This window comes from Amblyraja radiata, chromosome 24 (assembly GCF_010909765.2).
Source record: "Amblyraja radiata isolate CabotCenter1 chromosome 24, sAmbRad1.1.pri, whole genome shotgun sequence".
Taxonomy (NCBI): Eukaryota; Metazoa; Chordata; class Chondrichthyes; order Rajiformes; family Rajidae; genus Amblyraja; species Amblyraja radiata.
Window position 1 is genome coordinate 24,886,537 of NC_045979.1, and position 60,948 is coordinate 24,947,484.

Here is a 60,948-nt window from a genome sequence, read left to right on the forward strand (position 1 = left end):
AACAAATCACTTGGTTCATGCACAGTCTGGTTGAGAAAGAGTTATGATGCAGCAGCATCATAGGCGCATAGTCTCAGACCACACACACATTAATTATATATGAATTATACAACTGAAAAGAAAAAGACTGCAAAAACAAGATATTAATGCAAATCACAATTAGAAAACAAGAGGTGATCCATGGTATTCCATTGCTGAGGTAGGATTGGAGTTGTGGATGTCAGTTCAAGAATCTGACAGTTCTAGGAAAGTAGCCATACCTGAAGGTTTGATGTGGGACTTCAGGTTTCTGAACCGTCATTAACAGAATTAAATGGTATCAACAAGCCATCACCAAACAACCCCACTTTTAACCTTGTGATGGAAGGAAAGTTAGTGAAGGGTCAGCTGAAGGTAAATAGATTGAGGAACTCCTGTAAAGATAACATGTGGATAAAATGATTGGCTTCAAAACTTACAAAAATCTCCTTTTATGCACAGTATAGTTAGAGCCAATGCTTTTCACTTCCCCTTTGAGGAGTCCAGCTTCCCTGAATTTACACTAGGTGAAACACTGCTTGACATTAAGTTATTTGAACTTCGTCAGTTAAATTCAGCTTCTGGGTCCATTTTGGACCAAGATTGTACTGTAGCCAGTCGTTCCTGGTGAAACCCAGACTGGACAACAATGAGCAGATTACTGGTGTATAAATGTCCTTAGATGGCATTGACAATGACACCTTCCATCACTTTGGGCATGCATGAGCCTATACAAACTGGGCAATGATTAGCCATATGGCTTTGTCATAGAAACATAGAAAATAGGTGCAGGAGTAGGCCATTCGTCCCTTCGAGCCTGCACCGCCATTTAATATGATCATGGCTGATCATCCAACTCAGTATCCCATACCTGCCTTCTCTCCATACCCCCTGATCCCTTTAGCCACAAGGACCACATCTAACTCCCTCTTAAATATAGCCAATGAACTGGCCTCAACTACCTACTGTGGCAGAGAATTCCACAGATTCACCACTCTCTGTGTAAAAAATGATTTTCTCATCTCGGTCCTAAAAGACTTCCCTTTTATCCTTAAACTGTAACCCCTTGTTCTGGACTTCCCCAACATCGGGAATAATCTTCCAGCATCTAGCCTGTCCAACCCCTTAAGAATTTTGTAAGTTTCTATAAGATCCCCCCTCAATATTCTAAATTCTAGTGTGTACAAGCCGAGTCTATCCAGCCTTTCTTCATATGAAAGTCCTGCCATCCCAGGAATCAGTCTGGTGAACCTTCTCTCTACTCCCTCTATGGCAAGAATGTCTTTCCTCAGATTAGGAGAGCAAAACTGTACGCAATACTCCAGGTGTGGTCTCACCAAGACCCTGTACAACTGCAGTAGAACCTCCCTGCTCTTATACTCAAATCCTTTTGCTATGAATGCTAACATACCATTCGCTTTCTTCACTGCCTGCTGCACCTGCATGCCTACTTTCAGTGACTGGTGTACCATGACACCCAGGTATCGTTGCATTTCCCCTTTTCCTAATCGGCCACCATTCAGATGATAGTCATACATTCAGTCAACAAGATATGAGTGGGACATTCCACAATATTGGATAAGTGCCAGTGTTGTAATGCTAGCAACGCAGATTAGCTGAAGACACAGTCCAGTGTTCTGGAGATAGTACTTTAAATAGGAGTCAAAAGAGTTTTATTGCCATATGTCCTGAAGCGGAGCAGTGAAATGCTTTAAAATACAATAGGGAGCACATAACAGGACGTTCATTGAGGAAGCCCATTCAAAAATTCACCTGGCAGGATCTCACCTGTACATTTACTGTACAACCAGGATATTTTCTAGTCCCATTGCCCTTTCAATGTCTGGTGTTCCTGTCTGTTATGTTGAATGAGTTGATTATTGATCTCAGAAGAAGACTCCAGTATACTTAAAACTGAGTGAGACTGATTATTAGACTATTTAGGAATAGGAAAGAAAGTATAGCTGAGGCCAGGATTAGATGAGAGGCAGTTCTTTTGAATTGTGGAATTTGCCAAATGATCAATGCTTAAACTCCTACTTTTGTTCTTTATTTGTCCTCTAATTTCTCTTTCCCTTTTAATTCAACAGACTGCACAACCAAGGGTGGCGCTAGAGGTGAGATCCTGCCAGCTTCCTCTGGCAGCACATTGAAGCTATGTATGAATTTTTGAGTGAAAAGATTACATCTGAGATCTCTCAAATATCCCCCCCCCCCCCCCCCCCCCCCCCCTTAAATATCATTACTCTCCATTCTGCCGCATAAGAAACTTAAAAATGGCAGTACTCCAGTCCAGCACAACCCGCTTCTGCCAAACAAATAAATGTGATATTGGCTCAGGTTTTCTCCTCCGCAATAGGCATGAGCTACTGCCCTATTCTCATCAACATAAACCTACAAAGCAGTGTAATTGCTCACCTGCACCCCGTTCATTAACTATATAACCTGCACTTTCATGATTGTTCCCTTTGTCCTATCATCACTCCATCACATTCTGCCTTCCCTACAATTTCAAACAATTTTGAAACTTCTCCAAGGATCTTGGCCTAAGGATCTTGGAACTGAAAGATTAGGAAGTACAGTAGGAACAAATAGAAACATGCTGGTTTACAAAAAAAAGATGCAAAGTGTTGGAGTAACTCAGTGGGTCAGGCAACTTCTGAAGAAAATGCATAGGTGATGTTTAAGGCTGAAAGAGAATAGGTGCAGGACAAAGCCTGGCAAGTGATAGGTGGATAAAAGTGAGAGGAGCTTTGATAGGCAGATAGTTGGATGAAGGCCAGAGATGAAAGTTAAAAAGTGTGAGATAAACATAGAAGAGTTCGAACTGTGACGCCAGAGGAAGGAAAGTAGGTAGAAGGGGAGGAGTGAAATGTGTGCAAGCCCAGGTGGGCCACAGGGAAGGAAGTGGAATAAAGTGGAGGAGGCGGGGGGGGGGGGGGTTGCTAAGTTATTTAAAATTGGAGTATTCAATGTTCATGCCGTGGTTGAGTTGTAAGCTTCCCAAGTGGAATAGAAGGTGCTGTTACACCAGTTTGTGCATGGCCTTACGCTGGTAATGGAGGAGGCCCAGAACAGAAAGATCAGAATGAGAATGGTATGGTTAGGAACCAGCATATCCAGTAGGCCTAGGCTGTCTGAGCACAACTGTTTGGCGAAACGGTTGCCAAAGTTTAGGCAGGTAGTATCACATTTTTTAAGAAACATAGAAAAATAAAATAGGTGCAGAAGGCCATTCGGTCCTTCGAGCCAGCACTGCCATTCAATATGATCAAGGATGATCATCCAAAATCAGTACAAAGTTCCGGCTTTTACCCCCAAATCCCTTGATTCCCTTAGCCTTAAGGGCCAAATCTGACTCTCTCGTGAAAACATCCAGTGATGTGGCCTCCACTGCCTTCTATGGCAGAGAATTCCACATTCGCAACTCTCTGGGTGAAATAGTTTTCCCTCATCTCAGTCCTAAATGTCCTGCCCTTTATTCTTAAACTGTGACCTGGTTCTGGACTCCCCCAACATCGGGAACATTTTTGCTGTATCTATCCTGTCCAATCCTCTACGAATTTTATATGTTCGAATAGGATCCCCTCTCACCCTTCTAAATTCCAGTGAATACAAGCCCAGTCGACCCATTCTTTCATCATACGTCAGTCCCGCCATCCCGGGAAATAACCTGGTGAACCTACGCTGCACTGCCTCAATAGCAATAATGTCCTTTCTCAAATTATGAGACCAAAATTGCACACAATGCCCCAGGTGCGGGGCCCACCAGGGCCCTGTACAACTGCAGTAGGACCTCCTTGCTCCTAAACATTTGGACAGGTACATGGATAGAATAGGTCTAGAGGGATATTGGTTAAATGCAGGCAGATAGGACTAGTGTAGAGGGGATATATTGGCCAATGTGGGCAAGTTGGGTTGAAGGGTTTATTTTCACACTATGACTCTATGGCTATATGACTAACTTCCAGCCTGTACTCAAATTCATTTGGACAATGTCTGACAACTCATTTCACTGATCTTTCTGTCTCCATCAGATTATTGCCTAATGTCCACTACAAACACGCTAACTCCCACAATTATCTGGACTACACCTCCTCCCACTCTGCCTCTTACACCATATCCGCAGCATCTGCTCCCAAATTGAGGCTTTCCATTCTAGGACATGCAAAATATACTCTTTCTTTGGTAAAAGTGGCTCCCCACCCCCCCACCCCCACCCCCCTCCCACCCCCCACCCCCCCACCACTTGTCATATCTTGCATCCACACCCCTTTCCACCTCCTAAAGAGACTGCTCTCTCCACAACTCTTTGGGTCACGCAACCCCTCCTGCCAAAGCACCTCCTCCCCAGGTATTATACCTTGCAACCACAGGAGATGTGACACCTATACCTACAGTGCATTCAGAAAGTATTCAGACCCCTTCACTTTTTCCACATTTTGTTACGTTACAGCCTTATTCTAAAATGGATTTAACTCTTTTTTTATCATCAATCTACACACGATACCCCATAATAAAAAAAGTGAAAACGGGTGTTTAGAATTTTTTGCAAAGTAATTAAAAAGAAATAACTGAAATATTACATTTACATAAGTATTCAGACCCTTTATTCAGTACTTTGAGGCGTCTTTGGCAGTGATTACAACCTCAAGTCTTCTTGGGTATGACGTTACAAGCTTGGCACACATGTACTTGGGTAATTTCTCCCATTCATCTCTGCAGATCCGCTCAAACTCTGTCAGGTTGGATGGGGAGCATCGATGCACAGCTATTTTCAAGTCCAGGCTCTGGCTCAGCCACTCAAGGACATTTACAGACTTGTCATGAAGCCACTCCTGCGTTGTCTTGGCTGTGTTGGAGGGTGAACCTCTGCCCCAGTCTGAAGTCCAGAACACTCTGGAGCAGGTTTTCATCAAGGATCTCTCTGTACTTTGCTCCATTCATCTTTCCCTCGATACTGGCTAGTCTCCCAGTTCCTGTCGCTGAAAGAGATCCAGACAGCATGATGCTGCCACCACCATGCTTCACCATAGGTATGGTATCGGCCAGGTGATGGGCAGTGCCTGGTTTCCTCCAGACGTGACGCTTGGCATTCAGGCCAAAGAGTTCAACCTTGGTTTCATCAGATCAGAGAATCTTGTTTCTCATGCCTTTTGGCAAACTCCAAGCGGGCTGTCATTTGCCTTTTATTGAGAGTGGCTTCCGTCTGACCACTCTGCCATAGTTTGGCTGGGCGGCCAGCTCTATGCAGATTCCTGGTGGTTCCAAAGTTCTTCTGTTTAAGAATGGCAGAGGCCACTATGCTCTTCAGGACCTGCAAAGCTGCTAAAATTGTTTTATACCCTTTCCCAGATCTGTGTCTCGACCCAATCCTGTCTCAGAAGACTACAGACAATTCCTTCGTCTTCATGGCTTGGTTTGTGCTCTGACATGCACTGTCAACTGTGGGACCTTATATAGATAGATGTGTGCCTTTCCAAATCATGTCCAATCAATTTAATTTACCACTGGTGGACTCCAGTCAAGTTGTAGAAACATCTCAAGGATAATCAATGGAAACAGGATGAATTAAGCTCAAATTTGAATTTCATAGCAAAGGGTCTGAATACTTGTGTAAATGTGATATTCCAGTTATATCTTTTTAATTACTTTGCAAAAAATTCTACACACCTGTTTTCGTTTCGGTGCTGGCTCGAAGGGCCAAATGGCCTCCTCCTGCACCTATTTTCCATGTTTCTTCATTCTGGGGTATCGTGTGTAGATTGATGATAAAAAAAATGAATTTAATCAATTTTAAAATAAGGATGTAACGTAACAAAATGTGGAAATAGTGAAGGGGTCTGAATACTTTCTGAATGCACTGTTTATTTCCTCCCCCACACCCATCCAGGGACCCCAGCAATCCTTCCAGATGAGACATAGGTACACATGGATCTCCTCTAACCTCATCTACTGCATTCAACGTCCCCGATGTGGCCTATTTTACATCTGCGAGACCAAGCACAGACTTGATTACCATTTTGCTGAACACTTGTGCTTAGTCCGCCAAACACTTGTGTCAGTCTGCCAAGGCCTACTATATCTGCCGGTTGCTAACTTGAGTCTTCTGGTTGCTAACCATTTTAACTCCTCTTCCCATTCCCATACTGACCTTTCTGTCCTAGGCCTCCTCCATTGCCAGAGTGAGGCCACGAGCAAAGTGAAGGAACAACACTTAATATTCAGCACAGGAGTTATTCTAGCACTTTGTGTCCTTTTTTAACTCATATATTAACTGTTTCTTTTTTCACATATATTTCCTAACCTGCCAAATTTTTCCAGCGTTTTCACATTTTATTTCATATTTTTATAACCTGCAGTTCCTTTTTTATTTGCTGTTAAACATCTTACCTTGATTCCTTTAGCTCTTGAAATTAAATCCATGTTTGTCCCCAACTGGATATGTAGTGCGCTATCGATGTTATCTGACCCGTTGAGTGTTTTCAGTATTTTGTGGGGTTTTTTCTATATGGAATGCTCTCGGTTGCTGGGTCAGAAGTATGGGTTTCCTTCTTTTAAATCTGTGCCTCACTGCTGACTTAAGGTTTTGTCCTGCAGGTGCATAAACCCGGTCTTGTGGCTTTGACCAAAAACCGCAATCTAATTTTTTCTTAATGTTATTTTTAGAAGGGAAGAAACTTATGAACTTCAAAGGTAAAATATACAAAGGACATTGCTGATGACACTGTGGTGGTGGGCCTGATCTCAGACAACGATGAGAAGGCCTACCGGGAGGAGGTGGCTGATCTAGCACTCTGGTGCCAGGATAACAGCCTCCTCTTGAATATCAAAAAAACGAAGGAGCTGATCATGGACTTTAGGAGGGCACATCATCCGAGGACGTACACTCCATTGAGGATAAATGGGGATCCTGTGGATAGGGTGAACTGTTTTAAATATCTGGGAGTCCACATCTCCGAGGATATGACATGGGCATCACACGCCTCAGCACTCGTGAGTAAGGCAAGGCAGCGCCTTTACCACCTCAGGCAATTGAGGAAATTCAGAGTGTCTCCGAGGATCCTCTAGTGCTTCTACGCAGCGGCGGTGGAAAGCATCTTGTCCGGGAACATTACCATCAGGTTTGGGAATTGCTCTGCCAAGGACAAGAAGGCTCTGCAGAGAGTAGTGCGTTCGGCCGAACGCACTATGGGAACTTCACTTGCCCCCCTGCAGGAACTATACATCAGGAGGTGCAACGGACTGTTCCAGCTGCTACGGTCAGGCAAACGCCTCCGTTGCCATGCGGTGAGAACAGAGAGGTTGAGAAGGAGTTTCTTCCCAGAGGCCATTCGGACTGTAAACGCCTATCTCACCAGGGACTAACTCTACTGAACGTTTTTCCTTCCATTATTTATTATGTAAAGGTATATGTGTGTTATGATTGTGTTTATAGTTTGTTTGGTTGTTTGTCTTTTTGCACAAAAGTCCGCGAGCATTGCCACTTTCATTTCACTGCACATCTCGTATATGTATGTGACAAATAGACTTGACTTGACTTGACTTGACTTGGATATAAGGAGGGCGTGCACTGTCGAAGGGCTAGATGCTAATGTAGTTATTAGGGCTAGGTTATTTCAATCAGGCTTGATCCCCGTGCATAGAGGTTAACAGATGATGTAAATGAATGCTTGAAATGTTTGATAGATAAAGATAATTTATTTAGGAGCTGTATAGTCATATCAAATGGACACATCAGAATATGTCGAATACATAGTTCGAGGAATTTAAAGTAGGAAATATGAAAGAAAATCACACAAGGTTTTACACAATTTGATATAATTAAATTAAAAAACTGTCGCTAAATAGCATCAACTGAACACTTCAAAAAACTTACAATGGCTGCACTTATTGACCAGGGCAGCAGATATAAAATGAGGCCTTGGCGATGCAAATCTAAATTAAATTTTGTGACCAAACCTACCCGAGCAATCAAATTCCATGAACTTCTTGCTATTTTCTTGGTTTTTATTTAAGTATAGAAGATGGTGGTATCAAAATAATTTCTAATAGTATTCAAGCATTTAAAACGTTATTATTTTGCTGCATTGGAATTGCCATTCCATTGGGGCATACAGGAGTGTGTACCTGAAAACGAGAATTTAATTTTCAAACTTAGAGATACCTCGCTATGCTACTGAGGGATGGGGTTTTCGAGCATTTTTTAATACGACACTCAGCCAAACATTTCTTTAGCTTGTGATCAGCTTTCAAGGCTGAGGTTGTTAGATAATGAACTGATGCCGGGAGAGGAGACTAACGCTCAATTTACGTCTTGTCTTTTGCAGTAAGGGTGCTGCTCGACCGATACACAGCCGACCCACGTTTCATCGTCTCCAGGGATTTGACCAGCATTTCCAGGGATAAGTCTATGGAAGATCCCATCTCCTGGAAGAAACACGCCAATACCTGGACTGTGTGGGGGGCAGAGGGATTCATGGGGGGTAGCAAGTACTGGGAGGTAGTTGTGAGTCCGGGCACTGTGTGGAGCTTAGGCTTGGCAAAACAACATGTGGTCGTGGGCCGCTGGAACAGGCCATCACCACAGGATGGTTACTGGACCTTGATGTTATGGAATATGAAGTCACCGGGTCCTAGGATCCGCACTCTGGGTACATCCATCAACATGGTCGAGCTGAATAAGGTGGGCGTTTTCCTGAACTACGAAGAAGGGAAAATCTCCTTCTACAATCCGGAAAACTCTTCCCACCTCCATACCTACAATGACAAATTCACCCCCTACCGACTCTTCCCCATCTTTAAGCTTTGGGTCGGATCCATTGAAAAGGCCACTTTGACCATTTTGTAGATGGAGCCATCTTGATCCTACAAGCCCGCACTAACATTCCTGCAGATTCCACAAAATAAAACTTGTAAATTCCACAACCTTCCAGATCTACCCATGTATTGAGTCAAGTCACCCTCCGCCATGTCCTGCCCATGTCAGTCAGTTAATTTCCGACTCTTTTGACATCTACACTACTTGAATCTGACATCAGGATAATACCCCAAATCGAAATATCACACCTGTGTGATTGACGTGGACCGAAACTGACCCACCGGCAGTTGAACAGATTGCCGAGACCATGATCTTCGATATTTTTAAACGGTGGTGCCTGTATCTCCTCAGCCTCGGTGCCCTCTGTCACATTTTCTGTCGCTCTCTATCTCTTTCTCTGTGCCTTTGCATTTTGTGCTCTCCCTGTCCAGATTTTTTTATCTCATTTTCCCTACACTTTCACTTCCTTTTTGTGTTTTATAGTTTGATTATCTTACTCTCATTTCATTTTCATTCTCTCTCTCTCTCTCCCTTACTGAATTTTTATTGAACCTTTCTTTTCTTTTTTTTTCTCCATATCCTCCTTTTGATCTAACTTTTTCATATATTCTCTTGCCTGCATCCTTTCCTCACTTCTCTGGCACCTTTCCACACTCCTGTTCAATGCATTTGCTGACCTACCCATGTACTGAATGAGGTTATTCTCTGCCATGCCCTGCCCATGACAGCCAGTCAATCTCCCACTCTGTTGATAACTAGACTACTCGAATCTGGCATCAGGATAATTTCCCCAAAGTGAAATGTCCCACCATAATGGGTCGTGCCTTCAGGATCACCTCCTCGCTTAAGCATGGGAATTACAACCAGATATTTTAGCGATGCTCCGTCTTTATTTCTATGTTAAATCGTTCTGAAAACATGACAGTTCAATATTTATTTAATCGTCTGTCATGTTATTCTTATTTTTCCCATAATTTGCTTGCAATCTTTCTCTTCAAGCGCCTTAGAACAACATTAAAAGGATTGTGACTAAGGCAGTATTTGTGGAGGGAATAAACAGGTGACTTTGGGTAGGGACCTTCTGAAATATAAAGCCAGAGAAGGGTATATGGGTGGTAGAGAATGGGGACGGGAAGAGGTGGTGATAATGGGACATATGGATACACACCGGGGAGGGGGGCTCAGTAAAGAGAGAGGGGGAAGGAGTGACCTTACCTAAAATTGGAGAATTCAATGTTCAGACTGTTAGGTTGCAAGACTCAAGTGCTGTTCCTCCAGTTTGCACGTGGTCTCAGTTTGGTCAACAGTGGAGGCCCAGAACACAAAGGGCAGTATAGGAGTGGGAAAGGGAGTTAAAATGGGTAGCAAGCTTGGTGGACCATGCAAAATGGTCGCCTAGGCTTCATTTAGTCTTATGGATGTAAAGAAGGCTACATCGGGAGGACCAAATGCAGTAGATGAGGTTAAATGAGATGCCTGTGTACATCTGTCTCACCTAGAAAGACTGCTGGGGCCTGTGGAAGGAAGTGGGGGAGGATGTGTAGGGACAGCTGTCACATCTCCTGCGGGTTGTGGGAAAAAGTACCTTGGAAACCACGAAAAGGGATGTGCACACTAAGAAGTTGCGGATGGAGTGGTCTCTCTGGAAAGCAGAAAGGTATGGGGATGGGAAGATGTAGGGTGAAAGGTAAGGAGCATTAGAACTGTATCAATGTTTGGTCTGAGCAGCGAGGGAGCAAGAGCAGAATTGTGGGATACAGAGGAGGCATGGGTGAGGGATCCATCCATAACAGCATGCGGGAGACTACGTTTACTAAATAAAGAGGACATCTCTGGTATCCTAGATTAGAAAGCCTCATCATGGGAGCAGGAAGCAGATGTGACAAGGATGGAGATAGAGACATGGAAACTGAAAATAGAGAATGGCATCCTTGCAAGAGGCAGTGTGAAAAGAGGCTCAGTCAAGGTAACTGTGGGTCAGTGGGTTTTTAGTACAACCCACAATTTAACTCCCCTTCCCATTCCAATATTGGCCTTTTCACCATAGGTCTCCTCCATTGCCTGAATGAGGCCACACGCAAACCAGAGGAACATCTCATATTCCATTTGAGTAGCTTAGAATCTATGGTACAAACACTGAATTCTCCATTTTTAATTAACACTCCCCCCCCCCCACCCCCCGCTTTTCTGTGCCGCACCCCCACCAGGGATCGCACCCATTTCTCCCACTCTCCTGCTCCTTTCTCACCTCCCCCACCCCTCCATCGCCCTTCTACCTATATCGCTGCCTCTGGTTTTATTTTTGTCTCGATTCTCCTGTCTGACACCCACTTGTCCCTTTTTCTCTTGTATCCACCTATCACTTGCTAGGCTTTGTCTTTGCCCCCCCCCTCTTTTCCACCTTTCTCCTCCCCCACTACAATTAGCCTGAAGAAGGGACCCTACCAAAAATGTTGAATGTGTATTGCCTCCACAGCCTGACTCGCTGAGTTACTCCAGCACTTTTTGATTTACTCAAGATTCCATCATCTGTAGTTCCTAGTCTCCATTAAATAAATTGTACTTGTTTCAATACTTCAATAGTTTTGTTAATACTTCAATAGTTTTAGCACATATCTATCCTTTTCCTCTATTCTCCATTCCTTTCTCCCATTTACCCTCTGTCTGCATTTAGCATGCACAGCATATGGACAAACAAGTTACCATTTATTATCCCACTTCATTCACCCGACATTCTCGTCAATTCCCCAAGGTTGTATCCCTCACCTGCACACTTGGGCCGTTTTGCAGCATCTAACTAACCTACTAGCCCGCACATCTCTGGGATGTGGGAGAAAACCAGAGCATCCAGAGGAAACCCATGCAGCCACATAGCAAATATGCAAACTCTACACAGACAGCACCTGAGGTCATGATTAAACCCGGATCTCCAGAGTTGTGAGCAACACCTGCCACAATCTCGATGTCAATTAGTGGTACCAACCACGTATTTATGCAAGCAATATGCTAACATCTATTATTACCTCATCTTCTGGATGGAAATCATTGAATTTCACGGAAAAGGAAAACCAACAAACAAGAGGTGTGGAATGTGTCCATATTTTTGTGATGCAAATGGTAAATTAGAACAAAACTGCAAATATCGCTTGTCATTTGTTGATTAAATTTAAGGTAAATCATTTTGTGGAGTAAAGTTCCATTTCTGTGGGTATATGCTGCAGAGGATGTTGTATATGAGCGATATCACATTAAACAGCCATGGTAACAGTTTATAACCTTTTAATAAGATCACTCCAGGATTACCATGCTCAACAATCGAAGTAACATTTTAGTAATTTTAGCCATGCCACAAAAGGAATTAAATAAAATTATTCTACAAAACACAGGTTCCAATTTTCATAGCGATAAACATCGGGACATGCTGTGTAGGAACAGGTCATTTGGCTCACCGGTTCTGTTGATCATCAACCATCAATTTTCAATTCAGAGACATATGCAGCACAAAAATGGGGCAATTGCCCATGCCAACCGTGATGCCAAATGGGAATAGTGTAGATAAACTAATCCCATTTGCCTGAATTAGGCCCATATCTCTCTACACCTTTCCTGTCCAAATACCTGTACAAATGCCTTTTACATGCTGTAATTGTAACTGCATTAATACCACAGATGTTAATCTAATTTTGGATTCATTTGAAGAATCGGGCCTTGATAGATTAATCGTGAATGGTATGGTAGAAAACAAGATGCTGTTTGCATAAAACAAACTTTCCTTCTTGGGATATCACAATGGCTTAGCTGGCAGAGCTGCTACCTCACAGCACCAGAGACCAGAGTTCAATCCTAACCTAGGGGGTTGTCTGTGTGGAATTTGTACGTTCTCCCTGGAACCACATGGGTTTCCTCTAGGTGCGCTTATTTTCTCCAATCTCATGGGTTTGTAGATTAATTGACCTCTGTAAATTCTCCCTAGTGGGTTGGGAGTGAATACAAAAGTGGGTAATCAATGATCAGCATGAGGGTGGGTCGATGGACTCATTTCCCTATTGCATCTGTCAATCAATGGAATGGACCAGAGGCCAATATATCGAGCAATTCGCTCTTACATCTTGCACTATCCCTTGGCCCTACAATTTAAATGAAGCTCTGTGCCTCTCTCAGGTCATCCTAGGTAAGAGAGCAGATCACAAGTCTTGACTCAACCTCCAAAAGGCCTAAAATGAGCCCACCCTCATGACTATTTATCAGAGATTTTTAAAGATGATTCAAATACCTTAAATAATAAAAATGATTACAAGAAGTTGAAGAAAAACTCATTTACTTAGATCAGATAACTTTATTTAGAACATAAATTTAGTTAGAACTTATCTAAATTAACTTAAAAGACCGAGGTAAAAATAATTAAAATATAGGGAGAAAGAAATTACTTACTTGCACTTGACTTGTACAATCCACTTAAATCACTACATGTGAATAACTGGAGTCATGCTGCACACACCTGTAAAGAGTGAAGCTAAGAAGCCAAATACTGTAAACATTATTGATAGCTGTTCTGTTCAGAATAATGGTATTCATGTTCCAGAATCAATGCTTACCTCTGGCTTTCACTGATTTCTTGACCTCCAAGGAGAGATACAATCCTGCCAGCCAACACTTCTTTTTAGAACCTTGGTCTGCCATTCAGTAATCCAAGCCTGTTACATACAGCAGTCAATTTAGCTTTTGGGTTAGACAAAAATGCTGGAGAAACTCAGCGGGTGAGGCAGCATCTATGGAGCGAAGGAAATGGTCAATGTTTCGGGTTAATTTGCTACTCTGCTATCACCTGAGATAACTTACCAAAAGAAGCATGGCTCGATCATGCGCAGTGCTGCATCTCACTCAAGATAAAAGTTTCTACAGCCTGCATGTGTTATTCTAGCTTAGAGAAACATTTCCCCCTACATACTCACAGAAATATCTAACTGCCCCACAATTGATAATGTTATCAACAGCAACATTGGGGTAAAAATACTTGACTTTATCCTTGTCAATCCACCTCTGGTAGACACATCTCTCCATCACCGCGTTGATAGAATTGACCACCACACAGTCCTTGCAGAGGCAAAGTTCCATCTTCACATCACTAACAGTCCATTGTGTTGCAAGGTACTACAGATACAATTGCAATCTGAAAGCGGGACATGCAAAGCATCAGCAGCAACAGAAAAGAAGCATATCAGCAACATCTGTAACCTATTGCATAATTCCCTATAGTCCTGTTCCAAAAACCCTGTTTCAATTAAGAAAGTCCAGAATAACTATTTTATTTATACATGATGGTGCAGTGGTGCAGCTAGTCAAGCTTCTGCCTCACAGCTCCAATGACATGGGTTCAATCCTGACCTCAGGTGTTGTCTGTATAGATTTTGCTTAATATGTCACGTTAATTCTATAGTTATTGAAATCTGGTTCAGAACAAAGAAAATTGTTCCCCCCTGCTGAAGCCAAAATGAAGGACAAGATGTATACTAAACACTAATACATGAACAAAGATAAGTGACAACACAAGAGCAGATCAGATCAAAAGGTCTGACGTCCACCTAGTCACATATGATGGTGGACATGTAAAGAGAGGAAGCAGCTCCAAGAATACCCACACAATCAATGATACAGAGACACATAATGTAATTGTCAATCAGAAGGCTATAACATTCACAAACATGTTGATGCCGAAGTGTCGATTTCTGTCTTGGCTTCCACCTGAGATTACTCCCATCACAGAAGCCATCCATTATGACTCAATCAATGAATCATCAAGAAATGTTTAATAGCATATGACAGATGTTGGATGTCGGATTAGGTGCATGACATAGGCCCTGACAACATACATGTGCAGGGATGAATATTTAACATCGGCCATCGGATGCTTGTAAACCATTTGACGGACTTCATCGTTACTTACCTTCTGGTTCTTCCTGGTGTGGTCAAGCAGCTCCCTAGGATAGACAAGCTTTAAACTCATGGGAAGGTTGCTAAACTGAATTTAGACAATTGGAAAATCTGAAGCCACATTAAAACTAGCTGGACCAGACATTCATTTTGAGCTGTGTAGGAACGAACTGCAGATGCTGATTTAAAATGAAGATAGACACAAAATGCTGGAGTAACACAGCAGGACAAGCAGCATCTCTGGAGAGAACGAATGGATAACAATTCGCGTCGAGACCCTTCTCACAGGTTAGCAATACAATGGAAGAATACGTGTTAATGACCACATGCGCTCATAATGATCAGTGATTGAATATTCATCAAAAGTTTAGTTTAGTTTACTTTAGGTTAGAGATACAGCATGGAAATAGGCCCTTCGGCCCATCGACTGCGCCAATCCCCACACATTAACACTATCCTACACACACCAGTGACAATTTACAATGTTACCAAGCCAATTAACCAACAAACCTGTACGTCTTTTGTGTGGGGGAGGAAACTGGAGCTCCTGGAGAAAACCCACACAGAGCACAGGGAGAATGTACAAACTCCAAACATACAGCACCCTTAGTCAGAATCAAACCCAGGTCTCTTAGCGTGTCAGGCAAAACAAATGATATGGGTTCAACAAATCTAAGGAAAGAGAACCAATTGAGAGGCAGGTTGAATGCCCTGATTTCTTATTTAGATAATTCCATTCAATGCTTTCCCCAAGCTTATTATCCATTCATGGCCCTTCTACCTTCTCATACCATCAGTGAACAAGGGTCCCGACCTGAAACATTGTCCGACCATTCCCTCGACAGATGCTGCCTGACATGCTGAGTTAGGGTCATAGAATCACAGTGCTACAGCGTGGAAACAGGCCCTTCAGCCCAACTTGCCCACACCGGCTAACATGTCTCAGATACAGTAGTCCCGCCTGCCCGCATTTGGTCCATATCCCTCCAAACCTGTCCTATCCGGAAACTGTCTAACTGTTTCTTAAACATTGGGATAGTCCCAGCCTCAACTACCTCCTCTCGCAACTTGTTCCATACACCCAGACCCTTTGTGTGAAAAATTTACCCCTCAGGTTTTCATTAAATCTTCTTCCCTTCACCTTAAACCTATGTCCTCAGGTCCTCGATTCACCTACTCTGGGCAAGAGATTCTGTGCAACTTCCCGATCTATTCCTCTCATGATCTTATACACCACCATAAGATCAACCCTCATCCTCATGCCCTCCAAGAAACACCCAGCCTACTCAACCTCAAATATAGCACAGACCCTCTAGTCATGGAAACACCCTTGTAAATCTTCTATGTTCCCTTTCCAGCTTGACAATATATTTCTGATAACATGGCGGCCAGAACCAAACACAATACTCTGAGGCCTCACCAACATCTTATACAACTGCAACAAGACATCCCAACTTAATACTCTGACTGTGGTCAATGTGCCAAAAGCCTTTTTGACCACCCTATCTACCTGTGACTCCACCTTCAAGGAACCATGCACCTGCACTCCTCGATCCCTCTGCTCTATAACACTACCCAGAGACCTACCATTCACTGTGTTATGCCTATGTTACTTCCCAAAATACAACATCTCACATTTCTGGGCATTACATTCCATCAACCACTCCTCAGCCCACCTAGCCAATCGATCAAGATCCGGCTGCAATTTTTCACAGCCATCTTCACTACCTGCAAACCCACCTACTTTTGTATCATCAGCAAACTTGCTAATCTTACCGTGTAGTTCCTCCAGCACTTTGTGTTTTGCTCAATACCCTGCATATGAGTTTCCGTGTGTCTACCTTGTCATCCAATTGGTCGTCAAGAGAACTCTCTGAATGGCAACAGTCAGGCTATAATATTCCCCCATCAGCAAACCAGAACAATGATAATTCTGCCCAATGGTCAGCAGTGCAGAGCCTCAACCGCAGCCAGTAATGCCAGCGAGAACCACAGCCAGCAAAGGCCTACTTTAAGAGCTCCAACCAAGGGAGCGAAGACTGAACTAGCACCACCAGAAGAAGGTAAAGAACAGTGAACACTGGACACTGGGAGCCCGGTGCAGATACCTGTGACCGACAGAAGCCTGACAGAAAGTGATTTGTGACTTTGGCACATAGTAAATCCTGATTAAGTATCGCGTGATTAGTAGTGAGAGTGAGTTGGTGAGTAAAACTGTGTTTGCACAAAATCCCAATTTCAGTTCAAAGAGGAATGTTGTGTTTTTATGACGGTAGAAATGGATGAAGGTAATGGCCACAGGCTGCACTGGAAAGTGATAGAGGTTGACGCCTGTACACATGCTGAGAGGGAGAACCAGTGTGGACACCCGCCTCTTTAATCCTGTGAACCCCCTAGTTACATTCATCCCAAAATTGAAAGCGGAAGAATTCAAAGGAGGAACAGAATGGCCCCTGCAAACCTTTATGAATGTATAATCAATGGTAGAGGATAGGAGCATTAAATTAGGTATTGAATCTATGTTGAGGACCATCAAAGAGAGTCCCTGTCGAATTGACTTTAAAACTACCCAATAAATTGAATGCCCTGACAGCTGAACTAACAGCTGTGTCTTACATATTCAGACATCCAGCCAGGAATCCCCCACCAGCAGACATACCTGAACATTCTGATGGTATGGATACCTTTAGTAGCTTCACAGGTTTCCTGCCAATTTGTCAAGAAGCCAAGAGTGCTTAATTCTCCTGAGCACTGGCAATAAAACAATGACATTCTCATTTGCTGCAGCGTAACAGCTCTGTAAACACAATAACACATAGATAAATATATAATAATCAATAATACGCTCAATTAATAACTAATTCTAAGTAACCACAAGAGAGCAAAACCGAAGTCCATAAAGCAATCAAAGACACATTCCTTAGATCTTAGATACTGAGGTTTATGTTGTGTAGTGATTAAGAGCCTGATGATTGCGGGGAAGAAGCTGTTCTTGAACCTGCTGATTATTGTTTTCAGGCTCCGTGCCTTCTTAGCGATGGCAGTAGCAAAGTGAACAAGGCAAAGGTGGTGTGGGTAATTGATGCTGATGGCTCCATTTTTCAGGCAGTGCCTCCTATAGATTCACGTGAGGGTCAGTAATAACTCCACCTGCAGGTCAGTGATTACTCCACTTCTGTGGTAGCGATAAATCCCTGTGAGTGTCAGTGATAACACCACCTGGAGGTCAATGATTACGCCACAAGGTGAAGTTTAACAACCTCGAGAGCAGCCAGTGAGGACCATAGCCAGCAAATAACTACTCAGAGAGTTTCAAAGAAGGGTGTGAAGGCAGCACCAGACTACCTGAGGCAGGAGAGCACCTTCATAAAGAACAGAGAACCCCAGACTCTGGGAATTCAGTGAAGATGCCTATAATCAACATCAAGCATGACAGATAGTGATTTGGGACTCAGACAGATAGTTAAATACTAATTAAGTATTGTATGATTAAACATGTGAATGTGTGTGGAGCAATACTGTCTTTGTATCAGGATCCGACGTGTTCTATTGTTTACTTCAGAAGTTTAAAACCACCTGGATAAACCACACTAAAATAGCTTATTGGTTGAAGTGCTTAGAAAGGGCAGAACCAACAATGGTAATTCTCTCCTCGCCAGATAGTATTTTCAGCTAGAGAAACACAAAGTTTCTTTACAGGTGTTAATAATGGTGTTCAGGCCAGAGCAGATGCCGTGCTCATTCTGCAGCTGCTGCCGGTTGTGGGTGATCAGCCTGTCTGCGAGGCACTGTCTCAGGAGACCTATCATTGAAGCGTCCTTGAGACCGATTGATTTTCTTGCAGCAATGCTCCTGTTGCTGTAATTGTGTGGCAGCTCAGCTGATGGAGACAATAGAAGGGATCAGGAGTGGGTCAAAGATACCTCGTTATGGAAATCTCATCACCAGGATGCTTCCTGGAAAATAACATTTAAGTTATGAGGAGAGATTGAATAAATATGCTGGGTTTGTTTTCTTTGGAGTTGAGGAGGCTGAGGGGGGACCAACTAGAAATAGACAAAATTGTGAGAGGCAAAGATACAATAGGTTGTAGGAAACCTTTCCCTATGACAGGTGTCTATAGCCAGAGTGCATAGATTTAGAGGAAACTAGACCAAGTGCAGACCCGTTGGGTCTCTTCCCCCAACGTGTGGTTGCAGGGGAGGGGGGTGGGCTTGGGGTGGGGGGGGTGGGCTGAGGGGGGGGGGGTGATGCGGCGTATCACACACTAACTACCCCCCCGCACAAACGCTAACTACCCCCCTTGATATTATATTAATATTATTAATTTGCTCCTTTTACCCCATAACACCTTTTATGAAATTGTAAGTTAAATCCCTACCGAAATTGTAAAAATCTCAGCGTTTTTGCGTCTGGTTTTCGAGGAGATACGTTTCAAATGCAAATTGACATACACCCACACACACACACACACAAGTTTTAAAAGTATATAGATGTTAAGTGTTGCTGAGGGGATCTGAGGAAGTATTTATTTTCCAAGAGGTAGTTGGAATCTGAAATGCACTTTCTAGGGGGACCGTGTAGACAGGCACTCTCGCAACATTTAAGAAATATCTGGATGTGGACAACCTCCCCCATCCCCCCCCCCCCCCCCCCCCCCCCCCCCCCCCACCATTTAGTTTAATCCCACCCGTGTAGTAGTGGCAAACCAGAATGCTGGTACCCCGCCTGTTAAGGTGCAACGCGTCCCTTTTGTACAATTCACCCATACCGCAAATCAGATCCCAGTGGTCTAAGAATCATAAATCCCTGCCCCCTGCACCAGCTCCTCAGCCACACATTCAGATCCCCTATCTCCCTGTTCCTGCCCTCACCAGCACGAGGAACTGGAAGCTAACTGGAGATAACCACACTGGAGGTTCTGCTTTTCAGCCTTCTTCTGAGCTCTCTAAAGGTACGCTGCAGAATCTCTTTCCTCATTTTCCCAACGTCATTTGTGCTAACATGCACTACCACTTTCGGCTGCTCACTTCACCCTTGAGGATGCCCTGCAATCAATCCATGACGTCCCAGATCCTGGCACCAGGGAGGCAGCACACCATCCTTGAATCCCACCAGTTGCCGCAGAAACCCGTCTGTACCTCTCACGATGGAGTCCCTGACCACCACGGCCCTGCCTGACATCTGTCTCTTCGGCTTTGCTTCAGCGCCACCTTTTGACTCGCAGACCTATCCGCTGCTCAGACTGGCAGTGTTTTCTGTCCCGACAGCTTCCAAGAGGGTGAATCTGTTTTCAAGAGGTACATCCCCCGGGGTCTCCTTCCTTCCCTTCCTCATCGTCACCCACCTTCTCTCTTCCGGTATCTTCGGTGTAACAATCTCGCTGTAGGTCCTGTCCAGGAAACTCTCATTTTCCCGGATGATCCTGAGGTCATCCAGTTGCCTCTCCAGTGTCCCAACACGGTCCTTCAGGAGCTGAACCTGGACACACTTTCCACAGTTGTAGCAGCCAGAGGCACCATCAGTATCCCTGACTTCCCACATCCTGCAAGCATCACATTCAATCAGCCTACCTGGTATTTCTTCACTGTGTCTCATTCTCTCCAACTTTTGGCATAGTCTCCTCCCTCACCCTCCTCGCCGAAGACTCTCGAGCCAAAGACTTGCACTTTTCTCACAAGACAATTGAGCCAAAGACTCATACATTTCTCACAAGGCACTTCCCTCGACAAGGCCGCTCCATGACAGGCTGCTCCCCCTCTCAGCCAATCCACGCCCTCACTCCTTCACCTGACGCTCCTCTGCCGACCTCGAAGGTATGTAGCACTGAGCTGAGAAATTTCTTCACCCAGAAAATGATGCACCTGTTGAATTCTCAACCACAATAAATGATTTGTCAAAGAAATGTCAAGAGTGTTTTATTGTCAGATGTACCAAAACGGAACATTGAAATTATTGTTTGCAGCACAAGATGTTTGTAACCACAGTACTCAATAGATAATATCATAAATAAACAAAAAAATAATCCAGCAAATTAAGAACCCACCATAATGCAAAAACAAAACAAAGCTCAAAGTCCCTCGTGCAACAAAGGCGGTGCATAGTTTGAAGTTTAGTTGGAGTTTGTAGTGTTCAATAGCCTGATGATCATTGGGAAGAAGCAGTTCCCAAATCCAGATGTTAGTTTTCAGGACTCCTATACCTTCTTCCCAATGGCATGTGTGAAATGAAGACGTTGCCAGGGTGGTGTGGCTCCCTGATGATGCTGGCTACCTTTTTGCGACAGAGCCTCCTGTAGCTCCCTTCGATGGTGGAAAGATCAGTACCCAAGATGGACTGGGCAGTCTTCACCATTTTTTGTAATCTTCTTCGTTGAAGTAGGGCATCCATGTTTTAAAGAGTGAGCCCTTTTCTCACTTCTCCCACAAGAGGAAGCCTTTCTGCATCCACCCTGTTAAGAACCTTCTGGGCATCCGTGTTTCAATCAAGTCCCTTATCAAGCTTCTAAACTCCAGCAGATACAAGCCTAACTTTTATTGGCATCATCAGACAACCTATCCGTTCCACATATCAAGTGAATGGCTTCCAAAATAAATGAAGACACCAATACTTACAGATATGGTACCCCATGCTTTTTATAACTGAAGCATGACCTCCTTACTTTCATATTCAATTTCCAACAGTAAACAATTTGTATTCCTAATTACTTAATTTCTGTATTTTCTTAGTTCTGATGAAAGGTTATTTACCTGAAACATTAGAGCTGTATCACTCTGTATCACTCATTTCCTTCAATCTCAGATTCCCAGTCTCTGTAGCTATTTTCCTGCTTGGTATGGAAAGGTTAATATAATGGTTGAAGAGGCATATGGGGTGCTATCCTTTGTTAGCCTATGCGTAGGGCAGATGAGCAAGCAAATTATGCTGATGTTTTATGCAGGTCACCAAGTTACAGGAATTATGTGATTGCACTGGATAATTAGTAGTAGAAATTTGTGAAGATATCGCCAGGATCTGAAAAATGTGGCTATGAGGAAAGATTGCATTAAGGGAGATTTTTTTTAAATGGAGTAGGCCATGGGAGACTTCATTGAGACTTAAAATAATGAAGAACCCACCGAGTAAATAAGAAATACTTCTCTTAGCACAAAGGTAAAAATAAGGGGCATCAATTTAAACTGTATTGTGGAGTAATTAGAAGGGAGATAAGGAAAATATATTCACCTTTAAGTGTGACAGGAATCTGCAACTCACCATCTAAAAGACAGTAAGTGAAGAATCATGAGAAACAGATCCAATATACTGGAGGTGATCAGCGGGTCAGGCAGGATCCCTGAGGAACGTAGATTGGTGGCGTTTCAGATTGGGTCCCTTCTTCAAACTGATTGTAGCGGAAAGATGGAAGAGTGGTGCGAGTAGGACTAAGCTCGTTAAGTGAGGGGGGGGGAGCTATTTAACTGTCACAACTACAAGAAAGAAACAGGTTAATCCCCACGACATATCGAACGGGCGATCAGTACCTCAAGGAAAAATGCATGGCTTGATGCTGTTCAATGTCTCTCTTATTGCCATGTAAAAAAGCAACACAATGTCACAGCTAGTAGAGCCTCTGCTTCACAGTACTACAGTCCCAGGTTCAATCCGGACTTTAGGCACTGCCAGTGCAGAGTTTTGCATTCTCCTTGTTTTAGGTTTTCTCTGGGTGCCCTGGTTTCCTTCCATATCCTAAAAGACATGCAGGTTGGAAGGTTAATTCGCAACTACAAATTGCCCCAGGGGTGTAGACGAGTGGTAGAATCTGATAAATTAACAAGAATGTAGAGAGAAAAGATGATTTTGTGTAAAATAAATGGTTGGGTGGACAATGGGCTGATGGGCCCATTCTGTGGTGCTTCTCTCGATAACTAGATTAGTTAATTGGGCAGATGTCTGGAAATGTGGGCTAATTGATTTTCCAGCTATTTTATTAATGGATGATTTTTCTCTGCTGGAAATCTTTATATTCTCATATCCAAGAACCTGTGAAGCACACACTGCTTGCGATAGAGTGAAGGCAGAACTGAAACTTTCTGAGCAAAGTAAATCTTACCGTAACTTGATACTTGGAGTGTGACTGCCTATAAGCCCAGTACTAGTTAAAGTGCATCAGAACATGTTTTCATTCCACATATGCTGCCTGACCAGCTGAGTTTTTCGAACACTTTCTGTTTTTCTACAATTAAGGTTTAGATTTTTAACCTTAAAGCCTGGCATTCAATATCTAACCAAGACCAATTTTACACTGATAATCAAAAACAACTGCAAATGCTAGAAATCTGAAATAAAACCCAAAACATATCTGAAGCAATCAGGAGTTGGCTTGATTGTAATCATGTATTGTCTTTCCGCGGACTGATTAGCATGCAACAAAAGCTTTTCACTGTACCTCGGTACACATAATAAACTAAACCAAACTAAACTAAAGGTCGAAGACCCTTCATCAGAAGGATGATAGAAACAATCAAGTTGGTCTAAGTAGTAGAGATGGTAGAGGAGGGTAATGGGGTGAAACAAAGGGAAAGTAGAAATGGTATATGACTGTGAGTCACAGAGTATACATCAGAGGATCACAGAGATGCCTTAATCATTACCACCTTCTGAGATAGGAGACAGGTCTGGCTATTGTGGTTTTTTTTGATTTTTTGATTTTGTGTCTTTGGAGCGATTTCTATCTTTAATTTGTGTATTGATGATGTCCTTATTATTTATTTTTCTCCGACTATATGGTTTTTTTTTTCTCTTCTGTTTAATCTTTGTAAGGTGACCTTGAGATTTGAAAGGCGCCCGAAAATAAAATTTATTATTATTATTATTATTATTGTAACTACAGAGAGGTCTCCCTGCTGTCTGCCACGGGGAAAGTTACAACCATTTACCTCCTCCCACTTTTCAAAGAGCTGTTTCTCACATCACGCTGTGGATTCCTTCTAAACAGAGACAGAGTGGGCATTATCTTCACCTCACTACACTACACTACGTCTGCATCATTAAGGACAAGCATGCAAGGTAAGCTGTTCTCCAGAATCACTCTGAACTTTTGGTCATATCTGCCAGAAATAGAGGAGCCAATTGTTCTGGGTGACACACTTGGCCTTAAAATTAGATACTGGTGTGTGTGCAAATAGAATTGGCTATTTGTGAGGAAGGGAGCCTATGGGAATGCATAATAAATTACACTGAAGGACGTGACACAATCAGTCCCATGTTCTATTCAGTCTTCATCCATGAAATTTGATATTTTTAAATCACAAAGTGCTGGAGTTACTCAGCGGATCAGACAGCATCTCTGGAGTCAACATGGATAGGTGACTTTTCAGGTCAGGGCCCTTCTTCAGTTTGAAGAACTATAAATTAGAATCTGCAGTTCCTTGTACATCTATTTTTGATACAACCATGTTGGAAGAATAACTGGTAATAATGAGCCAGATTAAAGAGGAATGATAATCTGTTAGAATGGTGCCAGAACAACAATCTTCTTCTCAACGATAGCAACACCTACGAGCTCATTGTTGACTTCAGGATGGAAAAGCCAAGGATCCATGAACCTGTTTTCATCAACATGACAGCATTGGAGAGAGTCAACACCTTCAAGCGCCTGGGGATGCATACTTCTGAAAATCTGCCCTGGGCCAAGCACATTAATACTCACAAAGCAAGATCATCAACATCTCACAGAAGATTGAGGAGATTCGACATGTCACCAAATACTCTATCGAACTTCTACAGGTATATGGTGCGCACCATACTGACTGGTTACATCAGAGCCTAGTTCAGTAACTTGAACATTCAAGAATTGGGTGGACATTGCTTGGTCCACCATCGGTATTCACCACCACACCTGTGATCCATCTACAGGAAGCACTGCTTCAAAAAGTCAGCTGACCCACACCACCCTGGCAAAGCTCCCATCTCATCGGGAAATGCAGGAGCCTGAGCCGTGATCAGCTGGTTTAAGAACAGCTTTTTTCCGTCAACCATCAGGGTCTTGAACCCCAATCCGAACCACAACCCTGCCACAGCAACAAACTAATATGAACTTTGATTTGGTTGCAAAACATACATCAGCCTGCACTGTTATGATCTGGTTACTGATAATTTATTGTATTGTTGATTAGTTCCATTCATGGTGTATATGAAAATTAAAAAATCTTGAGATCAGTTATTTTTAAGCAATAGTAATAGTAAGGGAAGGGTTAACATGACTCAAGAGTCAGAGCGGCTCAGCAAGTAGCGCTCCTGTCTCACAGTTACAGTAACTTTGGTTCAATCCCAGTGTCTGATGCTGAATGTCCAGAGTTTTCATATTCAGTCTGTGTCGACATGAGTTTTCTCCAGTTTCTCAAGTTTCCTTCCACATCCCAAAGATGTGTGAATTGCAGGTTAATTGCTGTTCTACATTGGACCTGGTGCATAGGTCAGTGATACAATCTGGAGTAAATTGATTATTGATGAGAGTGTGGGTAGGATAAAAATGGGATTAGTGTAAATGAGTGCTTGATAGTCAATATGGACACAGTGGATCAAAGGGTTTTTTTCCCCATGCTGTGTGACTCTATGAATTTAACTTTGCCAACTGCTGTGGAACTTGAATTTGTCTCTGAATTGCTGCTCCAGTGACTTACTAAACTTGTCCCACGTGCACGGTTGGAGATTCTACAAAGTCACATGATAAATCACCTATTGTGGAATACCCAGCCTCCAGTTCCTGTGCTTGAAACCAAAAAATAATATGTCATGCTGCACAATTTCTAAAATTAATTAATGCAAAAGTAGGGAAGTTTTGTTCCATTAGGGCATATGCAGGACCACATCTGAATTATGTGTACTTGCAGTAGGCTCCCTATCTAACAAAGATTGTAAATGCATCATAGGCAATTTGGAGAAGAAACGCTACCCTAATTCCCGGTATGGGAAAGTTGTCTGAAAAACATTGCTTCGGCTAATCTTGTATCTGCTGGAGCTTAAAAGAATGTGAAACAACTTGTGTGAAAGAAATAAGATCCCGGGGGATTTTGACAGGGTAGGTGGGGAGAGGGTATATCCTCTTCTAGAAAATATAGAACGGGTTAATGTTTCAAAGTAAGAATTTATCCATTTAAAACAGAGATAAGATGATTTATTTCCCCTCAGAGGATCTGGTGTATTTGGAATATCTGCCTTAAAGGGTGTTGGAAGTAAAGTCTTTGCATATTCTTAAAGTTGAGGTAAATGGATGCTTAAAAAGCAAGATGTATAAAGTCATCTGCGATGGACACAAGCAGATCAGACATGATTTAAATAAATTGTGGAGAAGGTATGAGAGGCCAATTCAACACTTCATATGCTTGTGCAGTAACTGCCAGGACTTAGGTGGTGGGGAATAGTGATAATGATATTGATTGCGATTAGACTTTGTCTTCTTGGAGGTCATTGCCTGCTAGCTGTATGGTGCAAATTTACGAGCCACTCATTGCCCTTAACAATTTGCGGCTTTGCAGACTCAGTCTGTTTAATATCTCAGTAATAACAAGAGGAATTGAACATTGCACATCACTTGCTCGCTTGCTCGCTTTGAAGTGGAGCCACCCGAGACAGCCACATCACACCACATGGCCCACAGCAGCCTAACCCTCAAGATAGAGGAGCATGAGGTGAGGCGCACGCTGCGGGCCATCAATCCAAGGAAGGCTACTGGACCCGACGGCGTCTCTGGACGCGTGCTGAAGGACTGCGCTGACCAGCTGGCTGGAGTCTGTACGAGGATTTTCAACCAGTCTCTGGCCCAGTCCACTGTTCCACCCTGTCTGAAGTCCGCAACCATAGTCCCCTTGCCCAAAAAAACCCACATTTCCAGCCTCAACGACTACCGGCCAGTCGCACTCACACCAGTGGTGATGAAGTGTTTTGAAAAACTGGTCCGGGGTCACATCACATCACTCCTGCCCCGAAGCTTTGACCCCCACCAGTTTGCGTACAGAGCGAATAGATCTACAGAGGACGCTGTAGCCACAGCTCTCCATGCTGCACTGTCCCACCTGGAGCAGCGGGGGAGCTACGTGCGGATGCTCTTTGTGGACTACAGCTCTGCCTTTAATACCATCCTTCCCCACAAACTGGTGGACAAACTGGGGGACTTGGGACTTCCACACTCCACCTGCATGTGGATAAATAGCTTCCTGTCGGGTAGCAGCCAGAGAGTCAGAGTGGGCCATCACACATCCACGGCCCTCAGCCTCAGTACCGGCTCTCCACAGGGCTGCGTGCTGAGCCCCCTGCTCTACACCATCTACACACATGACTGCATCCCCGCCCACCACAGCAACACCATTGTTAAATTTGCGGATGACACTACGGTGGTGGGACTCATCTCCGGGGGGGACGAGTACGCCTACCGGGATGAGGTGGAGCAGCTGACAGTGTGGTGTGGAGAAAATAACCTGCTCCTTAACACCTTAAAGACCAAGGAGATAATAATAGACTTCAGGAAGAATAAAACGGACATGGTACCATTAATTATCGGAGGGGACTGTGTGGAGAGGGTGGCGGATTTCCGCTTCCTGGGAATCCATATTGAGGAGGACCTGACGTGGAGCGTGAACACCTCTGCGCTGCTGAAAAAGGTCCAGCAGAGACTGCACTTCCTGAGGGTGCTCAGGAAGAATAACATCACTCAGAGACTGCTGCTGTCCTTTTATCGGTGCTCCATTGAGAGCCTCCTAACATACTGTGTATACGTATGGTACACCAGCTGCACAGCGGCTCAGAGGAAAGCGCTCCAGAGGGCCATTGACAACGCCCAGAGGATTGTCGGATGCCCTCTCCTTACCTTGGAGGACTTACACAGTTCCCGCTGCATCAAAAAATCCCAGAGTATTATAAAGGACATTTCCCACCCCGGACACTCCCTGTTTGAACTGTTACCGTCAGGCAGACGGTACAGATCTACAAGGACAAGGACAAACAGACTTAAAAACAGTTTTTACCCCACTGCTATAAAGGCACTAAATGTAGCCGCCAAGGAACGCAGGGGCGATACATACATACATGAAATCGACAGAAGGATGTAGGGCTGGGTGTTTATGCGTGCTATTTTTATGATATTTATTTTAGTTGTTTATCTTTTTAAATATTTTACTTTGTATGTATCGTTAGCTTTAGAAATGTTTGAATGGTGCACTGACTGGCTGACATTTTACAATTTTGTTGTACATGGTTCATGTTACAATGACAATAAAGAAACTATTCTATTCTATTCTAGCAAGTTTTCCGATTTCTGATCTCATGTGGAAGGAAGTTAATTGAGGAGCAGCTGACGATGGTTGGGATCTGAGAAACTATTGCGGTGATGGCTTAGTGCTGGGATGATTGACCTGAATGAAGCCAGTGGAAAACTTTCACCTTGATTCATAATGTCTAACCTTGCCAGGATGATTTGTAGCTTCACTAATCAAAAGCTGCCTTGGTGTCTCAAGCAGTCACTTATCCTTTGGAATCCAGATTTTGGATAACAGCAGTTTATCAGAATAAAAAGAGGTCATCAGTAAATGGCGTAGTTTAGTTTAGAGATACAGCATGATAACAGGCCCTTCGGCCCAACAAATCCACGCTGACTTTCTATGTTATCCCACTTTCACATCCACTCTCTACACATCAGGGGGACATTTTACAGAGGCCAATTAGCCTACAAACCCAGACATCTTTGGGAAGTGAGAGGAAACTGGAGGAAACCCACACAGCCACAGGGAGAGCGTGCAAACTCCACACAGACCAGGATCAGGATCGACGTTGGGTCTCTGGTTATAGATAAGTCTCTTTCTTCCTAGAGCAAAAAGAGTCACACAGAGATATAACACAAAAACAGATCTATCAACCCAATGTTCAACCACCCATTTTTTATACTAATCCTACACAAATCCACTTGACTTCCTCCCAGATTCTTCACACACCTACACACTGGGGGCAATTTACAGTGGCCAATTAATGTACCGCCCAGTGTATGTTTTGGAAGTGGGAGGCAGCCAGAAAACAAGGAGGCAAGCCATGCCCTCACAAGGTGAAATATGAAAATTCTACATAGACACCACCCAAGGATAGGAGTGAATTGGGATCATATCTCGAGATGGTGGGCCCTCAAAAAACCCAGGCAAGTTGCATCGACCTTGTACAAATACTTTGGTGTGTACCTGGACATTAAACTGGACTGGTCCAGGAACACTGAGGCCCTGTACAAGAAGGGACAGAGACGGCAGTGCTTTCTGAGAAGGCCCCACTCCTTCAACACCTACAGCGCAATTCAGCTGAACAATACAACTCACCCCCTCCATGACACATGAGACAACCTAAGGAGTATCTTCAGCAACAGACTGTTTCCAACAAGATGCAATCCAGAATGCCACAGGAGATAATTTTTCCCTGTGGCTATCAAACTCTACAACTCCTCCCCCTTCTGTCATGGGGTAGACTGACGCCCCTCCCCTCACTCCTCAAATCTTTGCACATCCCCAATCCTTTCCACTCATCGCTTTAATTTCATGTTTCATGTATCTTGTGTTTCATGACTGTTGACAGATCAATTTCCCTCCTGGGATAAATAGAATTCTATCTTATCATATAGTATCGTATCTCTATAGGAACAGAACTAATATCCTTGAAGGGAATGGGTGGTTTTGATAGATAAAAACTAATATGGCAGGAGAGTGGGAGCCTGCACTAGAACCAGAAGGGGGTGGGGGGTGGTTGAAAATTGGAAGCATTTAGGAAGGAAGGAAGAAAGGAAAAGGAAAAAATGCAGTAAAATTTCAGGAATTGAAATAATCAGTATAAGGACTGAGGCTTCAAGCACATGAATGCACCAGCAAATAGTGTCAGTGTCAGGAAAAAAAGAAATTATTAAAGGTCGTTTATATGAGTGAATGCACCATTTGTAATAAGACAAAGAAGTTGATGGTACAAATAGAAATAGATGGGTAGGATCAGTCAGTCATTAAAGAAGTGCAGTTTCAGAATTATGAAAGCTGAAAATAAATATTGTGGGCATTTGATTTCTGGAAATGCAAAGAAGGTGGTTAAATTGTTAACAAAGAGTGAGATCACAGTAATTTTGAGGTATGTTGCAAATTCCTCGTATGTTGCTAAACATACTTGGTGAATAAAGTGTGATTCTGATTCTGATGATAACAACATGGAATCAGTGTTGGTACAGATACGAAATAGAAAGGATACAAAGCAACTGATAGGAATAGAATGTGGCTCTCTAACAGTAGCTACAGTGTGCTCAACAACTAACTGGGACATCAGAAGGATATTTGAAAAATCTTAAGAGATTTATTTGTTCATATACATCGGACAAATCAAATCGACAAAGGTAACCTTGAGGGCAAGTTTGTAGAGTGCATTTGGGATAGTTTAATAGACCGATACACTGAGAGAAGGCAATTTCAGTTCAGGTACTGTGTATTGAGACATAATTTAATAATCATATTGTGAAGTATCCCTGAAGAAAGATTAATCACACCATGGCATAATTTCAAAATCAGTTTGTGAGTGAAACATTTGAGCCTGGACCTCAGTTTAAAAAACTCCAATTACATTGAGAACAGAGTTGGCCAAATCAGACTCTGGGGAAAATGATCACAATCAGCTGACAGCTTACCAGTGGTGGATATTTAAAACATTACCTCATAAATATCAGTAAAAGTGAGAGGGAAATCGTGGCTGATTATGGAAGTTGATGATACCATAATGAACGAAAATACATATAATATTGCAGAGATTAATGGTAGCCCAGTGGACTTTTGAAAAAAAAATTAGAAATCAGCAACAGATGACTAAAAAAAGTTGGTAAGGGGGAGATAAGTGAGTATAAGAAGGATATAATCTATAACAGAAAAACAGACAGTAAATGCCTCCGAGGTACATAAAAAGGAAGAAATTTACTGTTAGTCCCTTGGAGGATGAAATTGGGAAATTAATGATGGGAAATAGAGAAAGAGAAAAGATACTAAATAATTATTTTGGATCAACCTTCATGCTAGAAATGTTTTAAACACTGTCAGTAGTTAAGGGACTACAGGGAAGGAAGATAGTAAAACAATCTCTACCACTGGAAAAAAAATACAAAGGAAGGCAAGGCACAGAGGGTAAAAACCAACAAGTCTCTTGAACCTGTAGTCTTGCAAGCTATGGTCTTAATGGAAGTGACTGCCAAGTGTGTTGTTGGTTGGTTGTACTCCACCAAAACTCTTTAGACTCTAGGGAGGTCCAGATTATTGGAAACTTAAAATGTGATACTATTATTCAAAATAAAAAGAAGAATGCAAACATACAACTACGAGTTAATTAGCTAAATATTTGTCCACATAATAATAATAGCATGACGTTGAGAAAATCACATAGTTTTGACAGTTTGAGAAATTTGCTAGATTTCCTTGAGGATGTAACAAACAGATTTGACAATGGGAAATCAACAGATGTTATATATTTGTATTTCCAGAAAGCATTTGGTAAGGAGTCACATAAAAGATGAAAGGGCAGAGGGCCCAGAGGGCAATATATAGACATAAATAGAGTGACTAACCATCAGAAAATGAAGAGTTAGGATAAATTGATTATTTTCAGATTGGGAATTAGTAACCAATGGAGTGTCGCAACGATCAGTGGCTGAAACTTAGTTATATGCAACCTGATGATATCTTCATACCAGGGCTGAGTCTATTGCAGCCAAATGTCCATGATAGAGACCGGAGGGTTGGCAAGCCATGGGGGATGACACAAAGAGCTTGAAATCTAAGCGAGTGTGGACAAAATTGGGAAATGGAAAGTAATGCGAGACATTACGATGATCTTCATTGGAAGAAATACTTACAAAGTAATATATTACTGGGTATATAAGAATTATGGTTCAAAGGAAACAAGGAGTCAGGATTAAAAAACAAAAAGTTAGCATGTAAGCACAGCAAATATTCTGGTGAAGCCCTGTCCCATCCTCCAAGCACCCTGACTTCAGGTCTGGTTTTATGTAGTTTGCACTTTCTCACTGTGACCTCAATTAAAAGATTTGCTGATGATTTACTACTCAATTGTAATTTGGCCCTTTGGGAAGGTAAGGAAGAAAAAAAAGAGGAGTTGCTAGACTCTTGAGAGAGAATAAGTACCAGGGCTACAGGGGAAATTAGAGGAATGGGACTGAAAAAACACCTCTGCTGAGATCCAGCATGGAACATGGAGTCATACAGTATGGAAAACAGACCCATGCCATCTAAATTAGTCCTATTTACCTGTGTTTGGCCTATTGCTCTCCAAACCTTACCTATCCATGGTACCCATCTAAATGTCTTTTAAATGTTGTTATTGTACATGCCTCAACTACTTCTTCTGGCAGATCCTTACATATACCCGCCACTCTGCATGATAAAGTTGTCCCTCAGTTTCCTGAAATCTTTCCCCTCTCACCTTAAACCTATGCCCTTCAGTTCTTGATTCCCCTCCCCTGGGAAAAGACTGTGCATTCACCCAATCTAGTCTCCTTGTGATCTTATACAGCTCTATAATATTACCTCTCAGCCTCCTGTGCTCCAAGCTATGGGGAGAATTTGTTTAAATGGGTTTACTACAGGATTAGTATAAAATCAGTGGTTGACAATCACCGCAGGTTTAAAGGGCTAAAGGCCCTGATTCTATATCTTTTGATGCAACTATATGGTCCTAGCCATACAGCATGTAAACAGGTGCTTCAAACCACTGAGTCCATGACAATCATCCTCCTCCCTCCCTCCCACCTTCACCACCTAGTTCTACCACTCAGCTACAAACTAGAGGCAATTCAGAGTTGCCGATTAACATGCCATTCCGCATGTCCTTGCAATGTGGTTACAAACTGGATCACCTGATGGGTAACCCATACAGTCAGAGAGAGAACATGCAAACTCCACACAGAACAGCACCTGAGGTCGGGATTGCATATGAATTGCTAATATTATGAGGCAACAGCTTTACTAGCTGTGCAATTGTGCAGCTCTAATAGGGTGCTGACAAGTCCACACCTGACCTACTGCATTGTCCTATCTTCATAAGTGCTTGCATCGAAACAGTGCAGAGGATTACTAAATTAATTCCAAATGGAAGGGTTAATGTGTGAAGGAAGATTGTGCAGGTTGGGCCTACACTCCTTGGCGCATAGAAGATATGATCTTATTGAAAGATTAATTTGGAAGGGGTGGACAGTGTGAATACTGAGGATAACTTGCATTTTTAGATTCTGGGGCAGATTAAGGGATCACCCATTTCTCATCCTGGTGAATCTTTGGCATTCTCTTCTCCAGGGAGCTGTGGAACGGGAGTTACTTAAAATGTTCAAGGTGGAGATTGTCAGACATTTCAACAGCAAAGGAAACAAGGGGTTTGAGGGGGGGAAAAGTGGTGAAGCCATGGATTTCACGATTTCAGTGAAAGGCGGAGCGTGCTCGAAGGGCCGATTGGCCTCCTCCTGCTTGGTATATTTATCACAAGAGCTATGTGGAAATGGCACTGTCTGATCTGTGCTGAGCAAGTTTGTTAGGGTTAACTGTAGCATCGGCGCGAACAAAATGTTCGAGGTTTGTACAATGCAGGTGTGGTCCAGCAGGCGGAATGAGCCACTTTTCGAGAGAACAAGTTAGGCAAAGATGTGCGGGCTGAAATATAAAATAAAAGGAAACGGGGAAATATATTGAAATTGGAGAATGGCAGTGACAGTGAGTAAATGGGCGACAGGGAGACAAAAAGGAAGAATGCCAGAGAGTGGGCTGTCCATGGAGGAAACAGACTATTCGCTCCACGTTCCCTTGTTTGTCTGAGAGCCTTGTCTGGAAGGCGGGGCGGTAGCCCTTAGCGCTGGAGCTGTGTGTGCAGGTAAAGGGCTGCGCCCCTCGTTAACACGCGATGCTCTGTACAGCTCCCGGTGAGGGCGAGCAGCAGCTGAATGATTGGATGAGGCTCTAACATGGGATCTGCTCGATATTCCCAATACTGCCTTCTGTCGCGAATGGCGAGCTTGGAGAACCACCAGGCAACGACATCTTAGTAACATCTTTTTCCAGATCCCGACTCCCGAATCCGGCTCCAGGATTTTGGGGTGCCGTTAATCGCAAGGAGTGCAGCAGCTTCCCAAGGTCAGCCTGTCTGTTCCATCCGAGGTAAACAAGTGTTTCGCTTTTTCTTCAGTCCTTTATTCAACAGCTGGTATTGACCGAGAGGGGGAGGGTCTGAACAGGGCTGCGGGGAAGTGGGAAGGGGAAGCAATGGGAGATCGGTGCAAGAAAGGTCGTCAAGGAGGGAAGAGAGGAGGTTTGGACAGCGGCGAGGGAGCGGGGGAACGGGCGTGGAGAGAAAGTGATAAAAGGTTGGGTCGAGAAAAGACGAAGAATGGGGAACGATACTGTGCTCTCACTCTCTTCGTTCTACCCCTCCCTTCTCCCCACGCCCCATCGTTTCCGTTCACTTTCACCACCTCCTTCATATTCGCAGCTGTGTTCTTTTGTCCCCGCTCGCTTCGCCCTCGTCCCCACCTCCCTCACCGAGTCATGTCGTTTCAGCCTCCTCCCGTCTGCCCTCCACCGATCTTCCATTTCCCCTTCAGTCCGTCCTCCTGTCTCCCCTCCATCCTCCTGACTCCCCTCCATCCTCCTGTCTCCCCTCCATTCTCCCCCCGTCCCCGCCCGCGCCACATTCCTCTCGTCTCGAGGTGACCTTCCAGCCCCCTCCTTTCACGTTCATCCGCCGTCCTTACATCTCTCCTCTACCTTCCTTCGTCTCCCCTCCACCCTCCGGTCCCTCTTACCTGCCCTTATCCGTTCTCCTCGGCTCGGCATTAGCTTCCCCTCCTCCCCCCCCCCCCCCCCCCCCCCGTCCTCCACCCTCCCCCCCCCCGTCCCTCCACCCGTCCCTCCCCCGTCCCTCCACCCTCCCCAGATCTCTATGCTCCATTTTCCTTGTACCCCTCTGTTTTCTCGACATATTCATTCATCTTCTTTTCACCACCTCCATCAATTTCCGAACCTCCTTGACGAGCTGCACTTCTATTTTCACCACCCCCTCTATCACTTTCTTCTTCAACCTTCCTGTTCCCTGGTATCTTCCCAGTTTTGCTACCCTAACTATGAATTTCCAGTTTCTCTAACCATCGCCTCTTCACCTCAGCTGAATCTTTCCTGCCCCCCACCCCCTCTTTATCTTCTGCACTTGCCCCTCTCCTCTCAAACCTCCATGCTTTCTAATTCTCTCTCTTATAACTTCCTTGCTTTCTATCACCACTCCCCATTACTCTATCTGCTCTCTCTATCCCTCACCTTCAAGACTTCCCACCATCTCTCTCTCTCTCTCTCTCTTTTTTTTTTACTCTTAAACACACGTTCTGATCTTTCCTTGCTTATTGCACTTTTTTATTGTCTCGACCCTATTCATTACACCCCTTTTCATCACTTCACACCAACAGTGCTATTTCTATTCCACCCCAGCTCCACCTCAGTAATAAAATCCTTGCCCTGTTGCATTCCTCATCTATCTATCTCCTCCCCCCTCCCTTTCAACCTCACAGCTCACTTACCAATTCTCTTACTTTCTCTTGTCTCTATCTGTACTTGCTGTGACATCCCTGCTCTGTACATTTCTTTATTCATTCATTTTACAGACCTAGATTGCAGGTGAGAAGAGGATCGATGACTGCTTGTTGAATGGCTGCATTCTGTCTGATAGTCGCTTTCCTTCCTCGCCCCCTCCTCTCATCTCTTCGTCAGTCATCATGCACTTCAACACACAATAACTTTCATCCCCTTACTAGCTTCATTTCTACTCCATCTGTATTCTCCTCTCCATACTTCCCTCCTTCAAGCTCCACACAATCTGACCATCTCTTTCATCAACACCACAATCTATATATTTAATTTAACTTTCCCGCAACCTCTATTCCCCTCATGATCTTCCCATCCGTGCACTGTTACCATTCTTCTGTAAATTTCTAACAGATATCCGTATCCCTGTCCTAAACCTCTCTCCACCACCATTTTGGGCTCAATCGCACCACCCTTACTGCCCTCCTCCCCCCCTTCCTCTTTGCCTCTAAGCCTCTTCTCCATTGTTTATCCCCTCCCTCCCCATCCACTCTCCCTGTCCTCCCTCTCCCTATCCACCTTTCTACATTCTCTACCTCCCCTGCCACCTCTTCCTCCCGTGCTTCTTTCGTGTCCTCCAACGTCCTGCCCGCTCCTTCCCCTCCAACCTCCCTACCCTGTTTCTCCCCTTCACCCCTCTGTGCCTGTACACTCAATTGTGTCTGCACTTCCATGCCGTTTCTACCCCTCCATGGAATTTTCTCCTCTATCCCTTTCCCAACCCTCCTCAGGACTCTAGCATTCCCCTCTTCTTTCAACCACCAGACTTCACCATCTCCTCAAATGTATCTCAATATCTCCCTTCTAGGCATCTCTCCTTCATTTTCAAGGTCCTGTCCTCTCTCCTTCTTTGCTTTGCTTATCAATTTGTTGTCCTTTGCCCCTGCTTTCTTTCCCATTCTTCACATTCTGAATCAATAAACATCTATCTATTTCACCTTTTGCCCTTTCCAAAACTCTTATTGAATACTTCCTTTTAACCTAATCCACTTTAAACCACTGATTCCATTCTTGGCTCCATTTGATACCATTGATGGCTTTCCGGTACTAAGAACCTCAACTTCGCATTTCCCGAACAAAACGCCTCTTGACTCCACCGTTGCTTAAAGCATCCCACCTTCGACCATCCTTTTCTCCCCTTATTGCTTCTGAAGAACATCAGGGCCTGGAATGTATAACCACTGGTTGCCATGTTGGTTGCTATGTTATCACTCCACTCTAGGTTTGTATCCCGTTGTGGTCTGTAGCCTGTAGAACAAATTGTTTTCACAGAAGTTGGCATCGCCTGAGACTGAACTTGTTGCATAAGAGCTAGTTCACTGTTACAGCAGTATTTTCTCCAGTGAATGTCGGAAATCTTCCAATAAGCTAAAAATAGCAGACTGAAACTAGGATGTTTCTTCCACAAACTTATTTTAAATTCACCATATAACTGCTGACTAAAGTCATTGACATTCCTGACCTCTGAAAGCCTTACGGAGCAATTAAGGATGGGATTTTAAATGCTGGGATTGCCATCGGTGTCCATATCCCATGAATAACTTGTTTGAAAAATTTGAAGGAATGTGTTGCTGCCTCCTAAACCATGCCTACATTTTGCTTGCCCCATTCAGACCAATCAAACTTTAACTAATAATTCATCACCAATGGCTTCATCTCTGGCACATGGCCGTTAACTTTGGTGACACCAAGGTCAGTACTTGTCACCTTGCTCGTTCTCATCCACGATATCCTTTTCCAACATCATATACAAACACTGCAATGAATTGGGTGGCAATACCCCATTCTCTCCTTCAATTACTTGACCCTTCTATACATTACCATCCATGGTCAGGGAGACATACAAAACAGTATCCAACGGGATCCCACCACTGGCCACATTTTCTCATCTCCTCCCTATTCGGCTTTCCGCAGAGACTGCTCCCTCCGTAACTCCCTGGTCAATTCGTCCCTTCCCACCTAAACCACCCACTTCCCTGGTACTTTCCCTTGCAACCGCAGGAAATGCTACACTTGTCGCTTTACCTCCCCCCGTGACTCCATGCAAGGACCCAAGTAGTCTTTCCAGATGAGGCAGAGGTTCACCTGCACCTCCTCCAACCTAATCTATTGCATCTGCTGCTCTAGGTGATACTTGCCGATCACTTCGTCCAACAACTCCGCTCGGTTCGCACTAACCGACCTGATCTCCTGGTGGCCCAGCACTTCAACTCCCCCTCCCATTCCGAATCCGACCTTTCTTTCCTGGGCCTCCATGGCCAGAGTGAGTCCCACCGTAAACTGGAGGAGCAGCACCTCATATTTCGCTTGGACAGTTTATACCCCAGCGGTATGAACATTGACTTCTCCAATTTCAGGTAGTCCTTGCTTTCTCCCTCCTTCCCCTCCCCTTCCCAACTCTCCCATAGCCTACTGTCTCCGCCTCTTCATTTCTAGGTGGCACAGTAACACAGCTGCTGCCTCACAACTCCAGTTAACTAGGTCCTATACTCGGGTGCTGTCTGTGCCGAGTTTGCTTATTTTCTCTGACCACAAGGGCTTCCCCTGGGGCATTCGGTTTTTCCCACATCACAAAGATATGCACATTTTAGGTTAATTGTCCCCTGCAAACTATTCCCATTGTGTAGGTGAGTGGTAGAATGTGGGGAGAAGAAAATAGGATTCGTATAATGTTTGGTGTGGTCAAAGGCCATGGTTCAATGCTGTGTCATTTGACAAACTTTGCATTCAGTGTCTTAACTCATATTTGTATCTTGACTCTCGCTGACTCTTTCAACTTCCTCCATGCCTCACCCCTTCACCTCCAAATCTCCATCCCTCTCTATACCAGCTTTCCTTATATCTATAATTTTCTCCTTCAACCACATTTCTCTAAATTCTTCTAACCTTTAAGTTGTGTTTTTCATCCTCCCAAACTCTTTTCTATCCTCATTTATTCACACCTCCCAGCTCTTTCATTCACTTATTTATCGGCCCTTCGATCATCCCACTGTGACCTTCTGTTCTCTCCATTCTGTTCAGTCTGCCAACAGGAAAGGGCGCATCCAGGGATTATGATGAAAGAACATGGCACAATCTGTGAGGTATGTGTCTGTGAGTAAAACTATGTCAAGCTGTTGTATCACTTGTCTGTATGATGAGTCTCCCAATGTCATACCAGATGTCACATGTTTATGGAGACAATTTTGCATTGCTGACTGGAGTAGGAGCTACTTGGTTGCATCCTTATTTGGTGCCGAAATTGATGGCATGCATTCCATCCACTTTTATTCCTTCTTTAGATTATATAACTGAGTCAGTTGCTTAATCATTTCTGAGGACACTGAAGAGTCCACATGGGTATGATCTGGAGTCGTAGGTAAACCAGAACATCACAACATTTACTCTGCCAAGCATCCTCAGAATCTTCTGTGTTGGAATAAGATCACCTCTCATTCTTCCATACTTCAAAGAATGTAGCCTCTGAGCAGGACAACCCTCTAATCTAGGAATTAGATTGGTGAATCTGCTTCATTCAACATTCGTGCTGTCCCTTGCTCTGTAAAAAAAAAACAATATTGCAGCTATTCCCGTCTCTGTAAACATCCTCTTTTTTAGCTCTTGATATTCCTTCCTCTCCTCTGGTTGGATTTCTATTCTCCATCTTTTTATCACAATCGTACTGCTCTCTATTTTTCGCTGAATTATCTATCTCCATCTTTTAACATACCCAACTTTCTATCAGCATCCATTTATCTCTCCACATTTTGGCTGTGCTCTTCCTGGCATTCCATTCCTCTCCATTTAGAACATGGAAATGACTAGGCAAAGATATGCTTGCTAAAATTATTGATGGTACAAAGATGGGTAGGATAGTAAATTTTGAAGAAGGCACTAGAAAAGGATATAGATTGGAACAAAACATTGCAAGTGCTGAATATCTAAATATGACAACATTCTGGAAGCACATTTATACACTAACCCCACATCCCTTGATTCCCTTAATCTTCCAATATCTATCTTTAATGTAGATTGTCTGAGGAGACAATTGGGAAGAGAATTCTGAAATCTCCACAGGTAAAGGAATTGAAAATGTGACTCCTGGTTTTGGATACCCCAGCCACAAAAAAGAACATTGCTACAATAAACTATCAGGTCCATGGTAATTTTGAAGGCTTCATTGAAATCACCTCCCATTCTTCAAAAGTTGGGAGTGCACAGGCCCCACCTTGCACAGATCCCTCCTTGCACAGCAAACTTCACATCTGAGGAATCAATTCCCTCTCCTGCAAGAATTCTTCACGTTCTCCATGCTCTATCCCAGGATCATTCACTCTCGAGTTTGGTGTTCCTCCTTTATCATCCTGTTCTACCAGCTGCAGACAACAGAATGCATCAGAGGGGATGTTAATGGGACAGTATGATTTGAGAGGTAGTCAAATTTGTTGGAACAGATATGACTGGAATAGTTTCATGGTCATGGGCAGAATGAATGTGATTCCACTCAGGTAATGGGTGTAGAACCAGTAACACAGGAATCTCAGCTTTTGACATTGCCCATCAGTTAAACAGTTCTTGGTGCCTCTGACAGTGAGAACAAAGACAGCAAGCGGCTTGGTACCAAAGGCCATTCAAGTGAGAGATATTAAAATAAAATGTTTTTGTGTATGAGGACAATATAATCAGAAGCTGTAGTCTCTGGGGCCTTGACTGGAAAGTCAGTTAGATTGCTGCCTGCCCAGTGCAAATAGAAGGTCGGCTTTGGGAGGGTAAGATTTTGCTTCCATAGTCCATGGCAGAAATTATGTCTGGAAGTTACTTTCCATTGAAGACATTGACAATGAACTCCACCATGTTCGAAACATGAGCATAGTCTTGTTGATTGAAGAAAAAAGTATTTGAAGAACTCTGAACATGGCATAAAATGCTTGGTCTACTGGGTACCATGACCCATGTGCTTCTTAAACCTGGAATGGTTGGAAAATGGCCATGAACGCTGTCTCTCCAAAATCCTCCAAATTCACTGGAGGGCTAATGGAAGCAACCCCGTTCTCTCCCTGGCAAACGTTGCCAGCACCGGGACACAAATTACATTTAATCGGCTCCATTGGCAGGTCACATCACTGGCTTGTGTTCATCAGATTTCTGACGTGAATACAGGCTCTGCCACGGGAAAGTATTACCACGTGGACAAATGAAAAAATTCAAAGATATACTCTAAACCTCCTTGAACAAATGCAACACCTCCACCGACTCTTGGGCATTGCTGGCTCATGGCCACGAAGTGGAGAGGGACCATTTAGAATGATATACAAAGCCTTTAGACGAAATACAGGAGAACATGAAATCCCTCTATATGTGGCAGAAAGAGAAGATAGACACAAAAAGCTGGAGTAACTCAGTGGGACAGGCAGCATCTCTGGAGAGAAGGAATGAGTGACAGTTCGGGTCGAGACCCTTGCTCAAAAAGAGCATCTCATCAGCCACCTCCTTCCCCATCAATGTTTGTTTGGAAGTGGAAAGAAATAATAGAAATTGCATTCATTGCAACGTGTAAAAAGAGTTGAGATACTGTATTGTAATTTTGCTGCATGTCATTGTAGCACATATCATGTCTTGATTGGTGAATATGTTGAGGTTGTAACTTTATTTGAAGCAGAAATAATATGTGAATGCTTCATTGAGCATAATTCAGACTGGTAACTATGCACTTCGTCCGAGCATATTATCGCACGCGTCATGCAAGCCGTCTTAAATGACCACCTAAACTGTCATTTGGCAACCTAAAAAGCTGCCTAGGTTGCCCGACTGGCATCAGAGAAAAAAAGTTATGTGAGAGCCCTGCATGGTGACCCAGTCGTGCAGTGGTCGAGTTGCTGCCTTACAACACCAGAGACCCAGTTCAATCCTGACTATGGGCGTATGGATTTTGCACATTCTGCATGTGACCATGTGGGTTTCTCCAGGTACTCCAGTTTTCTCCTACATTCCAGAGTGTAGGATAGAACTAGTTTTCGGGAATCATTGGTCAGTGCGGATTCAAGGGGGGCCGAAGGGCCTGTTACCATGCTATATCTCTAAACTAAACCAAGATTGGAATCAAATTTTTCAGAATTGGTATTCAAAAATGATAGAAGAAAGTGAAAAGGATGAGAGGAAGCCTTGATTATCATGGATAAAATATGAGCAATATTGAGGAATGGAACCAGATTAAAAGTTGTATCCGTTTTGTTGGAGGTTACAAATAATAATGTTCAAAAAGTATTGGTAAGTTTTACAGAAATCCCAATCGCAGCAATACTGTTAGGGAGAGTATTAATTTGGAAGTACCAAAAGTAATCAGAGAAGTTTTACTGGTTCAAATCTCAAAAATAGCTTTGATCAAAAGTATACTATGGACAGATTCTGGGACATTATGGAACCAACTGGAGAATAGAATAATGTGGACATTGGCTCAGAGAAAGTAACTGAGAAAATATGTAATGACGGTAGAAATTTTAGTAAGGCTTTTGATAAGGTCCTTTATAGCCAGTCCAGAAGATTGGCACAAGCGATGCAATGTGCATTGGGAAACTGGAAATTAGCTTGGTGGCAGGAGGCAGGGGAATAGTAGTCGATGGGTGTTTTTCTGATTGGAAATCTATAACAACTGACGTATCCCTGGAATTGATACCAGGATCATTATTTTTCTGTAACATATAAAAGACTTAGATGAGAATGTGGGTAGTACCAGCAGTAAGTTTGCAGGTGACACAAAAATCGGTGAAGTCATAGTCTATAAAATACTTTGTCTACGGATACAGTGGGACATAAATCAGCTGTATATTTAGATGATGCAGCGTCTACTAGAATCCAGACAAATGTGAGGTAAAGAACACCGAGAGGCGAGCAGCTGGAGGAACTCAACAGGTCAGGCAGAATTTTACAGACCTAATAGTTTTCTTCACACGTAGCTATCTAGACAATAAAATGGAAACCTGTGAATTTAGGACATTCAGATATATTCAAAATGCATTTAACACGGTTCTGCATAAGTTGCGACATAAAGAAATGTCTCATGCAGCCACCTTATATCGACAGTCATAAAACATAAAATATTGTTGGAATAAAAATTTATTTTTAAGATTAGATATTAGACAATGGGGAACAGTGTCTTGGGTTGAATACAATTTAATATTATATGTACAATATTATACAATAGAACTAGGCGGCAACCGAACAGCAATGGCGGCCAGATCTCCCACAATTCAAAGCGACGGAGAAAATGCCCAGCGCCGACCAGTTGCAGTGACAGTGCGCATGTGCAGGATGGCCGATGATGTGCTGGTTGTGTGCTTGTGCAGGGGGAGGATGTCCTGGCCGTAGCAGTGCGCATGTGCAAGGCGGCCTGCCATGGCGGTGGATGAGGAGCGAGTGGCGAGCAGAGACCCGGGAGACTCGGACATGGGTGGCGGGCAGAGACGGGAGTGACAGAGAGAGAAAGATAGAGAGGGGGGCCCGCCCAGAGTTCAATGGCAGGTGTCCTGCCTTGGCCGGAGGCCCCCTAGATTTTGAGGCCCTAGATTTTGAGGCCCTAGGCTTCAGCCTATGAAGCCTAGTGGTAAATCCGGCTCTGTCGAGTCCCCCCTAGATCACGAGGCCCTAGGCTTAAACTTATGAAGCTTATACGTAAATCCGGCCCTGCTCATTTTGATCTATGCCTCTCTTGCTCTCTCATTGCATTCTGCATTTCTTTCACTCTCCATGCCTCACTCTGCATCTCCTTCACTCTCTGAATTCTGTGGCTGTCTTTCAGTCTGCGCTGTCTGCATCACTTTGATCTTGGTGGGTCACATTCAATCAGCATTCTCTGTGCTTCTCGCACTCTTTGTGAATCTGTCACCCTTCCCCCACCATACTTCTCTTTTCTCTCTGCATTATCTGTGCTCCCTGAGCACTCTCTGCCACCATTGTGTGCTCTCTGTTGACCCATTCTCTCTCTGCCCCTCCCCTTATTCTCCATCACCCAAGGTGATTTTTATCAACCCTTTGCTCAAACCATCCCCCCGCACTCTCTGCCCACTCAGGCTTTCTGTGTGTTCCGACTCTCTGCCCCGGCTGTGATCTTTGTGTATTCCCCTTCCTTCTCCACCCACTCTGTAGCCCCTCCCATTTTGTTTATCTCCATACACACCATGTGCTTCATTTGTTCTCCCTCCTAAATGTGACTCTCTTTATTCTGTGCCTCACAGTCACCCTCTGCATACTGTCTGTCTCCCTGTCACTTTGCACTCGTCATGCCACTCTCACTTTCTCTGCCCCCCCTCGCCCCATGGCTTTCTGCCCCTCATTGCACTCCGTCCATCCTCACCTTATCGTAATTCCCCTTCACTCTTGATCCCTTTCCACACCCTCTGTTCCTCTCTGTCACCCTCTGTACTCTTGTGGACTCTCCCACTCTCTCTATATTCTGTCTGCCATCAAACTTTGAACTCTTTGTTAAAGTGAGGCACTGTCTGCAGCTGCATCCCCAGCCATCACTCCCTCTGCAATCGACCTTTAATAATCTGTCTTACTCTACACTTCGACACCTCATGGCACTCATTGTTGACCCCACACGCACTCTCACGCCCGAGCAGAGATGCGTCCTCTGTCACCTGTTGAACTCCCTGTCAACCCACTATCCCCGACCCCCTCTATGCTCTCTATTCCATCCTTCCCAGTACATTCCAGGCCCTATCATCTCACTCCCAACCCCCACCATGAATGCTGTGGTGGATGTTTGTGTTAAATTTTTAATGTGTATTGTGTGTTCTTTTTTTTATTGTACCACTGCTGGCAAGTTCATTTCACTGCACATTATGTGCATGTGACGAATAAATCTGACTTAACTTGACACCATTGCGCACTCTATCCCCACTTGCACCCTAGTGCCTCAACCAAATCCCTGTCTCGCTCTGTGCTAATTTCCTCCTCTTGGACTCCTCTCTGGACTCTTTACTTCCCCCCCTCCCCCCCTTCACAAATGTTGTCACTTGTTGGTGCATTTCCCATTCCTGTGCTTTCCCCTCTGTGTTCCCTGCTGCTCCCATCCTCCCTGCCTCTCTGCATTGCCTATTCCGCCAACAACTCCCGTTCACCATCTGCATTGCCAGTCTCCCCCAACGCTTCCTGAAACTCCATGTTTTCATCCCCCTCAGTACAATCAGTTCCTCACTGCCACCCTCCCCGCTCTTTTTTTATCTGTGCCCCTGACTTTGCCTGCCTTCTTTGCTCTTACCTCTACGCCTCTCTGCCACTCTCCCTGCCTTTTCTACTTTCCCTGCATCTCTTTCACACTCTACTTGCCCCAAGCCTCTCTCAGCAACTCCTCCAATGCTCTGCTCCTTTTGCCTCTCTGTCTCTATTCCATATGTCTGCCTATCACTCTCTGTGCCTTTTTGATTTCAGTGCCTCACTTTCAATCAGCGCTCTGTGCCTCTCGCACTCTCTGTGAATCTGTGTCATCCTTCCCCCACCCATGCCTCATTCCCTTGTGCATCTCTGTCCTTCCTTCTCATTCTCTGCAACTGCTGTTGACACCTCCCCCCCCCCCCCCCCCCCCCCACACCCCGTATTACTACACTCTCTGTACCCTCACATTTTGTAATTCCTCCTGTTCTTTGTCCTCTTTCTGTCCTTCCGGTTCTTTCTTTGTATCCTCCCCTTGCTTCTCTGCCACTCTCTCCACTGTTCATGCCTCTCTCTCTCTCTCTCTCTTCCAACCTCCAATGTTCTGGAGAAAGCAATCCAATATTGTCCAGCCACTCCATGTAGCTAATCCTGGCCGCATTCTGGTAAACCTCTTCTGCATCCACTCCAAAGCCTCTACATCCTCCTTGGAATGGGGTGACCAGAACTGCATGCAATACTGTAATACATAGGCTGTCCTCTGAACTCTGCCATCCTCTGCCAAGCTGCTCTCTCCTTTGTCCAGCTCTGCCGACTCCGCCTGTTCTGTGCCTACTCTTTGTCGCCCTCTGTTGTCCACCATTGCCCTCTGCAACCTCTGCCCACCCAGTCACTCTCTGCACACCCGATCGGCCTCACCACTTCTCCCCGCCTCTAGTCTCTGATGCCCTTATCGTCCTCTCCGTTGCTTGTTGTTCTCTGTGCTCCCTACTGCCCTCTCCATGTTCTTTCGTCCTATGTCCCAGCTACGTTGTCAATCCCGTGCCTCCCTCTATCCCACTACACTCTCTGTGTCTGTATGTCACCCACTGGCCACTCTGTGCCTCCCTCACCTTTTGCACCTCCGCGCACCATGTTATTTCCACCCGCGTCGTCTTTGTTCCTGCGCTCTGAACCCGCGCCCTATCTGCCCCCCACATCCCGTCTGACTAGCTTCCCACGTGACCCTCACCCACACAATAACTGTTTCACCCGAGTTCCCTTTCACCATTGTTCCCTCCTTAGTATCCTTTGCTCTCCAAACCCCATCCTCTGTCTCAGTTTCGCGCTGTGCAATCCCAACCTGCATTCTATATAACCGCCCGCCACACTGGCAATCCCATATGCCTTGCTCTCTGTCCTCCCCCTTCCCCTGTTGTCAGGGCTTCTTTTTGATATCATTTCCCTCGCTCTATGTAACACTCTGTCCTCTTCCTTTCTCTCTGTTGCACTCTCTTCTGCCACTTTCTCTGTGAATCTCTCTCCTCTGCCTCCTTCTCTGTGACTGTCATCTTCGTCTCTCTCGCCCCCCCCCCCTTCTAATACAATAATAATAATATATTTTATTGTCATTGCTCAGAGGTACAACGAAATTTGGTATGCAGCTTCCATCCGATGCAATAACTTAATTAGCTAAAAAGTTAGACACCCAGAGAACATGATTTAAATAAAAGTTAAAACAGTATAAAGTGCAATTAGGTCTGTGCCGGCTCGATGTGCGACGTGACCATCCGAGGGAGACAGTTCATGGGGGGGGGGCACTCAGTAGGGCTGGTTCAGAGCAGCTATAGCTCTGGGGATGAAGCTGTTCCTAAGTCTGGAGGTGCAGGCGTAGAAGGCCTTGTAACGTCTGCCGGATGGTAGAAGTTCGAACAGACTATTGCAAGGGTGTGAGGAGACTTCGTGAATGCTGATGGCCTTCCTGAGGCACCGTGTATTGTTGATGCCCTCCAAGGCTGGTAGCTGTGTCCCAATTATCTTCTGCGCTCTGTGGACAACCCGCTGAGGAGCTCTCCTCTCCGCCTCCGTGTAGCTGAGATACCACACAGAGATGCCATATGTTAGGATGCTCTCTGTGGTGCAGCGATAGAAGGTTGTCAGCAGGTGTTGGGGCAGACCATTATTTTTCAGTGTTCTCAGGAAGAACAGTCGTTGCTGTGCCTTCTTGACCAGCGCAGCGGTGTTGGTGGACCATGTGAGGTCCTCTGAAATGTGTGTGCCCGGAAACCTAAAGCTGGACACTCTCTCTACACTGTCTCCGTTGATAAAGATTGGAGCATATTCCCCATTATGTGTCCTTCTGAAGATAATCAGCTCCTTTAATAATAATAATAATAATAAATTTTATTTATGGGTGCCTTTCAAGAGTCTCAAGGACACCTTACAAAAATTTAGCAGGTAGAGGAAAAACATGTAAGGGGAATGAAATAAATAGTAGAGATATGACTAGTACACAAAGTAAAGACAGAATACAATTCAAAACACAATATGAGGCAATTAATGCACAGATGAAAAGGGAGGGGGACGTGGGGCTAAGGATAGGCGGAGGTGAAGAGATGGGTCTTGAGGCGGGACTGGAAGATGGTGAGGGTCACGGAATTGCGGATCAGTTGGGGGAGGGAGATCCAGAGCCTGGGAGCTGCCATGGGGAAGGCTCTGTCCCCAAAACTGCGGAGGTTGGACTTGTGGATGGAGAGGAGACCGGCTGATGTGGATCTGAGGGACCGTGAGGGTTGGTAGGGGGAGAGGAGGTCAGTGAGATATGGGGGGGCCAGATGGTGGAGGGCTTTGTAGGTGAGGATCAGGATTTTGTAGGTGATCCGGTGGGAGATGGGAAGCCAGTGAAGTTGTTTGAGGACTGGAGTGATGTGATGCCAGGATTTGGTGTGGGTGATGAGTCGGGCGGCTGCGTTCTGGACCAGTTGGAGTCGGTTGATGTAGGTGGAGCTGATGCCAAGGAGAAGTGAGTTGCAATAGTCCAGTCGGGAGGAGATGAAGGCATGGATGAGTCTTTGAGCAGCGGGAGGTGTGAGAGAGGGTCTGAGTTTGGCGATGTTGTGGAGATGAAAGAAGGAGGTTTTAATGACATGGCGGATGTGAGGCTCAAGGGAGAGGGTGGAATCAAAGATCACGCCAAGGTTGCGGGCCTTGGGAGATGGGGAGACAGTGGTGCCGTCGATGGTGAGAGTGGGGTTATTGATTTTGCTGAGTGTGGCTTTGGAGCCTATGAGGAGGAATTCTGTCTTATCGCTGTTGAGTTTGAGGAAGTTATGTTGCATCCAGGTTTTTATAGCTGACAAACAGGAGTTGATATGGGAGAGGGGGGGGTTGTGGGGGGATTTGGTGCTGAGGTAGATCTGGGTGTCATCGGCGTAACAGTGGAAGTCCAGGTTGAAGTGGCGGAGTATCTGACCAAGGGGGAGGATGTAGATGATGAAGAGGAGGGGGCCGAGTACGGAGCCTTGGGGAATGCCTTGAGTGACTGTGGCTGTAGCAGAGGTGTGGTTGTGGAGAGAGATGAAGTGGGATCTGTTGGAAAGCTCCTTTGTCTTAGAGGTGTTTAGGGACAGGTTGTTATCAGTCCGCCAGGTTCTGCGCCTCCGCTCTGTAGTGTGTTTCATCACCATTGGTGATCAGCCCAATCACCGTTGTGTCGTCTGCAAACTTGACAATGGTGTTGGTGTCGAATGCAGGAACACAGTCATGTGTGAAGAGGGAGTAGAGCATGGGGCTCAGTACACAGCCCTGTGGTTGTGCCAGTGCTCAGGGTGATAGTGGAGGACAGGTGCGGGCCCAGTCGCACTGCCTGCGGTTGCTCCATCAGGAAATTCAGGATCCAGTCGCATATCGACGAGCTGAGGCCTAGCTGGTGGAGTTTGGTGCTGAGCTTGGTGGGGATGACCGTGTTGAAGGCAGAGCTGTAGTCTATGAAAAGCATCCTCACGTACGTGTCCTGTCTTTCCAGGTGAGTCAGGACAGTGTGAAGAGCCAGAGAGATGGCATCCTCTGTGGATCTATTTGCCCTGTATGCAAATTGATGTGAGTCCAGTGAGGCAGGGATGCTGGATTTGATGTGTGAGAGGACCAGCCTTTCAAAGCACTTCATGGTTATTGGTGTTAAGGCAACCGGACGGTAGTCGTTCAGGTTGGTGATTTTTGTTGTGTAGTCGTTCAGGTTGGTGATTTCTGTCCCTCTCTCTGACACACATCCTCCCTCCTTCCCTGTAGCGCTCTACATCCCTCTCTGTGACCCTCTTCCTCCCTCTCTGCAACTCTCCACATTATTGAATCCCACTGCCTCTCTTTGTGTAATTCTCTGTCACTCTTCCAGCTCTCTATGACGTTCTGAACCTCTCTCTGATTTCAGTGCCTCTCTGCCACCTTCTGAACAACTAATGTCTCCCTTGCATCTCTGTACCTTTCCATCACCTCTTGCACCCTCTGGACCTCGCTGGATTATCTTAACCTGCTGTGTCACACTGCTCTGTTTACTGTTTCAAACATGGATTTTCCATGACCTCTGCATTTTATGTCTCCAGTGCAAACCTGTGCTCCCTGTATGCTCTTGCTCTCTGTTGTCAGGAAGTATCTCCACTCTCTGTGGCCTTCCCTCGTCCACTGCACTTCCCAACCTCTTATTTCCATGCCTAACAAAACTCTACACCCTGTCGTCCACAATTATATGTCCCTGCTCTGCTTCATACTTTAAACTGAGTGGTAAGACAGATAGAGAAAACAGTTTATAAGACATATACAATTCTGTACATAGACAGGTGTGAAAGCAGGAAATTAATGATGAATCTTTACATAACATTGGTTTAATTTGAACTGCAATACTGCTGTCACTTCTTTATTGGAAGTATGAGGGTGTTAGACAGGGTCCAGGGGGTAAAAAATGAGTATATTACAATTATGAGATGCATAGAAAGGATAGTTAGAACCTTTTTTCCTGCAAAATGAAAATACCAAATAATAAAAGGCATTGCATTGTGGGAGGAGAAAATGTTAAAGACGATTTATGGGGCAAGTTTTTTTTCCCCATAGTGGGTGCTTGGAAGGTACTGCCAGGGATGGTGGTGGAGACAAATATGATAATGGTGTTTAAGTAGCTTTTGAATAGGCACATGTATATGCAGGAATAAGGGGAAATAGATCATGTGCAGGCAAATAAGAGTTTGGGTTGGCATAATGTTCAGTGCAGACATTGTGGGCTGAAGGGCTTGTTCCGGTGGGGTTTTTTATGTGTTGTGTGTTTTTTATCTTCTATGTTCCATTTTCCACATTGCTCCCAATCCACCTGTTACCCATCTTTTTCTCCACGACTTTCACTTGCATTTCCCTTTCCTCTCTGCCAATTCCACTGTTCTTCACTGTGATATATAAATATATATCCTTCCTGCCTGGCTGATGGGGTAAATAATTTTTTTTCTTTTACTGTTTTCATTTAGGTTACATCAAAATGATCATGAGTCCAGGTTACTACTTTAAATTGGTGTTCCACTATTCCGGAGACTTGTCCTGACTCATCCAGCTAAGTGCCACGCAACATCTTGTGTCACAACATCTCGACGGTACAGGCGATTTCCACATTGCTGCTTTTGTGGAAACACATTCATGTATTAAAAATAAATCTGGAAGGAGGTGTTTGAAAGGCAAAAAGGAATATTTACACTGCACATTTCAGGATCTACTGACTTCAGTATCCAACAATTTCAAACCCATTCATTTCATGGCCGATTAACTCCAGAATCCACTGCACAGGACTTATTAATTTCAAGAACCAATATCTCCACAGGTCACCACCTTCAGAATTCATGAAATTCAGGAACCGCATCTCCTAAATTCATTGTACCACATGGGCAAGCTAACTACAGGATTTACCAGTTTCAAGAATACATGAACTTCAGAAATTCGTAACTCTACAGTCCACCATTGCTAATGACCACTAAGTACAATATTCACTAATCCCAGGATACAAAACCATCTAACTCCAGTTTCGCCAAACTTCAAGATTCACATACTCCATGATCCACAAACTATGAGATCTGTTTACCTCAGAAGCCATTAACTCTGGGATCTGCTGGAAATTTTCAGGAACCATTGAGATCCAGATTTGCCAAGTCCCAAAAACCTGAGGATCTACAAATTCTAGGATCCACAATCTCCAGGATCTACAAACTACAAAATTCACTAACACTAGATTCATGAAATCTAGAATGAATTAATCCTGGGATCTACTAACTACCAATCCACATACGACAAGTAACCTCAAACTTCTGAAGTCTGAAGGGTCTCGACCCGAAACGTCGCCTATTCCTTCGCCCCATAGATGCTGCCTCACCCGCTGAGTTTCTCCAGCATTTTTGTCTACCTTCAAACTTCATTAGTCATTAAATCCAGCATTCATAGCTACAGGATTCAAAAAGCTCCTTGAGCCACCAAATCCAGAAACTAAATCTCTAGGACCAACAAGCTCGAGGAACAATGAATGAGTCAGTGATCTAGAATACACCAATATCCATAAACTATACAAGATCTACTAAATGTTGGTTGTAGAATAACCAGAATTCAGCAATTCCAGCAGCCATTAATTCTATAATCTATTTCAGTGTCCTGTGGGTTACATAATTCCACAAAATACTAACATCAGAATCTATCATCTCCAGCTGCAGGAACAAGAAGCTTCAAGACATTCTAAAATTAGGATCCAGGAGCCAGAAACAACTGGAATAAAAAGCTACAAGTTCCATTAGCTGAAGAACTTACCAAGGATCTGCTAATCACAGAATCTTTATCTCTAAATCCCATGAACGACAACATCTCACAATTCCAGGATCCATTCACTGGGATATAACCGTTTCATCCATTGGCTGCAGAATGGATTAATTTCAGGATCCACTTGCACAAACATCCAAGATCTACTATTTCTTGAAAAGTCAGGATCATTTAGTCTACAATCCACAAACTCCCCAATCCAATAGCAGTAATATAAAATACAGATTGACTGTAAAATCCACAAATTTACTATCCACTAACTCCATTCTATGAAACTAAGTATTCCACCATCCTGAGATTCAAAATATCCTGGTATGCGTGCTCTCCGGTTTTAAGACAAACAATACACAAGCCCCTTTGCTTTCTAATTCAACACTTGTCAGCAGCTTCCCTCCAGCAAGATGACGGTGGCTCACGGGGACAACGTTGATGAGTTAGCTGCTCGCCCTGTCCAGAATCAGGACCTCTACGGTCTCGAGCAAAATCACGAATGCTGTGAGCGGGTGGTTATCAATATCTCGGGTCTTCGATTTGAGACTCAGCTGAGGACCTTAGCACAGTTCCCTGACACTCTGCTGGGGGACCCCAAGAAGAGAATGGGCTACTTTGATCCCCTGAGGAATGAATATTTCTTTGACAGGAACCGGCTGAGTTTTGATGCCATCCTATATTACTACCAGTCAGGAGGGAGGCTGCGCAGGCCCATTAACGTGCCCCTGGACATTTTTGCCGAGGAGATACATTTCTATGAACTTGGAGAGGAGGCCATGGAGATGTTTAGAGAAGATGAAGGTTTTATCAAGGAAGAAGAGCGACCGTTACCAGAGAACGACTTCCAGCGGCAGATGTGGCTACTCTTTGAGTACCCCGAGAGTTCAGGTCCAGCACGCGTTATTGCCATCATGTCCGTTATGGTCATCCTCATCTCCATTGTCAGCTTCTGTCTGGAAACACTCCCCGTCTTTAGAGATGACAAAGAAAATCCTGCTGGAAGGAGGCCAAAGTACACCAATGAAACGACTCCCTATCACACGCCAACCTTCGCTGATCCCTTCTTCATCGTTGAGACCCTCTGCATCATTTGGTTCTCCTTTGAGTTCCTGGTCAGGTTATTTGCTTCTCCCAGCAAGCCCACCTTCTTTAGAAATATCATGAACATCATTGACATTGTGGCCATAACTCCTTACTTCATCACCCTGGGCACTGAATTGGCTGAGCAACAGCAGCAACAGCAGCAACAGCAGCAGCAGCAGCAGCAGGCAGGTAATGAGCAGCAGCAAGGACAGCAGGCCATGTCCTTGGCCATCCTAAGGGTCATCCGACTGGTCAGAGTCTTCAGAATATTCAAGCTATCCAGGCACTCCAAGGGCCTACAGATCCTGGGGCAGACTTTGAAGGCGAGCATGAGGGAGCTGGGGCTCCTCATCTTTTTCCTCTTCATCGGAGTCATCCTCTTCTCCAGCGCTGTCTACTTTGCTGAAGCCGATGAGGCTGCCTCCTTCTTTGACAGCATCCCCAACGCCTTTTGGTGGGCAGTGGTGTCCATGACAACAGTGGGATATGGAGATATGTACCCCATAACTATTGGGGGCAAGATGGTGGGCTCCCTTTGTGCCATCGCTGGGGTACTGACCATCGCCCTCCCTGTCCCGGTCATAGTCTCCAACTTTAACTACTTCTACCATCGAGAGACAGAGAATGAGGAGCAGGCCCAGTACCTGCACACTAGAAGCTGTGCCTCCATTCCATCCGTCACCGATCTGAAGAAAAGTAATAGCACGTCAAGCATCTGCAAGTCAGAATATACCCAGGAAGGAATGGGCGGACCTCGCCATCCCCCTGATCACAACCTTCTCAATGACAATTGCACTTTATCAAATCCCAACTATGTGAACATCACTAAGATGCGGAGTGATGTGTGAGCGCCTCAGACACTGGACTCAGCCCAGTGGCACCCTTCTTAGCGTCTCACTGTCATTTAGTTTATGGTCTGCTTTGTGTCTGATGGTGTAGCTTCTAGTATTCGTTTCAGAATATTAAGTATTCACACAATAACAATGTCTTGTTCACCCTTCCCTATATTCCCATCACAGTTCACTCGGGAAATGTGCTATTAATTTTAGGGAAACCTAAATAAATAGAAGAATCCTGCATGTGACAATTATAATGAGTATCTGCAATTAGAGAGAATACATTGAATCTTTAACTGGAATCACCTAATTGATACTATTGATCTGAATATCACATCTAAAGTATGAATAATTAATCAGTCTGCTTGTTTATTACATCCGATCACTAAAGTTAAACATGTCACACATAATCAATGTTGTCTCGGTTATTTATTTATTTGCCCAGGTATTCTGTTGTCTTATATTTAACTCAGAATATCTTTCTTCTATGGCCAGTTAGAGTTAAACAGATGAGGAGAAAGATTTAACCCTTAACTCACCCAAGAAGTCCAACTCTCCTTACCATTACTGCATTATATCTTTGATATGCTTATCAGTATAATTCAGGGTCAGTTTGCCTCTAAACAACAGATTGTATGAATCCTCATATTGATACATGGAATGTAGATGCATATAGTGAGAAACAGGTTTGTGACTCATGAAAGTGATTTACTTTAGTGACATTGCTATTCAGAGACAGTGTGACAAGATGGGTATTTCCATTCAAGCCCATTGTCCATGTTGCTGTCAGTGACCAGGTTTGAATGGAAGCATGTAACTGATGTGCAAGGATCCTCTGCTCCTGGTATTTCTGGCAGATTTACCCTGTCTAAACTGGGAAAGGTTTGTTGCATAGGCTGTCTTTAAGCAGCTTCTTGTCAAGAATTGTCAATAGAAAAACTTTAGATATTTAATGTACTCTCTGATAACATGCCTCGCAATCGAATGATGAAACATATATAGCCACCAAGAGCATCACCAAGAAGCCAAAGTGAAGATTTTCAGGCTTCTAGGGAAGAGATGGGAGAGGCAATGCAATAGACATTCAATAAGATATTGGAGAAAGGTCGAGTGCCAAATTACTGATGGATTAATTATCAAAATGTCCATAGTTTAGAAGGAGAATAGAATATGCTCCAGCAACATTAGCAGAAAGAAATATCATGAAATTCCTGCCAAAAGAGTAAACAGAATGGCATCTAAAATCAATAAGTACACCCCTGAAGTATTTTCATGGATTTCAAGAGAGAAAAACTTGCTCAATCAACTTTCTGAATACTATCAAAAAAAAGTAGTCATAACAATGCACTAGTGGTAGCACACTTACATTTTGATAAACTACCCTATAACATACTAATGAATAAGAACTAGAAATAGGATAACGTAAACTAGTATGAACGGGTGATCAATGGTCAACATGGACTCGGTGGGCCAAAGAGCTATTTCTATTTTGTAAGTCTGAACTCAAACTAAACTAATGAAAATGCAAGCAGTAAAATGGTTTGCCTACCAAAGAAAACTTTATTGGTCTTTATGGTAGAACTTAGAAACATAGGCGAGGCTTACCGGTAGAACTTAGAAACAGGAAGGGAATGGTCACTTTGATGGGACTGTATTATAGACTTACCAGCGTGAATTGGTGGGGCAGATGTGCAGGGAGATTGCAGATATGTGTAAAACTATTAGGGTAGTATTAGTGGGAGATTTCAATTTTTCTAATCTTGACTGGGTCACCGATAACCTAAAGAGCTTGGATGGTGTGGAATTTATTTAAAGTCTCCAGAAAAGTAAGATAGCAAGAGTGCAGGGGTGAAATGTTCCTGTTAGGGTGAAGGGCAAAGCTGGTAAGTAAAGGAAACTCTGTTTGAGGAGAGATTTTGAGGCTCTGGACAGGAAATTGGAGGTATACATCAGATAAATGGCAGTCAGGATCATGCGAATTTCTCTGTGAGAATAAGAAGTGTACAAGTACACTTAAAGAAGGCAATCAAAAGGGCAAAAAGAGAACTTGAGATGGAGCTCGCGGACAAAGTAAAGTAAAATCCTAAGGGATTCTACTGGTATATTATGAGTAAAAGGGAAAAAATAGGTCCCCTTACAGATCAGCATGGCATCTTTGCGTAGTGCAACAAGAGATAGGAGAAATGTTAAATTTTATTGATTAAATTGATCAAAAGTTACAACATGAAAATAGCCAACCAAGTCCACAACAATCATCGATCACCTGTTCAATGTTACTCCACATTCACTTCCATTCTCTACACACAAAGGCAATTTACCGCACCCAATTAACCTGCAAACTCATACATCTTTGGGATGTGGGAGGAAACCAGAGCACCCAGAGGAAACCCATGTAGTCATATGGAGAATGTGCAAAGTGCACACAGATGAATGCAGGGCTGTGGATGTTGTCTAAATGGACTTTAGCAAAGCCTTTGACAAAGTCCCACATGGTAGCCTAGTCTGCAGGTTAGAGCACGTGGAATCAAAGTACTTGAAGTCAGAATTGAACCTGGCTCTCTAGTGCTGTGAATACTTCTCATCAATCTTTTACTGCGAAGATCATGGAAGGTAAGGAATTGAAGCATAAGAGTTATCATGTCTTGACAGGTATTGGCAGTTTTAAAACACATTAAGGTGGATAAATCCCCACCTGACCAAGTGCATCCCCAGACCCTGTGGTAGCTAGGGAGGATATTGTGGAGGCTCTTTCAAAGATATTTGCATCATCTTTAGCCCTAGGTGAAGTTCCAGATGACAGGAAAGTAGCTAATATACCGTTATTTAAGAAAGGTAGCAAGGACAAGCCAGGGAACTACAAATCGGTAAGCCCAACATCAGCTGTGAGAAAGTTGCTGAGGGAATTTTTACGGGCAGGAACTACCAACATTTGGATAGGTATGGACTGATTAAGGATAGTCAGCATGGTTTCGTGAATTGGGAATAGTGTCTCACAAATCTGAGTAGGTCACCAAAGGGATTGATGAATGCAGGGCTGTGGATGTTGTCTAAATGGACTTTAGCAAAGCCTATGACAAAGTCCCACATGGTAGCCTAGTCTGCAGGTTAGAGCACATGGAATCGAAGGCGAGCTAGCCAACTAGATTCAAAATTGGCTTCGAGGCGGCGACCGAGGGTAGTTGTGGAGGGTTGTTTTTCTGATTGGAAGTCAAGTCAAGTCAAGAGAGTTTATTATCATGTGTCCGAATAGGACAATGGAATTCTTGCTTGCTGCAGCACAACAGAATATTGTAAGCAGAACAGATCAGTATGTCCATATACCATAGCATATATATATAAACATAAATATAACAGATAAAGTGCAATAGGCTGTTATAGTTCAGAGTTTGTTTGAAGTTGTGTTTAATAGTCTGATGGCTGTGGGAAGAAGCTGTTACTGAACCTGGGTGTTGCAGATTTCAGGCTCAAGCCTGTGACCACGTCAGTGCGCAGAGTTCATTGGTGTTGGTTCCATTATTATTTTGTTATCTACATGAACAATTTGGATGACAATGCAATTAACATTATTAGTAAATTGGGCAGATTATACCAAATTGGTGATATAGAGAACAATGATGAAGGCTATCTAAGTTTACAATGGAATCTAGATCAGTCAGGAAGGTAGGCCAAGGAATTGCAATGAAATTTAACTCTGAGGTGTTTCACTTTGGTTTGTCAAACCAGGTCAGGACTTGCACGTAAATGGCAGAGCTCTGGAGAGAGTTATGGAACAGAGATCTGTGGTTCAGGTGAAAACAAAGAACTGCAGATGCTGGGTAATACACAAAAGGACACAAAGTGCTGGAGTAAATGAGCAGATCAGGGAGTATCTCTGGACAACAAAGATCGGTCATGCTCTCCAGAGATGGTTCTAGACCTTCAAAGTTACTTTGTGTCCTTTCTGTGGTATAGGTTCCCTGAAAGTGGTGTCAAAAACAGTGTGGTGAAGTGTGGCCTTTGAGAATGTATTGTGTACAAATGTTGGGACTTCACAAAGTAGCTGTTGTAAAACGTCAGTACCACACGGAGTACTGAGTCAGTGTCAACTGACCTGCAGGTTCCTGCTCCCCGATTCCCACCTAAAAGATCAGCAGGAAGGCAGATTCCACACCCCACAGTCCGAGGGAGCGCCGCAGCGCCGTGCAAGAGCAGACTCGGCGGCCAGCAGGGAGCCATGGAAGAGGGGACCCGGCGGCCAACGAGAATATCCGACAGCCCACTGAGAGGAGGGATGGACCCGGTGGCCGCTGAGAACAAGGATGGACCTGACGGCCGGCAAGAACAAAGACCTGATGGGTTGCGCATGGCCACGTGCGGCGACAGTCCTGGTTTGCCGCTGTAAAGAAGGGCCCGGCAGGGTGCTCTCTGCAGAGGGAAGCTCAGAAGCCCCGAAGACTGGAGAGTTGAGGAGGGAGCCGCTGGCGACGATGGACGCAAGGTGTGGACTAGTTGGAGAGCTACTGGGGTATTGCCTCCAACACCTTCAAGGTCAGCTGCAGGAGGCTTCCCTGGACACAGAGGTGGTCAGGCTAGGAGAGGGACATCAGATTGTGGGCCTGCAGAAGCCTAGGGCTCACCTGGATCAGGTACTTTCAACATGTGACTTTGGACATTTTGTCTTTTTTTTCCTTTTTAAACAGCACTAAAATATTGCGAGTGTGCATTTGTGGGTTTTGCAAAAGTATTTCACTATACTGTGCATATGTGCCAATAAAGAACCAGTGATTGAATCCCATTTTAACTGAGAAATCCCAATCCGCTTGGTCAGCTCGTTAAACTTCCACTGCAGCATTCCACCATTTCGCAGGAAGATCCAAGTAGTACAATGGAAGCTACTTGCCATCCATAAAAAGGTGGGATCTGAGTCTTCATGTCTCTAGAATTCACAGGATGAAATTTACTTGGAAGTATAATATAAAGAGCCTTCTTCCGAGGACTTCATTCAATAACACTACACCAGATCAGCCAGGTGACTTGGTTCTTCACTGACATGCCGCCTGGTAATTCTTCCAGTCCAGCATCTTAAATAATTCATCGCAAAGATCTATCTTATAATCTTTAAGTTGTGTCCAGTACCAGTCTGTGAGATGGTGCAGTTTTGTACACACAAGAGAAGGAAGAAACGTCACCTATAGATTCTGCTTCATCTGCTGAATGTTTCCAGTATGTTCTGTTTTTACCAGGTTTCCAGCATCTATTTTTATTATCTTTTGATATATGAAGGGTAGAGTTGTCCAGGTGCTAGAACTAGCAAAAAGACAAAAATAGCAATGTATCAAAGGCAATATATTTGTGTACAAAATCGTAAGGGCAATAGATCGGGTAAATGCAGTCTCTTCACAGAGTAGGGGAATCGAGAACCAGAGGACATAGGTTTAAAGTGAAGGGGAAAAGATTTAATTGGAACCTGAAAGGTAACTTTTTTTTACACATAGGATAGTGGGTGTAGGGAACGAGCTGCTGGAGGAGATAGATGAAGCTCCTACTATCGCAACGTTTAAGAAACATTTAGACAGGTACATGGGTAGGATAGGTTCAGATGGATATGGGCAAAAAGCAGACAGATGGGACTAGTGTAGATGGGATATGTTGGTCGGTGTGGGAAAGTTGGTCCAAACGGCCTGTTTCCACGCTGTATAACTCCATGACTTTATCAAGGTCATATATCAGAGACAACTTTTATGCTCTGGGACTCACATTTATTTGGCAATGATTTGCAGAGCTTTCATGTGTGAGATTAGTATTCTGGATTGATCCACAAAAAGTTTGGCACCGACTTGTTAGGTTACATGGCCTCCTTCTGTCACATATCAGTTCTATAATTCTTAACTAAAACATACGATAAATAATCCTCCAGTCAAGCAATATGTGTACTGAAAAAATTCCAATTAACATTTATGAGAACTGTAAGTCCAGAAATGCATTTTCAATCAGTGAGTATATCTCTCGTTTAAATTGTGTCTGGTGCCAGTCTATGAGCTGGTGCAGTAAGGTGGATTGATTAGCACTCCACTGAATTATTCACAACCTCCAGCAGACGCATCCACAGAAATCTCCGTGTTCCTACATCCATTTAAATGAAATCTTCACATATGTGGACCGAAATGAAAGCAAATTACCTTTCGATCAAAAGCCTCTCCCAAAGAGTGGAGATATATCAGATAGATTAATAGCCCCAGAGTCAGACCAACTCAATGAATGGCCACCCCAGGATCAATATACCACCAATCTAACAGCTCAGTCAAACATAGAAGCATAGAAACATAGAAAATAGGTGCAGGAGGAGGCCATTCAGCCCTTCGAGCCAGCACCGCCATTCATGGTGATCATGGCTGATCGTCCCCTATCAATAACCCGTGCCTGCCTTCTCCCCATATCCCTAGACTCCACTAGCCCCTAGAGCTCTATCTAACTCTCAAACAGACCCAATGGATTAAAACCCAAGAGTTAAGGGCCTGTCCCACGGGCATGCGACAAGCACGACCTAAAGGGCCGGTCCCACCAGCATGCGCCTGCATGCGGCAAGCGCGACCTACCGTGACCTACTGTGGTCGCTTGAGCCGTACGGCCTCGCGGGGCCGGTCCCACTTCGATCGCCGGAGCCGTATGTAGTTGTGCAGAGCTGGTCCCGACATCGCGCGGGGCTCCGAAAAACTGACCGTTTAAAAATTCCGCGCGGCAACGGCCCGCAGCCGTGTCACTCTCTCGACCTCCGCGCGGCTCCCGCTTCTGGTTTGGTCGCGCTTGCCGCATGCCGTACGGCTCAAGCGACGTTAGGTCACGCATGCTGGTGGGACCGGCGCTTTAGGTCGCGCTTGCCGCATGCAGGTCGCATGCCCGTGGGACAGGCCCTTTAGACATCCTCGTAGATGTAAAATCACCATAACAAAGTGCCCTCCAGATCAAATGCCAAGATGCCCAACCACCTTTGTAAGCACCTTCACTATTTATTTCAAGAGGGCCTATATACAAAAACAGGGATGTAATGCTGAGGCTCTATAAGGCGCTGGTCAGACGCGTTTGGAATATTGTGAGCAATTCTGGGCACCATATCTGAGGAAGGATGTGCTGGCTCTGGAGAGGGTCCAGAGGAGGTTTACAAGAATGATCCCAGGAATGAGTAGGTTAAGATATGAGTGTTTGACAGTACTGGGCCTATACTCGCTGGAGTTTAGAAGAATGAGGGGGGACCTCAATGAAACGTATAGAATAGTGAAAGGCTTGGATAGAGTGGATGTGGAGGGATATTTTCACTCGTGGGAAAGTCTAGGACTAAAGGTCATAGCCTCGGAATTAAAGGACGTTCTTTTAGGAAGGAGATGACGAGGAAATTATTTCGTCAGTGTGTGGTGAATCTGTGGAATTCTTTGCCACAGAAGGCTGTGGAGGCAAAGTCAGTGGATATGTTTAAGGCAGAGATAGATTCTTGATTAGTACGGGTGTCAGAGGATATAGGGAGAAGGCCGAATGGGGTTAGGAGGGAGAGATAGATCAGCCATCATTGAATGGCAGAGTAGATGTGATGGGCCGAATGGCTTACTTCTTTCCTATCACTTATGATCTTATTATCAAAGGAACATCGGGTGAACTCGCACATGGTCAGACTGCCCTAGGTTAAACTCCC

General features: G+C 44.2%; 1 protein-coding gene across 3 annotated transcripts; it reads left to right on the forward strand.

Annotated features, from left to right (window-relative positions):
- Positions 1–33,657: 33,657 nt before the first annotated feature.
- LOC116986887 (potassium voltage-gated channel subfamily A member 2-like) lies at positions 33,658–55,669 on the forward strand. 3 transcript variants are annotated; one of them, XR_004415593.1, is made up of 4 exons: positions 33,658–33,960; positions 38,455–38,516; positions 50,049–53,348; positions 55,660–55,669. XR_004415593.1 is itself a non-coding variant. In XM_033042656.1 (3 exons), the coding sequence occupies exon 3, from the start codon at positions 51,777–51,779 to the stop codon at positions 53,295–53,297; it is 1,521 nt and encodes a 506-aa protein (XP_032898547.1). In that variant the 5' UTR covers positions 33,658–33,960; positions 38,455–38,516; positions 50,049–51,776; the 3' UTR covers positions 53,298–53,695. The 3 variants fall into 3 exon arrangements, 2 of the variants coding, with proteins under 2 accessions (XP_032898547.1, XP_032898548.1); XM_033042656.1 differs by lacking the exon at positions 55,660–55,669 and having other exon boundaries at positions 50,049–53,695; XM_033042657.1 differs by lacking the exon at positions 55,660–55,669 and having other exon boundaries at positions 33,658–33,936; positions 50,049–53,695.
- Positions 55,670–60,948: the final 5,279 nt, after the last annotated feature.

Coding starts and splice junctions, on each gene's coding strand:
- LOC116986887 (XM_033042656.1), top strand. CDS start 51,777: ATGACGGTGGCTCACGGGGACAACGTTGATGAGTTAGCTGCTCGCCCT.